Raw genomic sequence first — 72,089 nt, forward strand, 5'->3', positions numbered from 1 at the left:
TGAGCTTACTGAAAAGTCAGTCAGATTTGGTCCCCTCGCTGCCCTGGATCAATCCAGAGCGGATGTGAAGTGCTCTTTCATTGGCAAATGAAGTTTTCAACAGAGATGGAAAACGTATGCCTGCTATCTAGAAAGTAGGCGAAAGACTTCAAAGGAAGAGCTTCCTCTTTTCGGAGCGAGCATTCACATGCGATCGCTTTTGAACGTGTAACCTCTTCTTTCTCAAAGTACAAAAAAACAAGTGGCTTCCGTAAAGGTTTATGTTGCTATGGATTTCAGCTGTGCAAATGATATGGCAACCAATACAAACCGGGCTCATAAATATTTGGAAAAAAAACCACAAAATGGCTTCAAACAGGCCAATATTAAATGACTGGAACTAGTTCAAAAACTCCTGGGCCTTGCTTGATCTAAAAGGCTTCAACCTCCCAAACTAAACAGCCAATTAAGTCAGATTCTGAACAGGAGGATCTGAAGCACCAACTGGAAAGTCTGAACGCTCACCAGAAAACGCTCTGACGGCGAGTGTCGCCAGGCACGCACCCAGCCAGCCAGCGCAGGTCCGAGGCCCAGCATCTCCAAAGGCGTTTCCAGGCCACTGGTTCAGATCTGGTGTTTTATCACCCCTCTCATAGCTACCTTTTCTGGATTTAGAAAACAAAGGCTTAAAGGAAAAATTAATTCAAGTACACCAACAGCAACAGTTCAAACATTTTACTAAATCAATTCACACGATTTCAAAATTGTAAATATAATTAAGGACAACAGGGTTTCTGTATTTTTTCTTCCAGATTTATCATTAAGACAATAAACAAACACAAATTAGGTTTATAGCATCTGTTCTTTTAAAAAATGAAAGGAACGCCACTCGATGTATTGATAAAGCACCACAACACAGTTACAAAATAGGGTTGGCCTGTTTCTTTCACAAGTAAAAGACTACGTACTCCTAACGGCTTTCTGCTTCGATCCATACTTCATTAAAATAAAACTATAAAATCTCCTAGATTACACTAAGTTCAGACGATGCCTGGTATACAGTGCATTAACAGCAGTAATGCCAACTATCAGTGCCAACATAAAACATCGTAGAAAGTAAAAATGAAAACAAACAAAAAACCCCAAAACAAAACAAGAAAAAAAAACAACAAAACCCCCACCTTTATTCCCCTAGATGAGCAAAATTTAAAATAAGGGATGCTCTGCTTCACAAGGAGTTAAGGATTTGGGGAGGACGATGGGCAGAAGAAGGGGCTGGTACTGTCGCTTTCTAGGCTTAGTTGGCATCTAGTTTGGCCATTTCCTGCACGTATATCCCTATACTCTCGCTGTCGAAGAGCACGAAGTACACCGTCTTGATTGAAGAGGACATTGTTGACACAAAATAGCTGGAGATGGCTTTCAGGATCAGCTGAGCGGCCGTTTGCTTTGGGAAGCCATTTCTAGAAGGAGAGACAAAAACCAAGAAAGAAACTCCAGACTCGCTGAACAAGGTTTTGACAGTGTGACCTCGCAGGAAACGCTCAGCCCTTTCTCTACCGCAGCATGGTAAATAAATAAAGCTACAAAGCCAGTGTTTACAGTCGGGATTAGAAGCTACAAACTTGTTTGTTTAGGCAAGACTTAAAAATGTTCAAACAGAGGAAAAACATTCCTAAAATATGAATACGGAGTCCACACACATTAATGGGTTGAACCTTACAATATCTGATGGGTCAATTATTCTCGTTTAACGGTGTTCCCGAAGCGTCTGGGAAAGCATCATATACATTACAGTTGCAGAGCCAAACCTGACCTGAAAGCAAACCAACCGTTAAAGAAAAATAAAAAGGGATAGAGAAGTCCATACAGAAAATGAAGCGTGAAAAGACACAAAGTACAAAATGGTTTTATCACTATTAATGGTTAATAATACAGCACAAAATTAAGGAAGTTACTTGTACAGCCTTGCTGCAGACTGAAGAGAATGAGTTCTAGTAGTTTGGTAGTGAGAAACAGCTCTGGCCATGCCCTCACCGTTTCAGACGTGGTAGCAAAAGTGAAGCAGGGTGAGTGGAGGTGAGCAAGTCCGCTCTCCTGGGTCACGGAGGGTCTTGCCCAGGTGGGGTCAGTCTAACCTTCCCCGGCTTGGGAAGCCACAGCGGCTGTGGCGGGGCCGAGACAGACTTCAGGGACTTGCTGGCTTTTCTAAACCACCTCAGCACCGCTTCCGACACTCCTTACATCCTTTTTAATCACAGGGTGAGTCAATCTAAGTACGGTCCTAAAATAAAATATGTTGAAGGACATCTGCTTGGTATCAACCAGAGAGATCTAAAAACCAGAAGCCTTTCTACTCCTCTAGTAATGCCTAAAGAAGAGACTCCTGCTCCCCTCTTCTGGAGAAGCCACAAACAACAAACCTTGCTGCTTTCTCAGGTGACAAAACTGCATGACTGAATTTCAAAGCTCATTGTCTAGCCCGGGAACCCTTCTTACAAGTTTTTTCACATTTTTATCTAGCAGCCCTTGTCTGAAAATTTTATCCAATCTTAAAACAGGTCAAGCACAAGTAGAATGGTCTGAACCAAGCCATGACCTGAACTGTGAGTTTTATAGGTCATGGCAAACTCCTGAAATTACACGTGGTAACTACTTTGACTGTGGCCAAAGCTCTGCTGGGGCATTACTCCTGAAGCACTGCCACCCCCCCAGACTGAGGTTTCACCCCAGCCGAAGCTCGAGCCCTCCCCGAGCCTCAGAAATCAGGCTGAAGGTGATGGGACATGATTGCTCTGTTACGGGTAGGGCCCTAACAGAATTTGAAAGAGCCCATTGAACGTGACCTGGTCACCTGACATGCACTGACAGATATATGATGGTTAATCCACCTGTTATAAAGTGTGTACTATTAATACTACTAATAATTTACAGATTACACAGATGGCTGAGTTTCGCCGGATTTCCTCAGCAATTCGAAGAAGCTGGGCTACATTCACCTCTGGCACTGACAGGTGCAACATCACGTAGCATTTGCTCACTGAAGCACCAAACCGACAATAAAGCGCTGTTGTACTCTCCCTCTCATTACATGCTGCAAGACACAGAATGAGAAAGGCAACTGCCTGTGTCATGGCCCGCTTCCTGCACATTACCTTACCATAAAAATATACACCAAGAGCAATTCTGTGGTAATGCTGCCTGTAATGTGATATTATACACGCTGCCTGAAGATAATACTTGCAATATTTCAAAAATGATGACATGACGTAGCTCACGCTGTTTCTTTCTTTTCTAAAAATGCTCAATTTTTTCTTTTATTGAAGAAGAAGAAGCAGAAAAAAAAAGGAAAAAGCATTGTGAAAAGACCTTGTACTCTTCTGAAGCAAATTAGGTGGTCAAACAGAATCAGCTGTGTGACAAGTTAATCAACTGAGAGCATAGTTTTGACACAGGAGCTACTTCCTACTGTCAGCTTACATAGAGAAAAAGACACAGCCTCAGCATGCCTCCACAGCTGATCACTTGCTAGTTACTTATGAACGCTGCATCCTGACGTATATTGAACAGACCTTTGAGGAATTTTGCTCCTGAGCAGGAACTGTCAGGCAGGCCAGCATCAAAATCAGGGTATACGCTGTTTCGGAATTGCTTGCTTTGTGGGGGGGACCCTGAAGTCACACAACTTCCACTTCAGTAGTGTTCCAGCAGGGCGGTCACAACAGGGCAAATGAAAGAGGAACGCCCTGGTCAAAGGGAGACCCACCCAGGGAAGCTGATAACAAGTGAATTCTTTAGGATCACTGTCCCAAAAAAGAGGAGGGAGACAGAGTAGAACAACCCAATGGCCATGTGTGGGCTGCAAGAAGAAACAGAAACCTCTTGGGTCGATCTACCGGTCTGAGTTAAATTCTTGTGGAAAGGCAGTTTGAGCCTTTAGCCAAGCTAATGTCGATTCGGATCAAAGTCAGAGCCTCAGAATGAAATCCCTCCTCTGAGGATGATTTTATGTTCAATCCCTGACTCTCCTTTCCCTGTTCTCCTGCTGGCCCTACCAGACTGAACTCCAGGCTACCTTTTTACGGCACCCTACTTGTGCTTTCCACAAGTTGGCTGTAGCTGAGCATCTGGCCCACTGAACGCTACAAGTATGCTATTTTATTTCCCCCCCTGATTTATTTGAACTGCCCTCATGTAATCCCATTCCTCAACTATAAAAGAGAATGAAACTGTTTATGTGGGTTTATTGGGTGATGTCTGCTTGACAGATGTCTGTACTAGAACAGCTGCATACATGTGGTGTCTTTGGCATTCGCTGTCTTTAAAAGCTTTACTTTTATTTTTTTTAATGCTTCTAACTTCATAAAAACAAGTAAAGAGTATTGTCAGAATATATTCTGTTCTCTCCAGAATTAATTTATGTTTGAATATCTCTAATTAAGAGGAAAAAGGGAAAATACACAACCTCATATATTTCTCAAGGCTTGTTGATCCCTCTCCATCTTTTAAAAGCACCACTGGCTTGAGTGAGACTGACGGGCATATGCCAAGTGGAGAACTCAGCCACAGACCTTGCCTGGCAGTAACCAGATTTCATACCAGAACGTGAATCTCATGGTTATTCAGGGTTTCATCATCTTCCAACACCAATCAACTACTTCGCAACAAGGGTCGGGAATGGTCCTTTGCTGGGAGCTGCCCAGAAAAGAAAGGGCTCCGTGGAAGGTACTTTACATAGTCTCGCTTTAGGCACGCACGTGACCAACTCCATAGTCACTCTACAGCCCATGGAGGAACAGTTTCTCCCAAAGAGCAACTGAGAGCTTCTCTTTGCCTGAGAACCTGACACCTAATTCAACAGGTTAGTACGAACCCTCCACTGTATTTCTCTACTGTTCTATAAAGTAGGCTCATGTTACCTCCTTAAAACGACACCCTGGCAAATTAATCTTATTTGGAGCTTTGTCTGATGCAAGTCGCTTAAATTTATTATCCTTCTTTATTGTCATTCACCCACAAGCTCAAACAGCACTTCCTGCCCTGCCCCACAGAACATGCAGGAATTAATCTGGTGTTGCAACACGGCACAATGGGAAGAATATTCTTGCTGTACATCAGCCAACTTCTTTCATGGCAAACTGAAAAGGGGCAGTTGTTCAGGGTTAAGTACACAACTGTGTAATTCAGCCTGGATTTGGCCCTTGGTCTTCACACTGAGCCATCGCTACATGTTCCAAACCTCCCTCCCCAGCCCAAACCCAAGCACCTCAGATCAGAAGTGAAGTCTGTATTCAGACTCTTAAGAACACAATCCAACTTTCAAAGGCACCGAGCATCCTGTACAAAGCCAAAGGACCTTCACTTTGGACTTTAGCTTTCAAAAACCCTGGCAAAGGCTTTTAAGGCCTTTTTTATTTTTTTTTCTGACAGAGTCACATGATGTAAACTGCACGGAATTCAGCTCATGAATTTTGGGTGAAAACTTGAAGCGACTCTGCAAATCCTGAGAACCAAGGCACTTCAGGTTTGCTGCTTCAATGAACACCAAGACGTGTACTCTGGACATCATATCATCATCATCATCTGATATATATTGCAGTAAGTTTAATTAGGCACTAAAACTAGATTCTTCATGCTCTCCTCCACATCCCCAATTTATATGAACAAATTGACAGTCTGAAAAAAGTCTTTATAATATCCTTTATAACATCTTCTTTAAAAGTTCGTTTCATGCTCTTTAACCTATTTGCATGCTTTAAGATTCTGCTGGGGTCACTGCTAGACCTGCCAAAGTTGAACTATTATTCAGGAGAATACCTGCAGGCTCCACGCACAGCTCAGACAAACCTAGAAGAAACATTTCATTCAGGGAACCGATCTAAACGAACAAGAATAAAGTCAGCATTATACCAACGGGGCTGGTACCTGAGAAGGGACTGGAACACAGGAGATGGCACTTAAAATATGTGACCTATTTGGCATCAAGTACCGGGTCTGTGTAACGGCCTTACCTGCCACTGCCAATTGAAGGAAATGCAATTGATTTCAGCTTCTTTTCGTCAGCCAGAGCCAAGCAGTTCTTCACCGTCTTTTCCAGCAGCTCCTCGCATTTGTCTGAGCCCCAGCCTGGGCTGTTACAGTGGATCACAAATTTTGCAGGCAATCCGTGGCCGGCACTGACAACAGCTAGTGAGAACCGAAAGTGAAACATAATTGCTTTTCTCTCTTTAGGATTAAAAGAGCGCATATGTGATTAAAATAACAAACAATTGATAGACATTCCCTCAGCCCCCGTGAATGTTTTAGGTTACAAATCACATAGCCTTAAAATATAACAACACGATCACAGAGACTTTGCATTTTCCATTTCCAGCTGCGCTTTGCTGTGGTAATTTATAAATCATAGCTATAATCGATCTTATTTTAGGGAGAGCAAGAATTCATGGCTGACATCAAAGAAAACACATTTATACCAGGGATTGTGCAAACTTGTGTAACATGTAAGGAAAAAAGCAGAAATCTGTTAGAATGTAAACCCATTCAAGGGATGGTCTTGCTTTAGTTCAGTTTATTGCAGAGCTACAGTAAATACCAGGATGCCGGGCAGTCGCGCAGAGTTACGACTTGTGTGACCTTCAGCTACTCCTGCTAAACACACGGTTTGTTTCGCCAGCTTCTGATCTCACGGCAGCCCAAACCGGATCAGTTCAGAGCTATTAATGCTCTGCAAATTGGTAAGGAAGGCTGGAAAAGAGGTGAATTATGATTTTTGCTTTATTTCCAGCTTTGTTGAGTAACTGCAAAGAGAACATTTTGCATGATTTCAAGACTTTGGGCCTGGTCTTATTCGGGCTTTTTGTGTACGGGTCATCCGAGACCACTTAAACAATGCTGGGTTTAGTTTATCTCTTTCATCACATTCTTCACCGATGGTTGGAGGGAGTGCATTTCTAGATTTACAATGTTTGATTCATGATGTTTATATGCCAACAAGAGAGACCTTGTGTGTACAAAGAAAGGAAAAAGAATTTTATACCATGCTAATCGTATATTATCACCAGGATACTACCACGGACATGTGGGGACTAAGAGGATGCAGCAGATCCTGCCTACAGACTTCCGACAGTCGGGGATTCTCCAGCCAAGAGACCTTCTCTCAGCAGGAGAACACAGTCTGGGGTCACCAATTCCCATCACAGAGCAGCAACACACTGCGCTCCGCCCACCAGCAAACAGGGTGAGAGCATCGCTGCCGTTTCAGAACTCACAGCTCTGTGCTTGCAATTAAAAACTTGTAACTTTGCTTTGCTTTTTTAATTAAAAAAAAAAAAAAAAAAAGAGGGAATAGAAACACCCCAATCACAAGCTAAGGGGAAAAAACCCATCTAGTCAAAATCTCACAAGAGCAAACACTGAACCTTTACAAAGAGTCAGCCCCCTCACAGGCACGCTTTGGGACATAATCATACACGGCCACAAAAGTGTAGGTACAAAATGTCAGCTTGTGTCTTCAAAAACATTAATAAAAATACCAATAATTTAAAATAAAAATAAAAATCAGGTTTGTAAAGGAGCTTAGAGGCCAGAAACCCTCTACTCCATTCTGGAATGTTTATGAGGCATATTGTTATTTAAGTATAGTATAAATAACTCTTGGAGCACAATCATCACATATGGATACTACCCTGTAGCTGCTGCAGGAAAGAGAAAAGACTTTGTCATACGGCATTTCGACCAGGGGTTAATCAGAAAAGTACATTCTGACGGACAATGGAAGCACAAGCATTTATGTTCTTATGGGTTTGCAGATTCTCAACATGTTGAATAGCCTCAGTGTTAAGGCAACATTAATTTGTCATAATGTGCGACTAAAATGTTGGCAGGTTCAGAATACATCATAAATCCAAGAAAAATCTATTAAAAGCAGCTGACATCTCTCTAGTCAGATGTGAAATGTGGATAATATCTTCATCCTGAAAGAATGAAATAACTGTATTGATACACATCACCAATTTTAATATTTCTCAGGGAGTGTTTCCTAGGGTAGTCATTAATCAACTCATTAGGATTCTGTTGAGGACAACTGCTAATTACCAAGAGCAGCTGTCCCTTACTTCACATACAAATGCTTTGAAAGGGGAAGTCAGTTATGCTTTTGCTGTAGAAACAGAAAGAGAGAACCTTGGACACATTCTGGACTAGTTATAATTATATTCCAAATAAGGATCCTGGTTATTCGTAGATCAAAGGGATACCCATGTAACTGAGAAATTTGAAAACTAAATATCTGCATGACTGAGAAATCGATGTGTATCAATTCTTCTCTCGAGTCCTCCAACAAGTCCCTAACAGCCGGTTTCTCCCGGTGTAGCAGCCTCAGATCTGAGGGATGCACTGAGGGCCAAGAAAAAAAATCTATTTGTAAGCAGTTTGGTCTTGGCTGATAAAGAATACCGTACTGAAGTAAGAAAAAAAAAAAGTGAGTAATTGATTCTCCATATTTTTGTAAAACAAGAAAACCTTATTAAAATTTTTTAAAAGCAAGGAAAAAAAACCCAACGTTATTAAGAAGTAAACAGTTGTAATTTTTCCTGTCAGAGCTGAAGTCTTGCATCTCCTCTTCAGTTTTATTCAGAATTCGTTTACAAAACTGCGCACACTGTATTTATTTTTATAGCATAAACACAGATGGCAGAATCAGCCTTCTATATGAACAATATGTATCAGCAATTTCACAGATGGTGTAAAATTATATATCGTCATTACCCAACTTTGTTACTCATATAGTAGATTTTTCTCAGATATTACATAAATTTTGATAACTAGGCATCACAAAGTCGTAAGCTTTTATAGTGATGATTCTGGCACTGATTAAACCAAGTACCCAAGCAGATGCTTAACTTCAAGCACGTGCTTAAGTTCAGTGAAAGTCAGCGGCATTTCAGCAAAGCAGATGTTTAAATAGAGTTGGACTCAACTATTCTGAAAAATAAGCATCTAATTAATTGCTTCTCTGAACTGTGCCCTTAACAATCGCCATTCATTGTGTCTGTGCGTAGCTGCAAATAGCCTGCTTTTACTTGTGATATTACACCACTACACCATTTCCCAGGTGCTTTGCTAAAGGTTACTCAAGATGCAAGGTGTGTATTTTAACTTTGGAGAATACAAATACCAGGTAACCCATAGAAGCTGTCTGCAGACAGCACGAACCCAAGCGTCGTACTAGAAGGAGCTTGAGAGGAAGAGCGCGGTGCCAGCGCCACCGGTGCCCGCGGTGTTTTGTGGGCAGGTTTCCGAAGCGCAGAACCTCACCTCCAGCTATGTCCAACGGCCCGTTCTTTTTGCGAAGCTCAATGACAGCTTCCACAAACTCCTTGCCGCCTTTCTTTTCCAAAGTGCTCCCTGAACAGAGAATGGTTAGTTTACTCCTCTGATCCCAGGTTGCCACAGCAGACATGTGACTCATCATTATTTTTTTATTACATCATTCTAGAGTTTTTGTGCCCAAACATATTTTTGGGGACTGCAAAGTAAGATCTAAACCTTTTGGGACTTCAGAATTATCTAGTCATTAAAAACAACAACAACAACAACGACAAAAAGAAAAAACCAAAAGAGACAACCCTAACAACCCAAAAACCTCACCTCGGTATCCCTTGCCGACATTCTCAGGCGCAGATTTTAAAGTCAAAACATCTGTCATGACATCCCTACCTCCTTCCTTATCATGAGCATCTATTAGTGTGAAACGCTCCAGAAGAATGCGCTAGCTCGAGAGTGGTTGAAGGTTCATAACTCCTTCCCCTAAGATTCATTTCCCCTCTCGCTTACAAATTGTTTTAAAGAGCCATTTGCCACAATAAGAATTTGAAACTCACCTGATCTTGGTCCCTGACCCCAACAGGTGGCACCAGGAATGAAACAGTCTCGTGAGTGCAGCGGGCTGCTTTACTTGGTAACTGCCCAGCTTGTTGAGCCACCTTTAACCAAGAGGAAGAGCCTCAGAAATAAGGAGAATCTCTAAGGAACATATTCCTCCAATGAACTTCTCTAACTACAGCTAAGGAGCTGGACAAAGTCATTCTGGGAGGAGAAGAGCTGTGCGGTGTTTCAGGGCAACCAAAAGGTACGCCGTTTACAAAGGCAGTCCATCACTAAATGGTTTAGATCTTATTTTGCAGCTCTAGTTTTAAATATTAATATAAAACAAAATAAAAAAACAGCCCAAGAAAGCATTTTCCTAACTACATAAGCATCCCACATAATTTTGCACTGTGCACGTTAATTATAAAGGTAGATAAGTAAAAAGCAGTGATATCATAAAGGCTCTGATTTGAGATATTACTTTGAAAACTGATTTCCAAAAATTCAGAACTAAGATCTCTAAACATTTATTTGGTGAAACCCCTTACTTTCACTGATGAAGAAAGAAAAAACGCATTTTCTGATGGAAGTGCACATACTGTATGCTCGAGGAAGCAGAGCCCCCCCTCCAAGGTTCCGTTTAGTAAATAGGGCTACAGCTCTAAGGACAAAGAGGACTGCGAGATGCTTTTGTTCTGACACCATTGCTAAATTTCTTCCAAAATGAAGATTAAAAGTTGAAAACAATGCATTTGTTTATTCATTCAAAAAGTGTCTCTGTTACCCTGCCTCTATTTTGCTATTGGCAGTTTATTGCTTTTGGGGTACAAAAGCTGAGGACAATTAAAAAATGGATGCCTTTTCTTTTGCTTTTTTTTTTCACAACCAATTCACATGGGGTGTTTGCCAAAAGCTGGATTGCAAGGTCAGAGTGTGATCTGATCTTTGTGCTCATTTAAGCTTTTTTTTTATATAAATACTTTGGTCTAAGTTTATTTAGCAAACTCCTCACTAAGAATTTTCCGAAACTCAAAGGTACCTATCCCTGTGCAACCGAGTGGAAGGCACCCCCTTATAAATCTCTTGGAAAAGATGGTAGTGGCTTTATTTGTAGCAGCAGTGTGTCTTAGGAGAGCGGGCTGGGGAAGGAAATCCACCCTAGAACGGAGGGGCTTGGAAACGCAGGACCCAGGGTGCCCTTTGCTGCACCCTCCAGCAGATGTGTGTGACACCGGGGGCTTCCCAAATGACTCCCACAGAGAAGGGATGGGGAGGGAAAGAAACAGTCCGCCATTCTAGTTATAGCCTGTATTTCCATATCATTCATATTTGTATATATTCCAGTTATATTCCCCTTGAGGCCGTGAACTTAGATCCTAAACCCCATGACATTCATAATCCTTAATTTCTCGTTTCAAGGGGAAACATAATTAAGCCTTGTGCAGAACCTAGGAACAGAAAAGATCTATTAAGTAGGTCATTTCTTTGCCATTGCAAAGCTGTTGTACATTTAATGGAATTTAGCCTGGTTTGGTTTAATTCAATCCAGAAGGATCAGCTTTTTCCCTTCTACTGGGAATTAATTTATAATTAAAAGCAATGAACAACCCTGTCAGTTTATTTCACCGAGCTCTCTTCTTGCAGATTTGGTACAACAGAGAGCAAAAGTCTTATTTGGTATGAATTGGTGAGGTTTTCTGCATTTACTCCTCAATTACACTCTTCTTCTGATGAATAGTGAGGGTTTATATTGAAATTATATTCCAGAACTATGTTGTAAATTAGCTTCATCTGGGAAAGGACATACTGTATTTAACCATTTTCCACTACATTAGCAAGTTTCTTGATGGAAGTCTTGCTTCACAGCTTCAAGGTTAGTAGCTTATTTGCTCACAGGCATAAATATGTGTCACTCCCATGAGAATAAGATCATTATCGCATGCTTTCCAAGCAGGCATTGGTATCAGTGTTGAAAACAGCGTTAGCAGAAATTTAGGCTGTAAAATTCTCAGGATAAGCCCCCAGTACATTTAAATTGTTAGGGAAAAAACCAACAAAAATTAAAAAAAAAAAAAAATTTAGATGGGTAAAAGTTAATCATTGGAAGCTAAGCATTTGTGCACTTCTATTCCTTCTTACAGCAGTCAGAGGCACCAGGAACCTACGCTAAGGAATGAGCAGTACAGCTTCGAGAGATGATTTTCTTTGTAGGGTAGCAAAGCATTTCTTTGTCAAAGGGTAGGAGACAAGCACATTAGCTAAATGGGTCTGACAGACTTTAGAAGCATATTCTTCAGATACAGGGTATTATGTCACTCTTATTTTAATGTCTCTGCAGCATGTTTAGCCAAGGCCCAGCTGTTCCTGCCCAAGAGGCCATCCAGAGCTCCATCAGCCCACGCGTCCCTCGGGCAGTAGCCCCTTTGGAAAGAGCAGGCGTGGAGGGAGGCCATTTGCACAGCGATGAGGCTTAGGTGAGATGTAGAACACAGGCTGGGATCAGGTGATGTTTTTTTTAAAGCGTCATCACCCTTACCAGTAACTTCTGTATTCAGTCCAAATTCTGATTTGCCTTCTGTAATTACCACGGCAGTTCAGTTAAAGGACTGCTACCCTTTTATGAAATCCTTCAGAACACTGTATGCAGAGTGGCGTATTACTAAGATAAGAGTTACTCAGGGGACGCTTAACATACTGAATTAAGATGTCTGTCATGTTTGCTACCGTGCCTTCTCTCATCGGTGTACCTTAGGTGACTGACTGCCTGAAAATCATCCATGTACGTACGATTGGCCGTGTACCCGTGGCCGTGTACTTGTGGGCGTGAGGACCGTGGAGCCGGGCTATGAAAGTAATCGGTCCGTAAGGTAAAATATGAAAAAACTAACCAATCTTAAGAGTTCAGAAAATACAGATGGGCTAGATCCAGCGCGTCAGATGTGAACATCTGAAACTTGGCATCGAGATGGGGTACTGGAACTGGTTAGAAATCTAAAGATCAAGACTCAAACCATATTCAAGACAGGCATTTAACACGTCAAACAAACAATGCGGCAATTCATTTTCCTTGGTCACACGCCTGCATTGAACGTACTGTTCCTGCCCTTCAAATTTTGGCGGTGCATTCTGTTGTTACTTCTGAAAGTCTGATTTGGTGATAAAAATCAGAACCGCCTACTGAGTTTGCAATTATTCATTTCTTTTTGTCATCAGTCAGGACTGCTGGAAGTGAGAAATGAATGCAAATCTGCATAGCTACAACAAGCTTGTGGCTGCTGATTGACCATGCACACACATACAAACTCCGCAGCACTGAACTTTCCATTACCTACTTCACCACCGGTGTAGAAGTCAGAGTTTGTCGGGTGAACGACAGCATCACTGTCGATCGTGGCAATGTCAGCCTGTACAACTTGCAACTACAACAGGTAAACAGATGTATATCAACCACGTTGGACAGAGACCCAGCACAGGCTCTACATTTACACAGGTACCAACGTCCATATTTTCCTACCTTTACATCTCCAAACCTTGCGCCAAAGGAGTATGCTGAGGTGTGTGTGCAGGTGTGTGTAGAGAAAGGGGTGTAGGGAACAGGAGGAGGAATCTTGAGTATGACATGATCAAATAAATGTTAAAATGACAAGTCAGAGCAATCACAAGAGATCATTTCCAAAGTTTTAAAATCAGCTAATACCCCATTTCACTTTGCAGAAACCTAGAACAACCAGTTCCCCACAGAGCATGACACTAAAATACGGAATCTGTTTAAAAAAAAGAAATTCAGGATCATCAAGCCAAACAAAATAACTAGTTTCTCCATTTTGTCAGCATCAATAAGCTGACAGGCACTAATCTTCATACGTATAACGATTCAGCACTTTGTTTCTAAAAATGACAGTCTCCTTCAGAGGAAACCATGTATTTGCAGACAGGTATGTACTGAATTTGCTTTAAAAAACATAAATGATCGTTCTTATATTTTAAAGGTAAGGCATATTTTCTAACTATGCGTTGGAATGGCCGAGACACTTGTAAACTTATACATATTTCTGAGAAACGCTGATTTAAAAATTAGCCAGCTTAGAACTTTTTCTTGTTAAATTACTTGTGTACATTCCCATAGGAAATGCAATAGTAGAAGAATTATGGGTTGTATTCCATTAAGGAAGTTTAAAAAAAAAAAGACAGCAACAGGAGTAATCATCAAAGAAGGGAATGCAGTACATAATGCATGAAAGTTAATTTTTCTTTTACTTTTGCTGAAGAACACACTTCTGTTGAAGAAGGATTTTTTAATTTTTTTTTCCTCAATCTGGACCAAGATAGAAGCTTTAAAAGCGATACACCATCTACAAGAGTATCTACAAGTTCATTGTTGGTACAATATCAGTATTTGTTTTCAGCTGAATGTGAAAGTGACAGGGAGTAATTGAAGCATAACGGAAACAAATTATTTGACTGAATTAAACATGAAATCAAGGTAGGAAAGATTGGGGCATAGTTAATTATTTAATCATTCCTCTTTAGAAATTTTATGCCTACTCTGAGTATCAGAAAAACCCCCGAGATTGCAGTTAGAATGGAGAAACTGCTTATTTTGAAAACAACCTGACAAAAAAGTATTTTAGTCCTCAAAGTATCCAAATAAGAAACCCCCCAAAATAGCTAACAGTCACATATGATCATTATGGAAAAGAATTTAAATGATTTGTTTTAACTGAAATCAACTTGAAGACTAGCAATGGCTGCAAGTATTCAGATTTGGTGAAAAAAGTCTTTCGAATACAGTTCTTCAACAAAACAGAACCTGCAAGATTTGAATTTCTGTTCTTATTAAATGTATGAAGCCCTAGAGAGTAAATTCTGGGTTCCATAATTTCCATGTGACCGTTAGTTGTGTCAACCCATGCCCCATTTACCTAGGTCATCTTTAAGGTCAATGTCAGCATTGGTAGGATTGATAATGGCCTCCACCTCGAAGCCGGCTAAATTACTGATTTCACTGTGAATAAGGTTCAGCTGAAAAGAAAAGCATGAGGTGGGAAATAACAGGACAGCTGGGAAATCACAGAGAAGCTGCAGAAAAGTGAGCTTTGCAACACAGATGGAGATAGCATCACTGCAAACAAATATGCAAAATAAAAGGCAGGTCATAAAGGAGGGTTATTATCCAAAAAAATTTCAAACACAAGACTCAAACATTGTTCGCACTGGGAGGATATGAATGTACCTACTAACAAGCTCTATTCTGGCTTTATGCTGGCCACTATTTGGGATTCTTATTTTGGCATTAATAGAGCTTATTTGTTTCTCCTCAAAGTATAGATGAAGGACACCCTGATCATTTCTTAAGCATCGATTGCTGGAACATGCCATGACTGTTCAGCACTGAAACTGGATAAAAGATGCCGCTCCTCCTGCTTCAAGCCAGCAAACATGAGCCTATCTTTGAGAAAGCACAGGCTTGTCTCCGACGACTCCTCCATCCTAGCAAGGGGACGTGTTCCTTTCTCTTTCCTTATTAGTGGTCACCACGTTCTGTCTTGCAGGCCCTTCGCTTTTCATCTGCACAGATCTGCTGCCTTTGTGAATGTCAAGTACTGTAAGCTGGCACTATTAGGAGCTTATTGCTTCTAGTTTTTATTTTATTTGCATTACTTCCTTCTGTCATTTATGAAAACAGAGACTTTAGCCCCACCCACTAATGCCCGTTAACTCCTCATTTAACACCCCTCTATTTAAAAGATGCTTCTCAATTGCTGCCTGAATCATTACAAAATCAGAAGGATTTCTCATGGGCATACAGTAAGGTGAGGAAGTCAGCGCAGCTATCTAGAGATTAACCTCATGTCCGCACTTCATGCTTTTAAAAGAATAAAAAGAATTAATGACATATGAGGAAGGGCAGATTTCAACTTCTAGCAACACATTTTGAGCAAGACTTATAAACTAGTATATAAATAAAAAGTCAATGAAAAGACCAGCAATAGGAACAAACTGATCCTGCTATGCCAAACCAGTGAGGATGGTTTATTTGGGAAGTGCTTAGAGGTGTAAAGAGACAGCACAAGTTGCTTACTGCTGATGGTTTGGGTGTCTCGTCACCGTATGTGACCCACACCACAGAAACAACTCTGTAATTTGAGGCAATTTGATGCGGTTTTCTTTACGGTGAGGGTGACAGAGCACTGGAACAGGCTGCCCAGTGAGGGTGTGGAGTCCCTTTCTCTGGAGATTTTCAAGACTCGCCTGGATGCAGTCCTGAGTAACGTGCTCTGGGCAATCCTGCTCTAGCAGGGGAGTTGGACTAGATGATCTCTAGAGGTCCCTTCCAACTCTGAAATTCTGTGTGATGCAAATGCCAAACTGGGCAAAAGTCAAACCTGCAGACAGGTATGTGAGGAAGCTGATAACCAGGGGGTTGTGACGCTGCTTCATAGCCAGTGTTGGGAAGTCTGATTTCATGTGCATCAAGTGTACTACCGCCAAAACTTAAAATACTTTAAAGTGCAAAAAATTTTCTGGACTCTTTCATGTGGGGAAGCACATTATCGGCATCATAAATTATGCTTATATCTAAAACACACATTGAAAATCATCATTTGCGTAGCTGATTAGGCAATATGGAAAGCAACTGTGAAAGAGAAAGTTCTCATTCATTTATGCAAGCCCTGAAGCCAGCTGCAGTTAAGCCAAAGCCTGCTGGGTTCAACCTATGAAGCATAACGTATACATTCAGGCATGGCATTTAATCTCATCACTAACTCAATTTTGTCTCTTGGTTTTTAATCCACATTCTGTAAACTCTTCAAATCTTCTTGTGTGTGTGAGTTTGTTAATTGGGAATACGACCCAGTTCATGTAACCGATACAAGTGAATGGGTCATTTAAGGAGGCCAACATCCATACATTTAAGTTTTATGAAAAAATTATTTCCATTTCATTCATGTGATTATATGAATTGACCTTCTTTCTCTTTCTAAAGCTTGCAATTTCATAAAATTTGCATATGTTGCTTGAATAAACTACGTTCCTTCAAAATAGGGTGATTTTGGCTAAAAATGAGTGTAATTCACAGTCCTGTTTTAAGTACAGGTCTGTTCGGGAATTTGCAATAAAATCTAAGAGAGCTTCCTTTCCAAATAGCTTAGAATCCTTTAATACTTCACACGTGGCAAGTTATTCATACTTGAGTTTGAGTCTTGAGTTTGACTACAAGCAACTGCTGTTTAAAAAAAAAAGTCAAATCAAATCAAAACAAAATGTTAAAGAAACTGTATGAATTTTGAAATAAAAAAAAAAAAAACAACAACAAAACACATGCACACACCAAAAGACTGTTTTGTGGAGATTTTAGTGTGTTCCTAAGCATGTTTTGTTCATTTTATAGGTGACTCTCTTTGATCCCTAATTCAGCGTTCTACAAGTTTTTGCCCAGATCTATTGTCTGCCGGACCCCTTTGGTTTCAGACCTTTAATCTATCTCTGCGCCTCCTCATATATGGGATTTAAATAGCAATTAGCTGGCAATTAAAGTTTCAATTTAACAGCAACAACAAAATGCTTAAAAAGCTGCCCATCACTGATAGCATGTGTTGGCAGTTAAGTATTATTTTGCTAAATTTTGCATTTAGTGTTCAGTGCACTGTTTAGCTATCCAATTGCCAAAAACAATTAAAACAAAGAGTCAGAAGTTTTCCCATGGAATTAAATCCTCCAACAAGTAATTGCTCGATTTTACTATCCAACAGCATGAAGCATGTATTAGACAGAGGCGATCCCCTAAAGGGCTACTTCAAAAAAATAAACAATTGGCACAACTTGCATATACATGTGCAACAAAGAATGGACATAACTTTAGGTAACATTTAAATTAAATGTTAGTCAGATAAAATGCAGATGGCATTTAGCACATCCATGAGTATTTTCTGAGGCAAGCCTTGCGTTTCTTATTACAGATAAAATTACCTTTAAAGTCTTGGAACTTTTTCTGGTATGAATTTCATACAGAAAATGGAAGATGCTTGTTGGAGCCCAAACCCTAATGCTTAGGCTTGAGCTCTTACAACTCTGCCTCTACTCCGTAATTGTCTCAGGAAAAACAAACGAGTTAATGTGCAGAATACCACGTTTCCATTTGGACGTCACTTGTAGGATGTGCGATTGTTTACATATTAAACTAGATTTTAATACTTACTTAGTGTAGCACTAATAAACTTCTACAGGTATAACTGAAGGGTTCTTTGCCACTTCCTGACCTCTAAGACTTTCTAGCTGAATGTCAGCAGTTACCTAAAGATTTAATGCAGTAACAGTACTTTTTAAAAACTGAACAATACCCAGGTTCGCAACGTTCTCATTTGTGTTTTCAGTAATTAAATCTGGGGATATTACAAGGCTGAAGAGCCATTTTTCCAAATAAACCCCTTCGCTTTCCCTTCTGCAAACATGGAGCCAACAAAAAGATTTTTCCCATTAAACACTTATGAATGACATGATATTAAGAACAGGATTATTTTCTTTCTTTGCATCTAGTGAATTATCTCCTGATCCAGCAGACAGCGGTTTTGCAGACCAGGGAGACATGCTGTAAAGGTGTTCGAGGATGTCACAGGAGGTTTGAAAGATACCAAGTGCTTGGGTTTTTTGGTTTCAGGTTTCTGTGTTTGCACTGTAGTTTATTAAGAACACACAGAACATGAAAGTATACTGAAAATCTGTATGTACAAATTCAAGAAAAATCAAGTAACTGTGATTAATATGAATATTTTTGCTTTTCAAATGGAAAAGCTCAAAATGTTTTAACATATTAAGCTTTCCTACCATCTGTGTGAAGAGTGTAACTGTATTTCCATTTCACAGATGGGGAAGGCAACAGAGAAAGAACGTGATTTACAGTATCTCAAAATCGGCCAAACCCAGGACTCATGGTTTCCAGGCCTCCAGCTCAACCACCTTAACACGCTGTCCTCCCTGACAGATTTTTCCTTCCCTCAAAATGCTTTTTAAGGAGCGTGAGGCTACGCTGAATAGAAGGGCCTCCTCCAAACGAGCAAACACCTCCTGCCCTCACACGCTTTCAAGAACAGCAACATGCACAAGTCTAAGGAATCAAACTGCAACTGTCCAGAATCGCTATTGAAGAAGATTCTTAGTTCATTAAGTTTATGAATACCATGTGGCACTAATTTAAGACAACTCTAACAAAACAGGTATTTTTTTTCTGTTAAGCAGCAGACTTAAACTTAGGTCAATATTTTAAAAATCAATATTATCTTTTTAAACAGCAATTGCATGTAGAAATGGCTAAGCAGAAGCACTTAACCAATTCAAAGTCACTAGAGTTTTTATAGATAACCATTATATTTAATTTGTAAATTTCCAAAATAAGTAGCCAGTATTTGAGACTTCCATGTGTCAATTAAATAATTAACAACTGCCACCGTCAATGAGGTCGCAGTCTGCTAAACCTGCATGTAGCACAGACGTCCTGGCACACCCCCGAGCCTCCTGGCCCAGACAAAACCACCTCCAGTTTAGGAGAGAGGATGCATCCAAATCCCACTGATTCCATGATGGAAAGTTTTATCTTTGCCTTTTTTATCAGGAGAAAATCAAAATTACTTGGTAATTTCAAAATGGCATGTTTTGAAAATAATTTCTGGGGAATGGGCTGAAAATATTTCTAGGAATAAGCCAGCATAATACTTTTGTTTGGTTCATTTTATGCTAAATGAAATCTCTTTGATCACTACAGTGCAAAGGTTTTTTCATTTTAAGTTTTTCACATTTTCAGTATTAACACAAATGCTTAAAATAATTTAGGTTGGTCTAAATGTGCTATTTTGGGGGTAAACCAGAACAAAGGCATTAATATATTATTTATCAGCTCAAACACGGCAAGAATTTCATTTTTAACTCACACATAATAGGACACAGAAAATTCTTATATTTGTTAGACATACCCTACTTTTCTTAGATTTTTACACTAACCATTTACTGCCTCTAAAAAGTTTCCCACAGGGAATCAAAAGCAGTATATAATCCGTGCTAGGCACAGCTCAACAGCACCTCTGCATTCTCTGCCCCTCAGAAAATAATCCATTCCATTTGGAGTGTTCGTTCACAGGAGACAAAGGGATTTTCATTTTTCGTTTCATTTTTCTTTTAATTATGTTTACTGTGTTACAAATAAAGGCTAACACATCTGGCCCCTCATGTGCAGGGCTAAGCGACAACAAACCAGTACAGGGACGGACATGTCCTACCAGTAATTTTTTCAGGGGGCTGCACTCCAAGTGGGTGAGAAAGCCAGAAAGTCCATTTCCCAGTACAAAGAACTCACTGGAAAGTTCTACAACAGACACTGGCTTTGCTCATCCCAGCTTAAAGCAGTCCTGGAGTTCACGATTCTCTTCCACTGAGCCCAACAGCAAAGCCCCATGGATTTGCTGGGTCAACACAATGCTAGGTCTTATTACAGGTTTCCTACGGTAACTAAAAGGAATTCAAAGTCAGGTCCAGAAGTCTGACGTTAATATCTTTCTTCATACAGTAGTTTATAAATTTAGGGTTCTAATCTAGTCACCAAAATGTTTTTAAAAATATGTTCAAAATCACCTCCCTAGTAGTAGTCAAATAACACAAAAGCCTACCAAACCAGCCATCTAGCTCTAGCTGTAAAATTAAATGTGGAAAATCAGAAGTCTTGCAAAACATAACGTTACTCTCATGCATGTTAAACTTAGCAAACAAACTGGGGAAGGATAAATGGAGAATAACCTCAGCATGAAATAAAAATGAGTCAGAGGAGATACATTCCACAATGGACAATGGCTCATCTTTTATGACTTACAACACAATGACCTGATTACTGAATGATAGAAGAAAGATGCAGTTTTACTTAAAAAAATTTTGTATCACGAACTAAAGGCAGGTTTCAAGATAAAAGACCAAATTAATTTAATGAATCGTCTCTTTAAATGGATCCTCTCTTTAAGCAGATCTGTATTTGTGTTAAACCACCCCATGTCCCAAAGCATATTCACAGGGAAAGAAGGATTGTTGACTTCTAGCTTTTCATAAATGCATCATTCATCGTTATACAGCATTAACTTTTGTAAATAACAAAGCAGAACAAAACACAAAAATCACTATTATGAACAAATGTCTAAAATAGGTTTTGAAAAAAACCTGTAAATCATTTACATCAACAATAAAGTGGGCTGCCCATTGGAAAAAAACATTTTATTCTTAGAATAATCTCATCTTTGGCAGAAGCTTTGCTGTAACAATTATGCTGTTTATGAATAAGGTGAGACAGATTACAAGCACACAGGCTTTCCTTCTATTGAGTATTTAAATATGTAGCCATATGAAGACTCATTTATGTATTTTTAAAACGTTCTGAAAGTTATTTCAGAGAATTGCTTTGTTCAAAAACTAATATCACACACCTCCTCAAGTGCTCAGTGGGGAAATGTCCATTGTACCTAGACGTTTTGGGGAAAGGGGGGTGGTGGGAGGGGGTATTCCCTAAGCAGCACTGAAAAATACGTATTCATTTATAAAAATGCAGGAGCATACCTTCTGGCCAAGAAACAGACTTTTGGTGGACAGGACTGTGAAACCATCTGCAGGAGTTCCCTCTGTTGTACTGTCAGCACTGGCTGATTTGCTCACTTCTCCCTGCTTCTTCTTCCAAAAACACAGTTAATTAGTTAACTCAAGGCTAAGAGAAAAACAGTTTAATAACACTAAGATATATGACAGGCCATAAATGCTTACCAGGCAATAAAATGCCAGTGCAAACACTGGATTTTATCCTTTAGACTAACTAAAGTGACTGATTACAGCTGAAGGCATCAATAGGGAAAATGACCTCAACGTCTGCATATCTACATGTCTTTTCTTGCCTACGACAGCACACAATTCAGATGACAGTTGTCTTCAATGTTGCAGGAAAACATATAAACAGCCCCAAAGTTTTAACAGCTTTCTAATGGCTTGTGTGGAAAAAGATAATGTATCTATTTATATGTGTGGGCAGACAACCATTTTAAGGCAAAAACTGACTTGTCAGTTGCTTTGAAATCTGGCCATCCTTAGAGGCAGTGGCAGGAGAATAGAGCTACTTTCTACCTGACTAGCAGTAGGAAATGGGTTGAACAATCTTCTCCCCCTTGTTTAACACGATCACCTTCATCTCCAGTAAAACTGTAGGGGGAGAGGGACTTCCTCTCAACCACCATTCCTTTTTTCAACTGTGTCACTGAAGCAAAATGATAGGTTTTAGGAATGAATTGATTTACTGAATAAAAATGAGAACTATGAACATTTTGAAAAGGATGCTTCATGAAGCTAGTGAATTGACTGCTGTGGTTACAAACTCAATTGGTGCCAAAAATCATTTCATATTCTCAATAAAATTACTACTTATGATTTAATATAAATATTTGGTGCCTCCGGCAATGCCTATCCTGAAGCTGAAAAGCACACCTGGAATATTAAGCAAGCCACTGTTCTCTTACTGTCCCTTTCCAAAGTACATAAACTAAATCTGTGGCTGAGCAACTAAAATGACATTGATGCAAGGCTATATTGGTGCTTCTAGAAGCTGTAAACATGCTTTACTTTACACAAATGTTTAGAAAATTAGATTTTCATGGGTCCTATTTCAATTCCCCAGGAGTTTACTGTCAGCCAAATACCAATATAGTAAGCAGACAATACAGTTTATTGTGTGGAAGAAAAACAGAACCCCACAACAGACTTCCTGCTTTTGTAATCAAGTAGGGGGGGGGGAAAAATATCCAGATTTAGGGAAATTATTAGTGCACAGTTATTAGAAGCACTGCACTTGAAATGTCAGCTATTAGGTGTTCTAAAAGACAAAACTAAATTCAACAGTTCAACAAACAAAAAAATGAACCAGAAAAAGTGACCAAGTAAACAATAACAGAGACACAGGGGAGGAATACAGAAGCTTTGTTTGACAGGGAAAGCAACTTTTCACATGCACTGTCCATTTCGTGTGAAATTCAGGTACTTTTCTTCCTACTTTCATAACCTATTGCTTGACAGTAGTTGTTTTGCAAAAAAAGATCCTTGGTTACACACACACACATTAGAAAGATTCCCTACTCCTACAAACTGAAACTGAAAAAAGGAATGAGGGTATGTTCTCCTTAGCTTAGAAAGAGATGTTATTCTTAGTTTCCTAACAAGAAAAAAAAATGACATTTTGGTCCTCTTCCCCTCATCTCTCCACTTCATTTTGAGTAAGTTTAGTTGATTACTAGGATTTAAAAAGACGCAAGTCTAAACATGGAATATTCTCAGCTGTAATACACGAAAAACCGAGAGGGACATTTGTGGGTCTTTAGCTCAGCCAAAGAAATTCTATGTAGCCACAATACAGTTTCTCTGATGCCGCAAGTCTCAGCTACCTGCTGTAGCAGAACTGCATCCTACTTCAGAAGGAGTATTTCACCCTTTTTGGATTTCATCAAATCAATTAAAGAGGAATCTTATACTAAGCTGGAACACAAAAAACATTTAAAACCCCAACAAACAACAGAAAAATACAACACTTGAAAACATGACTCTGACATGCCAATGGCTGGGGACATTATTACAATGCAAGTGAATTAGGCTGTTGTTTTTCTTCAATATTTTGGATTGCAAAACACTGCCTTAATGTGACTTCACTTTTGAAAAAAATACCCAGATTCCCCATTTCTTGCAGACACATATCAATACTTGAACAAAGTCCAAGCAAGCTTACTCTGCCTTGCCCAGTGCAGACACCTGCGCAGCCACCGCAAAGCTGCCCCTACCGTTGCTACGTAAGATCTCGTTTGATGTTGGCATCTCCAGCCTGTGCCTACCTAACTAACGACTGTTTCGTACAGAGTTATTTACCGCTTGCCTGCCTGTCCTGCAGATCTGTGCCCCTGCTGAGGGTTTTCAGCCTTCCAGCAGCACTCCTTCAGCATCTGCTTACGCTGCTACTGAAATCCTTATTGTTAAGAACACATGGAACAGAACATCTACCCTACGTGATGCTCCCTACAGCTACTACAAGCAAGTTTGTTTGGTTTTAAAAGAAACAGATTACTCTACCTTGGATTTCCTTGCCCCTTTCTTGCCACCTGTTTTCTTTGATACAGTTTTTTTCTGTGATGGAGACTTTGCCTTCTTTGCTGGAGGTGGAGTGATGATGGCTTCCAGTTTGCCTTTTGATCCCCGCTTCTTTGCCAACAGCTCTGGGTGAATATTGGGTAACACTCCACCACTGGCTATGGTGACCCCTTTCAATAGCTAATAAAATAAAAGTTGCAGATGACAAATTTCAGCATTTACTCACCAATAAATAGAAAACGGCAGTTAACTGCAAACTTTGTACATTGCCTTAACTGTTTTTTGTATGTTTCTCAACACATTATCCTTGAAGAAGAGAGACATGAAAAGTATATGAAATGAAGCTGATCACGTACTAAATTTTAACTATAAAGGGAATATGTATTCTTATTGCATAATGCTTGTTACTGTCAGTATCTCTTGGGCTCACACAAGATCTGTTTTCTGTGAAGCCACGCAATGAAGACTGTTACCCAGCTGCAAGAAAACAGGGCAGCTTGGCAGGGCAGCCTGCGTGAGGGATGGCACCCAACGTCCATGGTACAGGACTGCAATGGGTACCACGCTCCAGAGAACCCAATATATGTCCCAATTGCTGAATCTTCTTGAAAGGGCATCTTTTAAAATGGATTTTTTTTTTTCTTAGAAAAAGAAACTTCAAATGGAGGGTAACACTTATACAAATCTCTATACCTGGAAGTCTTCAAAAAAATCTTTAAGTAGTTGAAGAAAAGCAGATCAATATTCAAAAGTGTGCAGTTCATTCAAGCCTTTAAAAGCAGAGGTGAAATATATCATGTTCTGTATTTAAAACCACTTTAACCCATTTTTTATACATCTAACTGGGACTAATTCACTTATTCAGGAGGATACAAATGGTGACATCAAAGTCCCTCAGGTACTCCCACCTTCTGATTCGTGTTTACTGCTCCCCAAGCACAACTCAGAGAGGCTCCAAGCTTACGAAGGGATGATGAATGGAAAGTATTATCAAATTTCACACAGACCCAGAAGGAGGTTGGTTTGGGGATATTATTTTTTTTTCCTGCTCCATCATGATACACAGGTTTGGAAAAAGTATCTTTTCAGATGTGTTTTTACAGCACCTCACACCAAGGCACATTAATCCCAGCCAGCGCCTCCGGCTGACACCACAAGACTGTAATAAAAACATCCAAATATTTTTTGGTTAAATTAAAGGCCTCTTGAAATCTGCAAAGGACACAGACTTGCAAGAGTTCCAGAGCTCTTAATTCTGTGGTCACAATGGCAGACTTTAATGGGAACAGGATAGGTCCCACCAAGTCCTAAGCTGCTTAAGGGAGAAAACGAAAACAAACAAAAAAAAGCATCTAAAGGTTTTTTCCATGTCTCTGTAGAGTTTATGACAACGTCCCACTTTAACAGAGGTAGTCGTGATAGTGCGAGCAAATGTCACATTACAGCTCCACTGCATTTTTACACATTTTAAGAGTCCTGAAATAGATAATTAAGCTGAGCACTATAGTTAGATACACAGGCAGTGTGCTTGTGAATGAATGAGCAGTTTCCTGGTGGGCTGCTCAATAAGCAGAGGTCTTGAGTTACAATTCAGCTCTATGGAAAGACAATTTAAAAAGCCCTAAAGGAAATCCCGGCCCTCACACAGTGGAGTTTTTTCTTACCTGATTTAATTCTTCATCATTTGCTACAGCTAACAGGATGTGTCTAGGAGTGACTCGACCCTTCTTGTTGTCCCTTGCTGCATTTCCAGCCAATTCAAGAATTTCCGCTGGGGAAAAAGTAAGCAACTTTTAATTACATTGTGATCATTAAGAAAACTCAATGTGTTATTTAGCATCCCTGCAAAAAGATACCTGAATTATATCATGTTATTCCTAACTGCTGTAGAACACCCTCAACAGACATCTAACCCTAAAATCATCATTTTCTTTTTATATGGCTAATAACTGAAGGGCGAATGCACACCTGAAGTCCTGTAGTCTAACCTATATGTAGTTTTTTGTCCTTTTAAAGCAGTTCCCCTGGATTATTGACTCAGTGTTCTTCTCAAGGCTACTGTGTGTTTATCTCCTAGGATCCCTCTCCTGTCAGGTGATGGAGTACTAGATGTACAAATGGTTTTTTTTCTCAAACCTGTCATAAATGTGAGTTCTGGCTTGTATCACTTTTATTACTAGAAAAGACGCTATTCTCAGGTTCTCATCTTTAACATTATGGAAGCATGTAAGCACACATCCAAGTTCGGACACTAAAAATACAAACTGTGCTGTTACACTGACTTAATGATTTTTTCCTCTTTGAGAAGTTTCTGTCCAGAAAAAGTAATTAATGAATTATGTTTGTTTGCTTCTAGTAAATTATCTCCTTAGAAAAAGTTTCCAGTCCTGACAAAATGCATTTAACAGCTGTGGATGTGATGGCTTTTACTGGAATTAGGAAAGATTAACTTGCTCCTTTGCAGGGATCTATGAAGTAAAAGGCTAGAGTGTTACCTGCTGATTTATCTGTCTTCAACTCAACAAGCCTTAGGCAAAGAATGCAATTAATTACAAGAAAGTCTGGGGAACAATTAAAAAAAATGACATAACGTGTTTGTTTATCTGACTTTGCAATTATGTGCTATTGCTGTCTCCACTACACATAACCTTTCACCTCCCTCTGCAAGGACTGTGTTTCACTATTGCTTTCGGTATATTTCCTTTTGCAATCCTGGTAATGTTTGGAGAAAAAGAGAAAAAAAGAAAATGAAAATGCCTTTTTTACATCTATTACATACTAATATATTTAAATTTAACATTAGAATAGGGTATGAGATTGAGTTCACATTTAACAACTGACTATACCATGAAAGCTCTCCCATAGGCGTGCTTTAGAGGCACACACAACTGAATTAAGACATTAATCTCAAAATGAAGACGACTAAAATCAAAGCTCACATGACCATATACCTTTACCATAACACATAGTAAATCTCAAGTAATACTACACAGCACAGACTATGTCTGAATTTAACATGATTCTTCAATTATTTTTCATGCTAAGTCCCGTAATAACCTAGTTATGACACCTACTGGAAAACTTACAGCTGCTTCCGGATGTTCTACAGTTAAAAGCTTCATCGAGGATTTTGGTAGGCCTTCGCTACTTTTGTGCTCTTCAAAGTGCACAATTAACTTTATTATAGGGCGAGATAGAATATTAAGTCTAAGCCCCCAAAAGTAACTCAACATTTCACGCTGACAACAATTGCTTTAATTTATTTTTAAAGAAGGATTAGCAGGGTAAGGTCAACCTGACTATGCTTTCCACACCTCCAAAGAACTCAATTAAGCTGGCATAATCCTTTTCACATACTTCTCAAAAGCCACAGTGCAGACATACGAGGTTCAGCTTGCATTCAGCGCTGCATACAGCCGCCGGTGGTGACACAAGACCTATATCACCTTCCAACGGAGACGCTGTGCTCTCGGTGACAGCCTGCGCGTCCCCACCGACCTCGGTATGATTCTGTGTCACTGGAACAGCCCAGCATCTCCACCTCTCTACATTGGGAATTGTTTTGTTTGTATCTCAGACTTTATTACCGGTTGAAAAGCATGAGAAGCATTTGCCGCAAACAGCAGACAACTTTTTGGTTTCCCTCTGCTTCCCCCACCTCCGCTGCTTTACTGCATCAGGCACCGCTAAACAGTCGGGCCGTGTTATTCTCTGCAAGTGAGCAGCAGAACTATGCGGTTTTTGTAACGAAAGAGTCTAAGAAAGTGTTATGCCTGTAAAGCACAGAGGAATGTTTTATTTGTTCCTCATAAAACTAAAATGTCTGCCTCGTACAGTGGAGAACTGTTCTTGTAAGTGCTAAGCCCTCTTCCTTGGACAGGAAACTCATTTTGAAATTACAGTTTTCTAATGGTCCTTTAGGGAAGTTGAGGTACCCCACTTCCTTTTTGGGAACAGAACGCTCTGCACTGGCATTGAGGACCACAAAAGAGGAGCTTGGGGAGAGGGAGAGAGGAGGAGGAGGGTGGAATTTTTCTTCTGGCCTTCTCCTCAGCTCTCCGATAATAACCAAGCATCGATCATGTGTGTAGAGACCCACAGCAGAGAGCACGGCAAAACCCAGCCACGGGGCACCAGGCTGGGCAAAGGGGCACTCTCCCCTATCAAAAACCAGGAGATTAGGAGGTATTCGAGCTGAAGCCAATCTAGGCAGCAATTTTTAGATTTAGCACTGTCAGAAGACGAACCTAATCCAAACCCAACAGATCAGAGCACGTATAAACGCTAGAAATGAAGACTTTCTGGATCCGGATGGGATCCAGACTACTTGCTTGGATTTTGCTCGCAGCCAGCTTTACTTTCACATCTGTTTTATGCTACTGTAACTCTAAAGATTTAAACGTTTTAAACGTTTAAATGTTTTAAACCAATTTTATCCATGTTTTAAACCAATTTTAAATTAGGTTAAAATCTAGCTCCCTCTGTAAGGGAGCCGACCCAAATTTCCAGAGTAATCACTCCGGATTTAGGTGTGAAGCTGGAAAGAGTAGTAGGTAGGAAAAGGTATTTAAAATTGAGATTGGATCTGAATTCTTAGGAACCCATCTTTGGAACCCCTGCCATTCTACCAGGTCCAAGGGTTTGAGCCATTGAAGAGTCCTGTTTCATTAAAGGTAATCTTCCAACAGTGGGAAAAAAAAAAAGACATTTTTTTGAAAATAAAAAAAAAAAATAGACATGATTTTGAATCAACTCCTGCAACTGAACAGGGTGAAGAGAGAAAGCTTTGCTTCCATGTATTGAGGCAAAAGAAAGCGTTAAGAGCTTCCATGACATCAGGATTCACTCAGCTTGTATTTATCCAGCCAGAAGACCAAAACAAGAACATTTTACAAAAATGAGGCCTCACAAAAAGGATGTAAGTTGCATAATGTCTATTCCATTCCTTTCATACATTCACTCAAGGCATTTCCTCCCTAGAGAATAATTACACCACCACCACTCAGGCAAAAGGCAGCTCTGAGACACACTTTACAGAAGTACTGAACACCAGAATCTCTATTTGTTTTAAAAAGAAGAAAATATACAAGCTATTCAATATTATAATCTTTTGATGCTATAATTCTTCAATTACTACATATTGAAATTTTAGGTTAATATGACGAGATACTCTTTATATTTGCACAAATGGCTTTTTCTGTGCTTTTAAATAATTTCAAACAAAAAAAGCAAAACAACATGTATTGCTTTCACTGCAGATATAAAACAAGCCAGCAGAAAAGCTGTGGGAAGTACATAATTAGGAAAGAAAAAATTAAGTAGGAATGCCATGTCAGCATGGACGGACAGCTGTTATGTAGCAAGAAAAGGGACAGATGCCTTAGGAGTCTGACTATAATACAAACACATAAATTTGATTTCAAAGACAGAGTTGTGGTCAATATTTTTCTTCTTTGCAGTCATCTTTAGAGTTGTGGTCAATATTTTTCTTCTTTTCAGTCATCTTTAAAGTAAATGGTTAAAGTCGGAAGAGAAAGTTCTAGAAGTTAAGAAATTTTCTCTTAAAAATTAGCCTAAATGTAGTTCTCATTTATATCAAATGAAAAAAATCCTCTGTGATATTTAGAAGTAGGTGGATGGACATGGGTAGTGAAAACTGGTCTAAGCCTCTTTTCAACGCTTGAACCAAAATTGAGTTTTCTGCTGAGGTTTTTAAAAGTTCAGTTAAATATTTTTTAAAAGAAAAGAAAACAGGTTGCGTATCTTTGTACTTAAGCCTGAGATAAGACCACAGGAAAAGCTGCTCTCAAGGCATTTCCTACTCAAACACAACCAAAAAATGTTAGAAGTCTCCACAGAAACCTCATCCTGAAGCAAGTTTTCAGAGCAAGTTCCTCATCCTTTACTTGCAGAGACCCTGATCTCTTGGACGTCCTACTAAGTTCCCAATTTCATTGTTTGCATTTCCCTGTTTCACAGTGGTACCACTCTGCCTTGAATACCGTTGCTTTGGTATTTCACAACACTTGCAAGTTTTGGAACAAGAACTCAACACAAGGCTAAAATGAAACAAATTGCTCTTAGACCTAAACAAAGCGGGCACAGTAGCAACTGCAGACCTGGATGGAAACAAAAGCAAATGCATTTTTCTCCCACTCCTGGAGAACGCTCTAGTTAATTTATCCTACTTTTCAAACAAAATATTAGTGGTCATTACTGAATAAAACTCCTTTAAAGCCTAAATGACAAGGTCTTTAGCTTATCATGCATTCCAGGCTATAATACTTTCGAAATATAAATACTGAATTCAGTCTGGTCTGAGTTCATCCCCAAAATCTTTTCTTTTTTTTTTTGGTTTACATTTCAACCTAAAACACTGCTGTTGCATTGAATCCCTTTGTCCACCTTCTCTGCAGGGAGATGAAATCATAGCTTTGAAAATGAAACTCTTAACAACTAACAGGTGATGTGTTGACACAAGGCCAGTTTCCGAGCATGCAAGTTCCAACAGGAACAAGTCAGGGGTTTCTAAAAAAAATCTGAAGCCTCTTCTCAAAAGAAAATTCAGAGCAATATCCAGAAATCAAAGAAAAATGAATGTTGATACAATTCCACTGAGAAAATATGTATTTGCTACAAAGCCAACTACATGACAAGGAGTCTGTTTATTGTAGTTTAAATTAATCATCCTTCCATCAGCATTTTATTGACTTCAGAATCATTTTACATGATTCCGTAAGGTTTTAACCCAATCAACCGAGACTGTTAAGAGTTTCCTGCATTCTTCTCTCTGTGTATTCCACCCAATCCCCCCGGAATCTGCAGTTGTGAGAGTGAAGGTAGAATCATTTAACAACACTTTTCCTCTCATGCATTCCAATAAAACAGTTCTCAGCCTTGGTTCAAAGTAATGGAAATTTGATGCAGTGAAAATCAATTCAAGAAATTTTACTGCTTTGAACAAGCCTTGATGAAACCTCAGCTCTCACCAGGGCAATCATTCTCTTAGGATGTGATAAAACCCCCAAACCCTTCAGTCTTTGGTGTCTGAGCTGTATCAAAACTAGGCCCCTCAAAGAAGAAAGTGTTAACTTTGCCAAGTTATTGTAAGTTTTGCATTTCTGTGAGGCAGATGACAGGCTGATGTTTACATAAAACTCAAGTTCAGGCCACAAAAGCCACTTCCACTTAGAGCCTTCTGATCTAACTCAGGCTTCTTTTCAGCTCTTTTCTAGACTTTAATACCATCCTTTTTTTTTTCTGTAAGAGATAAAAAAATTAGGAAGTTAAACAACATTGTAATTTCTCGGTTTACTATTGATCTGTAAAAGGTATGAGAGCTTGCTTTTCAGGGAAACCTGCGAGTTTCATCTCAAATGTTATTTACTACAACAGTCACACCTCAAGTACTAACTTAAAAAGATATAGCCTATTTCTTCTCCGCTGAATTCAAGAATCCTTGTGTCAAACCAAGTATCTAACTCAAATTTACCTTTTTGCTTTTTCAGTGAAGCTTCCTCTACCTAGCAGTTTACACTTTGCTGTTACTCCTAACAGTTTACATATGTTTCAGAAACGCGCTCAAACATGATTAATGTAACTGCTGCCAGACAGTACTTGATCAAGTGCAGGGCGTACGCTTTGGTCTGGCTGTTAGAGAGTACAGGAGACTACTCAGGTCTTGAGATTGGTCCTGGCTGTCTTTCACCTTTGCAGGCACACGTTAGGAACTGGCTTTTCCAAATATTAAAGATGTCAAGTGGCTAATACCAATCACCTACTGAAAGTCAGTGAACATTAATAACGTTACTAACGAAAGAAGAAAAGGAGAGGACTTCATACTGTAAATTTGGATTTCACTGGAGTGACTCCCAGCCCTGGGCTTGAAAGAGGAAATGGATGTGTATCACAGGGGTGTACGCCCCTGCCCCTACAGAGAGGAGCAAGACACACAAGCCAGTGTCAAAGGCTTTACCCTATCAATGACCAAAGGCGATGCAAACCATACATGCTGCGCTCCCACGTGTACTCATTTCATCGTGATCTGGCAGACGGCGATAATGATTTTATTAGATACTGCCTCTGACAGTGAGGGAAGCAGGACTCAAGGTTTATTACTGAAAATATTAAACTGCTGTTGTCTCCAAGTCATTCCCCCACATCAAGTCTTTTTGTATCAAGATAGCAATGAAAACCATAATAAATACAGGTATCTGTAGTAAAATACAACTGTAATTATTTAGAAGAAAAATATTTACAAGTATTTCCCCCATTACTTTACAGAAAGAGAATACAGGAGTGGCTATGTAGCACATTCAACATTTTTTCTTGGAAAAATCTATGTCTGGAGAAAAAAAAACGTAAAAAATCTATTACTTTGGGTGTTCTGTGGTAGGTGAACGTATGGACTTTGTTCCATCGCAGCAAAATATACATCTAGCCTGACATCCTGTCCTCTGCCAGTGACCAAGAGCACATGCTCAGGAATATTAAAGGAACAGACAAAATGCTGTTTTTCCAGAATATTCCCTCCAATTCCAGCCATGCGCAGCTTAGCAGTTTCACAGCTTAGAAATATGACTGTTACTAGAATGAAGAGTATTTAATTCTACATATAAGGGTATTAAAATATAAAATAATTTAACATTTTCAAGGGAGAAAAAACAATTTGGTGATCATGATGTAAAAAAAAAACCAGCCCAGCATTTTGTACATTATCACAATATGACACACGTCACAATGCAAATTCTGACACATTTTTACTGCTCTTAAATAAGTGTCTATATTGACATATGAGTATGCACTGTTAGGGCTTTTATTGTGAGAAGATGCTTTGGCTTTTATTGTTTTTCATCAAACCTGATCTGTGAGCTTGGAGAATACCTTAGGACCCTAATCAGGTAAGTAATTTTGTATCAACTTTGCTTTTGTAACTCAGAGATCCACTGAAGTTTATGGGACTACAAGATAAGATAGGTTCATACCTAAGAGTTCACAGGGTTGGAGGCAAGGAAGGGCTTATCAGTGAAAGATAACTCTTCATTTATATACATTTGAAGCAGAGTGATCCATGAATTTTTAAGTTCAGAAAGAAAGTTGGTCATTCAACTGGTAACAATGCAAAGTTTTATATCTAGAGAGGCACTTCTTACAAGTATAGCAGTTTTAAATTGTGACAATCTCACTTATGAGCATGACGCAAGAGGAACGTTACAAAGGAGCTTTGCTATGCTGATATTTTCAAAAGGTCTCTGCTTGTGAGGCTATCGCCATAAACAATGCTGCTGTAATTTAGGTCCAGTATTAATCCACTGGATCAGAAGAGGCAGTTTCATGCTTGTTCAAGTAAGGCACGGGTCCTACAAGCCCCTAATTTATTTTAAACCTCTTTTGGGACACGGTCTGTGGCACGACACCATAATAGGGATTAGTGTTTCTAAAGCTGCCTATTTAAATAGAAGAAATGTATCTTGGTAGTGAATGCACATTTCAATGGTATCACGAAGATACTGACAATTAATTCCCTTCTTAAATTTCATTACCGCCTAAGGACCGTTATTTATGGTGGTCTCAGAATGCCTGGAATTTGAATCTGCTTTTAACCTAACACTTTTTTACTGTGGACCTCTGAGCTCCCCTCTGCTTCCAAGCAGAAGTTCAGCAGTACATCTGCTTTGACAAACAGGGCAAATCATAGTTTTCCTCTGTGACCCTGTAAAAATTTTCAGCAGCAAGCAGAACACAAGAGGTGAACAGCAGTTCAAGTTGATCAGCTTGCACATCGGAAAGTGAGCAGCTGAAGTGAGCAGCTAAACTTACTGCATTCAGGAAGGACTTTCATTTTGCAGCCAATCAGTTGCTGGCTTAAGAAAGTTTTCCACATCGAAAATTAATCAAGATGAAAATGCAATGACCTGAGCTCCAGCACATGAACCTCCATTAAGGGATTCTGGTGACATCAGAAAGCCTGAAAACAAAAACTCAGGTAAGCACCAGAATGCCTCAGATGCAATTCTAACTGTGGGATTCAAAAGGTGCTTATTTTACATTTCGACAAAATACATGATCAACAGCACACAATGGGCAATAAAAATCCAGTTGAGAAAAAAAAAATCTAATGGAGAAAACAGACATTTAACATTTTCTCCTACCTTACTTCAGTATGTACAGAACATATATAAATCAAAGTCTCATTTCTTCTGTATTCCTGTTCTCCTGCTGTTTTATAAACTTCTCCTTCTCCTCATTTGCTATGACATTTTGGCAATTGAAAATTATTTACAGTGTTGAGAAGACTATGGGGGGCAGGGGGAGCAGAAATCACTTGCAGGCCTGGTTCCTGCTGCCTTTAAATATGCTCAAGAGATTTCTAGTTTTTAAGGGCAAAGGAGTATCTTTTCCAGTTAGTAAGAAAGTTTGGACTATCTTGTAACTTGTGCAAGCTGTGCATCTGAAGGGAACAGACCTGATTACATGTATGGCTGGTCCCGTTCTGACAAATACAAACTACGTAACTTCATCTGAGTGGCTGCAACACCCCAATGAAGGCTGTGGCCATCCTCCTAGTTTAGGGTTTTTTTTGACATAAATTGATACTGATGCACCACTTTGCAGAGAAAATGAATGGATTCTGAAGTACATGTTAGGGAAGATAAATAGGCAACAAACAATTGTAAAACAAGTGCCACAATAAGGAAAGAAGACAAAAAGAATTACTAACACTGAACATTTTGCCTGCTTAAAGCGGTTGATAATGCTTAAAATTAGTTCTGCAGCATAAGCAGAAATTAATCAAACGTTCTGACTATTCCCTGCAAGATAGGCAGCACTGCATGACCTGCTACTGTAAAGAAGGAAAATAAATAAGAACCATACGTTACAGTTCTTCAGCATCCCCACTATTCCTTCAGAGTAAAGAAAGGAAGTAAATCCACTTGCTTCCCTATCGGTAAAACTCAAAGGCACTTTTTCTGCACATTCACCCACTAACACACTTGCACCCTATTTCCAGTGGACATTACACATTATTTCCTTACATGAAAAGTACGAAAGAATAAGCAGATGGTATGCTTAAGAAACCAAAATGGGTGTGCTGATGAGAGAGGGTTTTTTTTTGTAATATTACTTGTAAGTAACAAAAACCTTTAATGAATAAGTAAGAGAAGGAGAATACTTGCTGTGCAACCTATTTATATGTCAAGTATATTGAAATGCAAGATAAGGAAAAACACTTCATTAGGAGAAGACAAATTGCACATCTAATAATATAGTAGTTTTATTTTTAAAGTTACATAACAGACAACACAGGGAAGATGTACTCCAGCCAGCCCCTGCAGAAGAAGTTGTCAGAAGCCAAGAGACTGAAATGCAGCACAGCAAAGACACACTGTTTTTAGTTCTGAAGCAGACAGAATAATTCCTGTGAGCTAGAACACTGCATGTACCTGCTAGTGAAGCTGTACTGTGTATAAACACGCTAATACAAAAGTACTAGGACAATATAAATGTAGATTGCAGAAGCACTTCATCAGGTAGACTGAAAAAGGGGTTAAATTACAAACAGGCCCATACGCTACAAGAAATTGTAGAATGCGTATTTTTAGTTTCTGATGAGCAACCAGACATACATGGTAACGGTGAGTTACCTTCAAAACACAAAGTGAATAAAGTCATAACTACCGATGGACCCAGAACAGAATTTCAAGTCTGAACAGCTGGAAGCATTACGGAAGTTCAAATCTCAAATTGAACCAAACCAAAAATCCCAGATCTGAGCACATTATGGGCTAATTTCGTATTTACAGAGTTAAAACTTCAGCAAAGGCCAGCAAAATTTAGCACCTCATCTTCTAAAGGATTAAAGTCAGTGCCATATTCTGCGCACACATGAACTAGTTTTCAAACATTAGTAGGTTCCTTTCTATTAGGTCACGTCTCTGTCATTTCCCCTCTGAGTCTTTTCTGAAGTTCTTTCCTACAACTGCTTTTGATATTTTACGTTTCTCCACTCCTTCCTGGATGCACAGGATTGCTTTTTTGATTTAGCCAATTTATTAGCATGCCACTTCACATGGGCTCCTTCCTATTATGTCACGTTCCGGCTTTTATTTTGAAATGATTGAAATGCTTTGATTTAGTCTCAGATCACGTGCTGACATGAGCATCTTTAAAAACCCTCCTGGAGAGAAGTCAGGATTTCTCTGGTTTTGTGAAGTAATAACTGCCAAGAGGTAAAAAGAACACAAACCAAAAATCTCCAAGCATCCCATTTCAAGAGAGTGTTTCTGAATTATACTGAAAAAGGATGACCTGAAGTTCAGAAAACATACTGAGCATTAAAGGCTAAAAAATTACACTATATAGAGTGTGAAAAACTTAACAGAAAGAGAAGGGGGGGGGGGAAAAACCCACCAGACTGAGAGAGTCATAAAACATAAAACTATTTACTAACTCAGTAGGGAAAGAAAAGAGTATTTGTGCTTTTGAAATGCATCTGTCTGTAAGAATGAAAGAACACCCTGAGATACACGATACTAAGACTATCTACCTAGCCTTCAGAGGAGGAAAAAAAAACAAACCAAAACACCAGCTCAAAAATATTTAAAGGGAGAAAAAAAGAAGGCGCTTTTCCCCTTAGCTCTCCTTTCCCCCTTCCTTTTTTCTCTTTTGGCTTTTTTTTTTTTGACGTTAATTTCCTCAGACGGTTTCCCAGGATGCACAGCAGTTAAAGAAACACCTTTATTTCCTCAGCCTATTCTTAGCTGCCTAAACCATCACTGCCTCAGTAAACACTTTAAATCAAACAGTTAACCAATAACATGTGCTGCTCATTAGCAGTGCCTCAAGCTCACCTGTATTGTTCTGTTTCTTTAAAAGGGCAGCATTCAAAGTACCCTTCACCCTAAGAAGCATTTTATTTGAGTTGTTATTGCTGCAAGCAGGAACCTTGCTGAAGGAAATGTTAATTTTTTTTTAAGGCCATCTATGCAGTTTAAAAGCATTCTTTTAAAGAAAAGGCACAAATAAAGAAGACTATGAGCAAGTGGAAAAAAAAAAAAAGGATGTTTGATGGCTGAGAAAATTCAATAATGTAATATGAATACCTTACAGAAAACAAGCACTCCATTAACTATTCTTAAAGTTACCAATCTTCGTCTTTAAGGGAGGAAGAAACTTTACAGAAAAAAACAATCAGCCTATTTTTGTTCTTCAATGCCAATATCCCTTATAAGGTGTCTCTTATAATATAAGACAATTATAAAATTGTCTTAACAGTCAGGTCGCTTTGGTTTTAAATACTCCCAGCAAAGTTAAACCGCACGCTTTGCTACTTTGTGCTTAAGTCAAAGAAAGAATGAAGTGCATCTCTTCCTCAGAGACCCAGCACATGCTTATAGCTTAAAGCCTACTGTCCCTTGAAACCCTTCTATTTGCTGCAACCAGAACATTGACATAAGCAAATGCACTGTAAAAAGAAACACTGCTATGAGAAATGAGATCCAATTCAAGCTTTTCCTTAGTCATGCTAATAGAATCTGTCTCCAAACCCTAATCCATCTACCACTTGTGTTTTTTTGCTAGATCCCTAGCCTACAGGTATCTATTTGTAAGTCAGTCTGGCAACATGAATTTGACTGAACTGGTGGTTTATTCTTATCTTTTCCTTTTTTTAAAAAAAATTATTTTATTTTAAGCAAGCCACTATAGTGAAAAGCCCTTAAATTGATGCTATTGCAGTTGGGGTTAATTTTCCATTGGAAGACTACTTCTGTAATGTTGTTTATGGGGTAAACTTGCAGGGCTTTAAGTCTCTCATGAGTGGAGAACTGCTCCGTAAAGATCTTTACTTGCATGTTTAGTTGTGTATGTCTTTGGACAAAGCATTTTCTTCCTTTGAATTTTCTTTCCAAACAGAGGAAAAATAATACTTTCATCCTCAAAGAAGGTACTGTGAGGATGAGATAATTATTTAAGGTGTTCTCATTCTGATATGATGAGAGAAACAGAGAAAGGACTACAAATGTAAGCAAAAAAGCTATGTTGATCTGGGGCAGATGGACAGAGTGTGCATTTATATGCAGACTGAACCAAGCAAATTGCAAACGGCATATGCAGTCTCAAAAATAATCTGTAAATTGAACAAAAATGTTTAAACAATGCTGTAAGCAATCTCAGCCCTGTGTAAACACTGAGAAGCGCTCTATTTAAAAGAAATGTATATGCTTAATAGACAATTATAACCCAAACAAAGCCATCAGGCACAAAATTGGAGCAGGCAGGACTGCAACACTGAAGGCCCAGCCCATACACATTGACATCAGCAGGAATCCTTCTGACTGCCTATGTGGAAAAGAGTGTTTACTACAGGTCAAAGCCAATCTAGTGCTGGAACGCACCAAGGCCATCAAAGCCCTGAGGCTGGGGTAGGGATGCCTTGATTTTGGCTTAGATGTGTGATCAGCATAACATTTACTTCAGCTATAACTTTTTTAGTCATCTATACAACAGAGGATCTTTTTCATTTTTTCTTTCTGTGCAAACTCAGCTTGTATTATTATTTTAACTGCTGCTATTTCACATTGTTCAGCAAAACCTACCAGTCAGATATTCCAGTACAGCAGCCATGTACACTGGAGCACCAACACCAATTCTATACTTCGGGTGGCCTTTCTTAATGTAACGTAGCATTCTTCCAACAGGGAATATGACCCCAGCCTTTGCAGAGCGGGAAGTCTTGGTTGACTTCTTCTTTCCACCCCTGCTGGACATTTTGTCTGTATTGGGTCTGGAACAGCACTCTATATATTAGGAAGAAAAAAAAAAAAAGATAAAGGGTTATCAATAAGGACTGATGCTGTAATACCATATAATGAATTTCAAGACAGATCAGTGTTTTGGAGTAGGCAATGAATTAGGGTGCCTAAAACATACAGAAATGATTAATCTGCTTTGGAATTACTTTTCTAAAATTCCTAACAGATTAAACCCACTACCATTAATGGAGCAAAGCGTGATAACTACCTAATGTAAAATAGAGCTTCTGCATTAAAACAGAGGATGCTTTCTGCAAGGAGACAGACATAACCCTCTGCTTTCGGGGAACAACTCTTGATTTGGCATTTGAACAACTGCAGTAGCACCGTTATGCTCATTAATAACGATGTTCCCAACTAGGAAAAACCGCATCCACTAAAGGTTTCATAAAGTGTATTCACCTTCCTTAAAGAACTAGATTTTCAAGCGTGTGTGAATTTACAGAACAAAGGCTTATGCATGGCAAACTACATCTCCTGTACACTAAATGTTCTATTTTCCGAAAGATCTGAAATGAACCCCTTGAGATTTGAACCTACTGCAAACCAGCTATCTCCACGTCAAAGACTGTGCCACCTTCAATGTGTCCTCTAGGAATCTGATGAACTTCAATCTGCCACCTTTCCTTAACATAACAGTGGTCTAAACACCCAGCAGATATCTGACAACTGTATCTCAGTTTATGTCGGTGAAGAAACCTACTGCTGATACAGCCGTCACACATATTTTTTTCTCTCTTTGATTTCTGCTCAGGCTGTAAATAGAAGCTGACAAATCCAAAGAGGTGGAGGGCTTGCAGACTCTCAAGGTACCTTTGAAGGTTTAGGCAATGCACTGGGTTTTGAAATGAACTCAGAGGAAAGGAGACTGCCCCCATTTCCTCCTCCCTCCCGCATGCCTGAACTCTCAGGAAACCAGCAGTATGCATCAGCAATACACATACCTCTGTGCATCCCAGATCTTTCCTTGCTGCACAAATCCTACCTAATACAAATGCAAATTCACTGGTGCGTTTATATACTCCACAATGAAACCTCCTTAAGCCTGCTTTCCCATCACACCATTTCTCTGCTTCCCTTCCTGTTTTTCTCTCCTTTATTCTGAATTCTCTCCTTGTCCTCAAGAACCTAACTGTATTTGCCATACATCTGAATCCACAATGATTGAGTGAGCTCAGAATTAGGCAAAACAGGTTCACCAGCCTCACTTCTAAGTTTTGCAACTTCTGTTCTGTGCTGACATGTCCCGCAGTCTTTTAAATCTCAGTGAGTCACCGAGATTCAGACTACACAACTATCAAATGAAGACCACTCAGGATAACTAAAGAAACACCAGTATCAAACATTTATTTTCCTTTCCACTTCCACACTCCATTCATCAGAGAGTCCATAAATGCTCCTTAAAGGTAAACAAAGAAATCCCATCTTATTAACTCAGTTGAAAGTCACACTACATTTATGAAACTGATCTCAAAAAACTGACAGGAAACTTTGCAAGGGGGAAGCCATCAAAAGGGCTCTTTCTCCTCTCCTCTGCTGTGAGCTCAGCTCTGTAACAACTATTATTCTGCAAAGAGGAGAACAAAAGCCAATTTTCTTGCCTTGAGAAACTGCCTAACTGGAGCTCACAACTGATTTCAAAAACCTTCCATTAAATTGTGTTTTGTCATGTAGTTAGCTCTGTCTTTGTTAGCAAGAAGGCTGGGTGTGGCTTTGAGTTGGCTATGGACCTTCTGCCAGAAATTATTTTCATCCTTCATAATCCATTTTCATCAATACTACAGATGTTTGATCTCACAAATGTTAAAAAATTCACTGAACCAAATGCTTGGGAAAGCAGGCATGAGAAATACCTGTGCTTCTAGACTCCCCCATAATCCCTTTGTTTTGTAACTGATCAGTGAATGATGCAAAATATAACTTTTCTAGGAAAAACCTACAAGCCTTAAGCAATAAACTTCTATTAATCATTTGGCTTATGAGTTTATGGGATAGTCAGAATAGCTGGAAGAGAATATGGAAATCCTTATTTCCTGATGTTGGGGTTTTTTTTCTTTGGGAGTGTGTCATCTAGCCATCAGCTGCTGTAACATTTGGATCAAAGTATGAGTTAAGTATGTAGCAATACAGAATTACTGCCAAAGAGGCTTTGAAAGAGATGGAGTAAACACAGCTCACCCAACCTAAAAATCCAAACGGAAGACACACATGGGTGGCTGTGCTGTCGCTGGTAACAGAAAGAAAAAGAGCACTGCCCTTTCATTTTTAGTTCCTAGACAATGACTATTGATAGAGAGGTAAGCGAAGTGGTTCCTTCATACGTCCAAATAAATGGGTACTGTGTATCGCTGTCTCTGGACACATATGACCTGTCCAAAGCCATGCTGAGTTTGCTGTTAACATAGTATCATTTGTCATGCTAAACTAACCTTCCTCATATAACCCTTGAGCAACTTGCTGTTAGTTTCTAACCTCTTTCACATGGTGTTCAGAAGATGTTTTCTCCTTTAACATGCTATTCTCTGCTTAATACCTCCAAGTCTCCTGTTATCTGCAGCTAACACCTACCCGTATATAAAACGGTGTATTTTTTTCTTTCATAATAAGCTTATTTTATCACTTCCGCAAACTCTAGAGGTTAATTTCCCCCTTTATTTTATAGTCCTGGTCACATTTCTCTCACTAATATTTAGGATAACCCTGAACCTATCTTGACAATTAACCTGATCTTCTCACACTATACATTAAAGAGCTTTCTAGCTCTAAGTCTATTTGAGAGGAAAAATTTTGCTTGAACTAGAAGGGTGGGGGGACTTGCATATTGAAAAAAGCAAGAACTTCTGGAACTTACAGCATTAAAGGTGAAACACAGTGATAAAGATGAGGTACGATAAAGATCTTCCTGTCTCAAGGATCCCATTCCTACAACACGTAGTGAATCACTGTATCATTAGATGTCGGGGAAGGAGGGAGGGAAATTCCAAATAAGTTTCAAGTACCACTTTTAATTTTGCCAATCATGTAATTTGGAAGGGGAAAAAGAGAGCCTGGCATAGACCTTTTTGGGGCTTAATTATGGATTCAGGATTTGCAGAACCTGTTTGTCCTGCCTTTGAGTGGAGGGATGGCCCAATGAGCTCTCACAGCCTTTTCTCTAGTTCTAGTTCTCTATGGCAGAAGACAAGGGGAAGAGAAGAGATTTCGTTTGCAACAGCCACAAAACAAAAAAAAAAAAAAAAAATGTATTGAAGTGAAATGTGAAGAGTATGGCAACAGATCAAAACCAAGGAAAATCCTGTGCCTTACATGTTCTCAAATGGTTTATCTTTGTAACACCAGAAACTCTGGAATGCTGCCAACGTTAATGAACCAGAGCTGTTTGCTGAGTCACTTCAAGCCAGCGGATGAGGAAGGCAACCAAAGGAACCTTATCACATAGTTCAGACAAGATTTAAGCAGGAAAATTAAAAATAAAAAAAAAATAAAAAAAGAAGAAAATCACAGTCAATGACAGTCAATGGACCAGTCCTTTCCTTTCTTTCCCCTCTTCTGCCGTTGCAATGGAATTACTAAGAAACTTTACCAAATACATTTCAAAGTGTTCTAGTATTTGACAATAAAATTATTTCATTTCAATGTGACAGTTCACAAAATTATCCCTGTGATTATCAGGGGATATCACTGAGGAGTCATCTAAGTCCACCTTTGACTTCAAATCAAATTTAATGCAATATTCTTCAGTGGTTCTGCTGTGCTTGGACACAGATTGCCCTAGTTGCAGAATTTAGCACCTGATTCATAGCCTTTTGAAACTCCCTTAAAGACAGTAGCAAGATTCATACTGCTTTCTAAGATATCAAGATTCACAGAAATGTGAATCTGATGGCATATTAACTTGTCTAACAGCAAAGATTCAAGCTACAAGACTCCTCTGCTGTCACATCTTTGCAAGCCGTAAATATATTTTCTAAGAAACAAAATATTTAGGTGTAGTGATGAAATCAGCATAATTAAAATTTTTCTGTTTGAAATCGGCTGTAGGAACTCTGGTTGGCCATATTTTTCTGTGTGAAGATAGATACTCCACTAAACCACACTTTCAAATACCATCTTCCTAAAACGCGCATAGGCATCTGTTTTTCTAAAAGTTTAACATCACTTAATTTTGAAAGTACAGCCTGCACCTCCTGGTAAAGTGATACCTAATTTCCAAATACCAGTGCTTGATTAACTCAGTCAATTTGACACTTTCATGAAACAGTAGTAATAAAAAAACCCTGCTATCAATAGTTTTCAGGTACTGGTCTTTAATGACTTAACAAATTACTAATGAATGCTACTGCTGTCAGGCAGGGACTGTTCTGATCATGGACTTACACTGGTGTATTAACTACACTCAGGAAACAGATGATTAAATTTAGATCACATCACGTCAGTAAGTGTAGTGGAATCCAGGACACTGTTACTACAATAGGATAAGTATTAAGATTCAGTAATTATTTTTTCTCCTCTTTCCAGTACAAAGACTAAGCTGGAAAGTTCTTTTTTTTTGTATCACAAGAGATTAACTGCAATGCTATTTTCTTTCCATTGTTTCAAAAGATAAACAATGTAAGTGCTGCCATTCTCTCTTAAATCTGTCTATGTACTATAATAGTAGCCACTCACCAAACGCTTTTTGAAAAGGTGCATTTGAATTTGCTTTGACAACTACCTTGCTCTGTTCTTGGCTAATCGGAAACTAGTCTGGCATACTTATAAAATGCACTGCTTATATAGTCAGTATAAAATGGTCTCTAACAATGCTTGCCTAGCACAACAGTGTCTCAGCCAGTGACTGTGGTTTCTAGGTACAACAGTAATAAAAGAAGAGCTAATCACTCACTTATCGTTTGACCTAATGTGATTTCAAATTTTAGCTTAAATGCTTTATATCAAAGCACACCTTGTGGTCTGAAACAGACTGAGGAGTGAAACCTGTAGTGAAACAGCCGTTCCAGCGCTATGTTAATTTCTCATCTGAAAAGGCAGCACCATACATACATTTATTTGTGCTTGGAAAACTGAGAGAACATTCCTCATCTAGGAATGCCCAGTAAGTGTACTTTCTGTTGAAGATTAATAAGACTAAAATTCCCATAAAGAATGTGAAAAAGAGGAATAACATTTTCACAAAATCTGTGTGCAAAACAAAATACTGTTGCACAATTGTATTCAACTGGCAAAAGTCCCTCCCACAATGGGTCTGAAACCCCAAAACAAATATCCCCTTAATGCACAAACCTCCACTATGAACAGGACTGGGAGCATGACAAGAGTTTTAGCTGGGCATCCTGCCACCAATAGTCAGGAAAATGTAAATACAATTGTCTTCACTGACCACTGCTGGGAGTACTAGCATGAAATCAAGCCCATTTGTGCATTATAGCTTTTTGTATACTAGGCAGGAAACAGAAAAATTGATACAGGACCTTAAATCACTGGACCATTTATGAATTCAATGTTCAGAAAAACTGTTTTAAAGGACATTTTGCAAACTTCTTTGCCCCTTGACATTTTTGGAAGAATGCAAAAACACACGAAAGAATTCACATGGATGCTTCCAAGGCAAAATAAACATGTAGAATGAGATTTAGACTGCTGGGGGAAGGGAGTGCAAGAACTCAGCCCACTGAAGCAGCCATGAACAGCATGATTCTAGCATCACTCCAAAAGGAGTGAAGACCCTCTCTTCAGGATGGGTCTGGGTAAAGAAGTACAACCTCTTTATGTGCCTGTAGCCTCTTTCCCTGACAAGTGAGCAGGCAATGCACTCCTTCCACAAACACCGAATGTTTCTTTTTCAGATTTTACCTCTAGGAAGCACTGAGATGACAAAACCTAATGCTCACTGTACCAGGTCAATATTCCCTCTCCCAAGGGAGGCTGTCTCTGGAGGCTCTTTTTCCCTCTTGTGGCATCAGTTCTAGATTCCTGCTCCTTTATCCCTACTTTACAACCTTGCTGGGGCAGGACTTCCTTTTATACAGAACGGTCAACAGGCTGTGATCCTGGTTACCGGAGTTGTAAAAAAATGCTTTCAAATTTCTTTGAGAGCACAAGATTTTGACCATTCTTCAGGAATATTACTCTATCACCTATCTTGTCAAAGCTTATTGCTATATATTGTAGTTTTACCTGGAAAACCAGGCAACTCCTAAGGATAAATTTAAGCATGCTGGTTTCTTTTAAGACTAAGTTTGCGGTGGTGGATTTGTCTTTTTGCTAATGCTGATCTATAAAATAAGCAGTGCTTAAGGACTCTACCTATATTACTATCATTAGGCCAAATTCTAATTTTACTACAAGTTTTTAGATCAATTACGGCTTAATCTACACTGTCAACATTTTGCTTTACTGGCCATCAGAAGAGTATGCCTTACACACAAGAAAGCCAAAGTTACTCTTTAGGAACCCAGAAGGCCTAGATTTCAGTATTAAAGCTTATGATACATAAAACACAGCAAAATAACCTGTAACTGTTACTAAGTAAGCAACAGCGTAATTCCTTTCTTTCAGAACACTTAAAAAAAACAACCAAACAAAACATGTTGGGTAGTTTTCTGGAGAATGCTTGATACAAATCTTTCATACTCAATTGCATTAAAATATATTTTTTCAAAGCAGCAGTAATTGTCTCATTCCCACCTAAATATTTTAATTCTGGGTTGAGCCAAAGAACCCAGGTTTCTGTTTTTATTAATTGCTCACTTGCTCCTTAAGCTCATTTATTTCTTCTGCTCTTAGGAATGGGGGAGGCAGTGGATCTGCAAAGTTCCCTACAGACCTGTTGCTAAGTGACAGCCACACACAGTCCTGGGGAAAAAATGGTCGTTCGTTTGGATGGTCAAGAGATAAATAACAAGCCCCATACAAATACATTTCAACAACCAGTCTCCTTCCAACAACACAAATGAAGCAACTTCAGTTTTCCAACCAGCCTACTTGCATACGAGCTGGTTCCAAGTGCCGGCTTCAGATGCAAATTAACAGGCCTTCTGCAACTTACTTTTAAAGATTGCAGAGGAAAGAAAAGGATTATAGGAAGATATATGTTACAGAAACAGTTTGCTCCCCTTACTGTCTCCTACATGCACAAACGTGTCAGTCTTTGGTCTACATCCAGGCGCTCCTGTGATATGCCTTGTGCCGAGCCCTAGGAGCCCGCATTCACCTGCGTCTTGCGGCACTTGCAGTCCCCCAGGAGGAACACCCACAGCCAGAGCCAGGCCGTGCAGGTTGCTCGGATCCTGCAGGCAGACATATTGCAGGCTACACAAGAAGTGACAGTTCCAAAAGAATAAGGGGCCCCGTTCCTAGACAAACATTTAATTTTTACCACTCTCAGAAGCCTTTGCTTAGGGTTTTAAAAAGGTCATTTGGCTTCTTTTTAACTAAGTCATTCACGTGTGGCAGGTAACTTTTATGCCACGCTTTCTTCACCCCGAAGTGAAACACACCGAAATACACGTTCTGCTGCTTTTTTTGCGGTCTCTCTACATTATCTTCTCCTGCCCGGTGACCCGCGGTGGGGAAGACGGGCAGGGCTCCGTGCGGGCGAGGGCAGAGCGGGATGAAGAACGGCGGCTCGACACCCCCCGCCCCCCGCCTCGGGACAGCCGGGCCTGCGGGGTGCCCTGGGCTCCTTCCAGCCGCCGTGCCCAGAGCCAGATTCAATAGGGATGAAACCCCGCTGCCACCATTTCGCTGGGAGCGGGGCGCATCTCCCCTCTTCACCCCAGCCGCAACAAGAAGAGGCAAAACCCAGAGCCCGCCCGGGAGGGAGGGCCCCGATTTTACTTCAGGGAACGGCGGGAGGGGGGAGTGGGGGTGCTGGGATCCCCCCTCCTCCCTCATAGCCCACGCCGGGCCGGCTACCATCGCGCCGCGGCGGAGCCCCTCAGCGCCCCCCCGCCTTCCCTTTCCCCCACACGGCGGCAGTGACTTACGGCGCGGCCTCCGTCGGCAATATGTCGGCCGGCGGCGGCCCCGCTGCCGCTGCCTCCGCTCCGCCCGCGGGGCCAACGGCAACGGCTCGATGAGCGAGCGGCGAAGTCCCACAATGCCCGGCGCGATCGCGCGTCACATCCCCCCACCCCGCCGCCGGTTGGCTCCGCCCCTCACGGCGCCCGCCTCGCGCTCCCTCACGGAGCTCCCGGCCCCGCTTCGCTGCGAAGCGGAGCGGGGGGGGGGGGGGGGCGTGTGTGTCACTCGCCACAGCGGCCACCCGGTGGTCACTCATGCCGCTGGCGCAGGCCCTGGGTTTCCCCCTCCGGCCCCCGCGGCAGCTGGCCGCCATGCGGGCGGCCCGGCCTGGCTGTTGAAAAGCCCCTTCCCCGCGTGGGGCTGGGCCTTGGCACTGAGTCCGCCACAGCTGCTGCCGGGCCGCCGCTCCCCGCGCCTGGCCAGGCCATTGTGTACGAACGGGCTCGCTCTGCCGCCTTCAGCGGGGAGGACAAAACGGGGGTTTATGCTACGTTCTTTCCCAAATGGAGTTTCTCGTTCAGGGAGGGAAGTGAAGGAGTGACTGGGACATTACCGCCGGCATGAGGCCTTCGTGCTTGCTCGTCTTGCCTTGTGCTGTATAAAAATGGCTTGCTGCCATTTTATAAAGGCCCCAGATGGAGCTTTTGGAGGAGTTTCTGCATGGGAGATGGGGATGTCCTTGAGTGCACCTTGCTGGGTGCCCTGGCCTGCATGCCCAACGGACAAAGGGAGGGTTCTCCTCCTCTCCTGTCTTCTTCCAGTTGCCTTCCCTGCCGGCAGCCAGTGGAAGAGGGTAGCTGCCACAGCTGGCCTTGGCTGCAGGATAGACAAGCCGTGACAGATTGCGTCTGTGTTTACAATGGTGGGACTAGAGGCAGCTGGAGCTCTCAGTGTCATGGAAGACTCCTGGCTTGCTTCCACTTCCAGACCCTTCTGCTGCTCCCGCCCGAATGGAGCATCACCTTTTGTCAGAGCCCAAAGCAGGATGCCAGCCCATAGCCTCTTCCCCAGTGTCCTTTGCACTTCATTCGCAGCTAGAGCTATGACAGGTGACAGTGGCACAGTGGCGTAATATCATCACAACTACCAACAGTAAGTAGAGGCAAGGGGTTTGCTTCACGCTCTTCTCATCAACCACCCTAGTCTCCAGCACTCCTCATTTTGCTCAGTATTAGCACATATTCACAGTACCTTTGTCACACAAAACAGAAAGCATAAAGGAATACAAAGGTTTAAAGGAAGAAGGAAAATCAGGGAACTGGGGACAGCCCGTATAAAACATCTGGGGCTGGTCTAGGAAACATCCCTTCAAAAAGTGTATCTGAAATCAGGGGCGAGAAGTCGTAGTACGCATAGGGCTGCATGCAATCCGTGTGTCCTATGAAAGCAATGTCCTGTGTGATTCCACCAGCCAAGCTCAGGCATTATAATTGTGGTATTCTCATCTGTATAAATGGTCACTTAGTCTGTTTTTTAACCCAACTAAACACTCTTGTCTCCCACGACATTTCTCATTACTTTTGTGCAGCACAGGGTCAAATGCAGCCTTGGCCTCACTGTGCTCCCCGAGTGCTAATTGTCACCTGAATGCTCTTCAGACATGCAGTTTTGCCTAACAAAGACTCCCCGCTAAGTAAGGTACCCTATAGTCCCTGATTGCCCTTAACCCGAGGGTATGGATACAGTACTTACTGAGCCATCTGCCCTGCTCCTCTTACACAGCTGAGGACGCACTCTGCTTTCCCCGTGTTCCCATCCACACACACCATCTCCCTCCCGCCTCCTCCTCCTCCTCCTCGTTCAGAGCACAGTGGAGCTCGGCTCCCTTTTTCCTTGCTGGTAGTGCTACCCACGCAGTAACCCTTCCCGTGTGCTGTGCCGAATAGAACTGGTCGTGGTCGTCCAATGCTTGGCTCTTCCCACTCAATTTGCTGTCACCCACACTAGTTTTATTTAAAAAAACAAACCAAACAAACAACTCCCAAATATTTCTGTTGACATGATGAGCTGCAAAGGCTCATGTGGAATTTAAAGAACCCACAACATTGATGGGGTTGATGCAAGGTGAAGGGAGCTGACCTACAAGAGCAGATAGAGTTATCTAGAAAACCAGTGTGCGTCACTTTCTATGCTCTTCTACTGTTGTCATTCATTTTGTCATTTTTTTTACGGGGAGTCTCTGCATTTTGTGCTTTTGAAGAAAGCCTTCAAAACACAATTGGTGAGAATTTCTGGAGTGAGAGCTGCCTGAGTTTGCAGAGGGCCTGAACAATTTCTCCATGAAATAGGATGCTAGCATGGAGACCGCTGTTGATTATTTTACTGTTAACATCACCTGGCTCACCTCCCACCAAAGCACAGATTGATCATGCTGAACATCTACTGTGTCTGCAAAGAGCACCCATTTTGAAAGCACACAGTGTGTCCCAAATGGCTAAAAGGGATCATTGCTTACAAAAGTCTGTGAACCTACACTACATAAACTACCTCACTAAAACAAACCTTGGCTTAGATTTTATTCCCTTTGCCAGTTTAGTGATGTATTTATTTATATAGAGAATGATAAAAAGCACCTTTCCAGAGCTCCACTGTCTTTATGATTAATATAAGCAGTTCATGTTCTTACGTTCTTGTATTCTTACTTCATATTGACACTCTGACTCTGTAATCAACTTTAGCAATCTCAAGGGACTATTTGCAGAAGATAGTTCTGAGTGATTGAGAATATAAAAACCTAACTTGTTTATGCAGCATAGGTGGCAGAGAGGGAAATATTACTTGGGAGGGGGCAGAGCAGTGTAGGAAGAGTTGTGGCTGATGGTAATCCTCTTAAACTTAGATAAGCGTTTTCTCTTTGGGATAGCTGTCTTAATTCGGAATGCGTTACCTCATTTGTCATTGGTGTTTATTTGTCATTCTGTGTTTATTATATTGGATATTCAGAATGCATGTCCTAGGTTACTTCAGTTTGCTGAAATATCTCTTCAGGATATGGTGTGCCCAGCCAGCAGGTCTCTGCTGTTTTCCTTCCATCTTCACATGGTCAAAAGAAAGTACAGATTCCTCAGGCATGACCTACTTCTCGAAGGGGCTATCTGAACCTCCTTCAGCTGCTTAGTCTCCTCTTTTTGCAGACTACACCACTAATCCATGCTTCAGTTAACTCCTTACAGTCAGGTTCCAATCACATATACGTACCGGTAGTGTGCCTAATGCCATTGACATTCATGCATTCTCCGTCAGATGGGCACAGTGACCTTGTACCAAATCCAGGCAGTGCTCGTCACACTCTTAATGCAACCCACAGACCTAGTGCCCGTGGAGTATTAACTGTGATTTCCAAAGGGCTGACACGGCCTTGCTGCAGATTGCTATAATCCACCGTGGTTGTTATTATATTGAGCAATTGCCCACTACAGTACTTGAATGTGTGTGGGACACACACAGGCTCTTTCACTTTGCCCTGGTTTCCAGCCGCCGTAAAGATACGGAGTTTTTCCATTATTGAAAATTACCTTATCAACATCAGGAGCTTCTGCAAGTGAGATCAACCACAAACTGGTGCTGGAACCATGGTGTGTTTTGATATCTGTTTTGTGCAGGGTCAGAGCCATTGATCTCAATGATCCTTTTTTATCTTCATCATCTAGACAAACAGAGAACTGCAGTTTGGTTTCCAGCACACTTCAAAAACTGACAGCTGACTTTGTTGGTGAGATGCTGTTTTACACTCAACCTTTATCTACCACAGCTGAACAGAATTAATTCCATTTTCAGACAGTCACTCTTGGCTTTGACATCCAAGTCATGACAATTGTGAAGGTATTCCCCCTCTTCGGAACATGGAAAACAATTATTTATTTCTGCCTTGACGTTCTCAAGGCACTGTTGACTCTATATTATTGCGAGGCATATTGTTCTATAGCAGAAGTGCCAACTGGTGCTAATATGTTATGATGAGATCAATACTTTCAGGGCACAAGAAGTGGATGTCTAGGATTCATTTCCCAGGCTGGAAGATAGAGATAAGTTAGTACAGATAATTTACTTCTTTTGTTCCAAATTTTTGAAAAATTTTTGAAAAAATTTTTTTCAAAAAAAAAAAAAAAAGAAATTAGTGCTAACCAACTTCTTCAAATATCCGTGCCGTTTTAGTAATTGCTTTCTCCTAGAAAAATATCAACTATGGAAATTTTTTAGCAATGCTTATGCCCCCTATCAAAAAAATGCTTAATAGCATTGAAAATGTTGTAAATAAAATGTCACCTTTTTTTAAAGGAAAGCAAACTTTTTCCATTTTAAATCTGGAAAATGAGAGACACTATGATAATTGAATTGATAATTGAACTTTTTAATGCAGGTTTTGAAATCATTCATACAGCTAATGGATGCTGTGACTTTAAAAAAATGCCAAAATCTGTAAAATTATAATTAATCTGTAGAGTAGAGATACTATTAACCTCCGATAAAATGCATTTCAAAACCTGCTTCTTCCGAATAAAAGCAAAATGCTGTTTTGAATTATAAAATCAGCAGCCCAACGTGACACAGTGACATCAGGAAACGTAAATGCCTGTTTCCAGGAATATGGAAGATGTGTGCTCTAAAATAAGAGTGAAGCACCCTGGAGCCCGTAGAGAAGAGGAACACTTGTCCGCCTCTCGTGGAGGCAGCCTTCTGCTCCCAGCATAACCTGATTCCAGGTTGGACATTAAGCAAAGCAGTTCATTCTCTTCTGGTATTCAAAATGACCTCTTGCATGACTGCATTTTTAATGTCAAGTGGCTGGGGAAAGTTCTGTGTTATTGTGCAAAGAAAGTATTAAATCTAAGAGCTATGATTTATATTATTAAGTCAGAGGATTCAAAATTACATCCCATGATGATCTGCTCAATGGTTCCTGGTAGTTGGTGAAAAGCTTGGTGGAGAGTCATGCAGTAATAACTCATATTTCTTATTTTTAGTTATTAAATCCCATTGCTTCCCCAACATTAATTTTCCATGTAAGCAATAGCTATAGTTGCCAGAGGGATTTTATATAATTGCAGATGGTAGGAGACATAGCTGGTAATTGCAGAAATGCAGAGGGAGATGTCCAGGAGGTGATCTTCTATTAAGATGTGGCTGTTGCTATGGAATACTTTACTAACTGCTGTTCTGCATGAGAGCGCTATGATACATCATTTCAAATAAGAGGTTATTTTTAAAGCGGACCCATTTCTTTGCCTGCAAAAGCAAAATCAGATCACCTCTCTGAGGAATATGATTTTAAAAAGCTCCTGTGCTGGACAACAGACATCATATAGAATATAGTTCATGAAGGAGTCAAGAGAATTAGAGTCCACCATAATACCAGGCAGCAATTAAATCAGGGGATTTCATATCCATCTCATGAGACAAATCCTACTCTATAAATTATACAAAACTTCTCTTGCAGAGATGAAAATCACCGTCTGTCATACCAAACAAAAGCTTACTAGAGACTAGTGTCCTTAGTTTAAACTGGACTTCATGAATTCATTCATATCAGAGAGACCATTGTTTCTTCTGTGTATGTTCTCTGTGCGGAGAGGGGGTACAGAAGGAAGAAATGGTGGTCCTGGATGCTTGTTTGTGATGGACACAGAAGTACAAATTGTGCCAGCATGTTCATGTCAAAAGTAGTGCCACGTGACATGGTCACCCTGGGCTTTGCTGAAGGACCCAAAGAGCTCAGTAGTGTGGGGAATGCAGTAGCTGTGTTGTTTCGTAAGGGTGGTTTCTGTCTCCATTTCTCTTTGGGAAATGTTATAAGGATAGGTTAAGAAAACAGTCATGAGTTGTAACTTTAGTAATGCTGGATCAACAAGATTTGCCAAGTCACTGCTGTACTCTATAACAGTCTATCTTTAGCTCTTTGTGGAGTAGAAATCTGAAGAAAAGCAGCATATGAGAGCAATGGAAAAAATTTAATTGAGTAATAGACGTGAATGACAAGTTCTACTGCATGCTTTGCTCGTCATAAATATCTACATCTTGGAAGAGTCTGCGCGATGACTGAAGCACATGAAGTTTTTCCCATGGCATGGACAGATGAAAAACTTCAAAATAAGAAGGAAACAGAGCAACATCTCCCTCTACGGGAGTCACCTGTATTGCATCCCCAGGCTCTCTGCAGCTGAGATCTGCAGGTCTGACTACCTGTCCTCATCAGCTCCTCCTGCTCATTCCAGCAAGTCTGTGTGGGCACACGGTGAACAGATGCTGAAGATATGAACCATAACTAATTATTTCTAACTGAAGTCTTGGTTTCTTGACAACTACTCAGAAGTTGTGCTTTTAAAGAGTTTACACATGTTAATGAGAAACTCAATGATTATTGATGGGTGTTGTGCTTCTTTTTCCTAACAGACTTTGCAATATGATTGTGCTTACGTGTGCTGCTTTTGATGGGGTAACCAGCGTGCAACTAACTCTATATCACCAGGCAAACAGGTCCATCCTGTGTCCTTTGACAGTCCAACCCTTCTGCATAGTCCCTGGAAGAAGAAGGAACCAGATGGTTTTACCCATTAGAAAGGGAGGAAAAAGTCACTGTGCTGAAGCCAAACAAAAGTCTAGAGATGTGAAACAGACTTTTTTTCTGTCTTCAGATTATGTCACTGGACACAATGGGAATAAGAAGGTGCCTGTAATGTAAAAATACTTTTTTTTTTTTCCCAGAAAAATATTCCTTGTTGCTTTTTTTACATAAAGCCCTACATTTCATTTTGGGATATCTTATTCCCTTCTACTTGCTTCTTGCTAATTCGTCTGGTGACATTTTTGTCCATAAAAAATGGCTTATGGAAAGCATTGAGGTGAATATCTATGAGTAATATTCCAGGATATTTGTTTGGAAGTGCTTAGAGGGTCATTCTGAAGCTCGTGGATCAACCAGGCAAGCAGAATTAGTCTCCAGTGTCAGTTGACATGTCCCACAAATTGAGCTATGGAAAGTAAAGCATTCTCTGGGTGATAGTTGCGGTGAATACTTTCCAAACAATTCATACAATGGGAATACGGTCACATAAACTGTTTATTGCATAATAAATGAATACAAAATATGAATATGAAACAAAATTAAAATTGAAATTTTTCAACATACTATTTTGAGAAGAATATGTTTAGTGTTTGGTGACTTCCTGAGTATACTGATTATTGTGAATAACCCCCATAGCTTGGGAATGTGCCTCTTAAATTAACTTTTGATTTCCCTATATGCTATGCACTGAATTCTCAAAGGTTTCTGTCTCATTAATATAACAACATTTTTCTAAGGTCAGGCTAGTTTTGAGAAAATACGAGATATGTAGTTTTATGCTAAATTACCCTTATCACACATGGAAGCATTTACTATTGCACAGCATTTCTCCTGAACGCACCTCATATTCTTAAGCTGCTCTATAGATTGTTTTTCCACTGAAGTTGCTTTTTAGGTACTAAAATAGAGAAGAGAAAATAAAACCCTAATTTTCTTTCAATATGTGGTTTTGTAAAAACATAGGCGTGCAGAAATCCCAACTGCAGGAAATGTCAGCTTTCTGCACCGATCCCATTACCCTCGTTATCATGCATTTGCATTGCGTTCTGTACAATTAGTGAAGTCCACTGCTAAACAATTACTTCAAATATATCTGTGGAAACTGGATTTGGCAAACAAAGCAACATCTGGTCACTCAAACCAGTACCTCAAGCCTTCTTCATGAAATATATTCCTTTTTTTTTTTTTTTATTTGTTGCTGCTTCTTAGACCCATTTGCATTTCAGAATATTTCTGGGCTGTTGTGTCCGACGTTTTCAAATGTGATTAGTGATTTTGCAAATCAGATCTATTAGCCATGTATCTATTAAACAGACCTATAGAGATCATTAATCACTTTAGAAAGTCTTGCTTAGTGTTTTTCTTAATGGGATGTATCATGAGATCTTTCTTAAGCCCCTTACCACTGAAAGGGGAGCATCCTTAAGGACCTTTACCATCTCTTTGTGAAGACATGATGCCATTAAGGAGCTCAGCCAGCAGGTGGAGTTTAAATTGCATTTAAACAGCAGAGCTTTAGATTCTGATTAAGGCTTAGCTGAAACTGTGCTGCTGGAAATGCCTCTTACTGTCAGTTCTGGAAGAGTGTTGGGTCGTTAAAGGTTTCATTGGCTGTCAGATCGTTTACATGTAGGCCACATCGCTAGTGCAAAGGTGGCACATATAGTTTATTAACTCACTTGCATTGACTTTGGAGTAATGTGGAGGAGTGCTAAATAATTGTCACTATGTGTAAATTAATTAAAAAAAAAATTCACTTGTCAATTTTATATATACCTGAGCAGACATGAAGGGAGACAGAGCACTCAAATGAACCGAATACCTAATTTAAGTTATTTTATTTATTGCCTTGATGGCAAAAAATAGGATTAGGATAGGATTAGGGTAGGCAATGCTTCACTAGAAGCTGTGTTAAGCACTGAAAGAGATGAAAGGGTCAAGAAATATCTGACAAAAATCATAATGCTGCATTGGTAGCAATGGGAGGTAGATGAGAGAAGGGTTTATTGCATCTGTCACTGAGCTTTATTATGAATCTAGTGCTGAACAGCAGCCAAAGCAGAGAAACTAGAGCTGGCCGACCCTTCCGAGCAGGATATGGCTATGGCTGGCATCTGCCTGGGAATGTAGCCAGACTCCAAGGCGTATACCTCCATCTCAGAGATGAGCTGTGTGGTCTGGCACCACTTTATCTTACACTATGAGTTCTGGCTTAAGGTTAAGGGCAAGACCTGATTTATAAATGCTGCTATGATAAGCTGTTCTGTTCTGGAGGCAGTTTCTTCTGTTATCCAGAAACCAAAGTGAGAAGTGTGTAAGACTGTGAAGAAAAACAATGATGGGATTTGCTTTGGCTAATAGAGATGTAAGCAGTACTGGCAGCTAGGGAAGTCCTTATGTCACAGTTTGCAGGGGAAAAAAAGATAAAAATAAAGTTGCACCATGCTGTGGTGATTTGTGGGGTGATATTTTTGCACCTTCGTGACAGGAATAGCTTGCAGAACCTCGCGGAGATACCGTCTATGAAATCTAAAGTCATACTGGACACAAAAGCAGGCAGGAGCATGCAAACAAGAAAGGGAAAACCACCCAGCCGGGCAGATCAGGGCCTGCGAGGTTACCCTGCCTTCCTCCGAGCTATGCAGGAGGAGAACGGGAATTGGCAGCCATGAAAAGCACACGATGACACAACCCGATCGCTGCAGAGACAATGTGAATTACAGGCAGAGCAGTGGGGAAAAATATACAGGCTGAAATTTCAGTTGTAGAGGCTACAGAAAAACTACTGCTTTAATCTAATCCAGGTCCAGACCTGAACTGGTGCCACTAAAGCTGTGACAAAGGACTCAAAGGAGAGGTGCAAAGCACGACAAAAAGCATGTGCAAAGCAGATGACACAGGCTGCAGAAAAACTGCTGGAAAATGCCCAGGCTTGGAGGCATTGAAATGTCTTTCAGGTCCTTGCATTTGAAAACACAGTCGTATACCCAAATCAAGCAGGCACCTGCTCAGCAGAATGCCTTACGAGAGAGAAGGAAATAACAGGAGCTATAAAAGGAGCATCTCAGCACCCATAAGGGATGCAGCAGAGAGGGAGCAGATGGACAAACAGCATTAGACCCAAGTAATGTTAAACAAAGCCCTAGCAAGAATTTACTACCTAATACCCTCTGCTCAGTGAATACATTTCACCTGGCAAAAAGGAGAATTTTCTCCATACTAAGCGCCAAGAAAAGGAAAGTTGGCAACTGATGCTGGAGAAGGAGAGCTGCTGTGGCCACCGAGGCTGTCGTAAATAACGCGGGGCAGCATTTCGGGAGGCCGGCCATCCCTGCCTGGGTGGTCTCAGACAGCGAGCCCCGGTTTATTCCTGACGATTCACTAGCTGCAAAAATTAATGTTATTTTGCTTGCCACCTTAGAAAACCTCAGTAATCTAAAGGCCTGGATGATGTGCTTTCTGCTGTAGCAGAAGATTGTCTTCGCTGATCTAAGGATCTGTTCCAGTGCTGGGTCTAGTGTTTCAGTTTCACATCATCACTCTCTCCCAGCTCGCCAGGAGGCAATGCTGAATCAGCAGCTCACTCCATGAAGACTTCTTAAAGAAAGCTACAAAAAAAGCAAAGAAAATATATGGCGTTCCACTCTTGAAACGATACGCTATAAACTGCCTTTCCAGTCTCCCGGTGCAATGCTTCATGCCTGATGTCAGCATACTTGTGTACTTTGGTGCTTACAGTCCCAACATTATTATACCTGCCAGTATTGAAAGGAGTTGCGGATATAAAGGAAGAAAAATGTACAAAAGATGAAGGCTGCAACTACTGGCAAGCTATAAACCTCCCGAAACTATAAATGGGAAATTCTGCCAAGATCAAGCTATTTCTTTTTTTTAATTAAATAAACTTTCCCCATATTATTTTTTCCTTCAGCTTCTAAACAAAAGCTAGCTACCAAGGTATGAGATATGAGGTCAATGGGATGCACCTGAAACCAGATGGGATCCCACCAGTAATGCGATGCTTGGATTCCCACATATTAACTGCAATGTTTCCAGCACGCTGATTTTTATTTCAGACATCAAAAGAAATGAACAGGCATTAAAAAAAGAGAAGAGGGAAGGAATTAAAAGTCAAGGATGGTGGTTTGCTGTATAAGATAAAAGAAAGGATGGTGAGTTAACACTGATTTTACCTTTTGAGTTGCCTCTGAACTGCTGTCAATCAGTTCTGCCATGAACTCCAGTTTTACTTGGGTTGGCTGTATATTCTGTGGGATCTGGTCCTTCACTGCCAGCATACCAGCCTCTGGGAGAGAATTTACTATGGAATAGTGCAAAACTGGCTCTATTGTAATGTTTTTCAGTGAAAGTCAGACTAAATTTGGGGATTTTACATTTGTCAGGGTTGAGGAGTTCTTGGACAGTGACCTCAAGACTGTCACAGAGACTTCTAGAAGAGGCTAGTGGCTTTTTATATGTGCACCGAAAAAATGGCAAATTGCACTGAGGCTGGGGAGGGCAAGCCTTCACTTCATTAATCAGTAAATTACAACAGATGGTTTTAAAATTACTTCATCGGCAGTGAGGTTTTGTTTTCTGCAGAGATCCATGCCATCAACTCAATTCAAAGACAAAGCAGACAGTGGGTGTTTTATTATTATTGCATCTTTGCCCACTTCTACCAGTCAGAGGGGATGAGGAGGGAGGAATGTAAAATGGGGAACTGGCCGTGGGAGAGGATTATAGAAAACCATCACCTTTGGTTTATAGGAAACTTGTGGTTTTTTTGTTAAAGGGCCTCTGTTTCTGTGCAGGAGCTCCTGCTTCTGTATCATGTAGCTTTAAGTGTGCAGGAGACCTATGGTAGCTCGCCACCAAGGGATATTGCCTTTTTTTAGGTTATTCTCTGCAACGTATGGTCATGAAAAGTTCACCTCCTGCTGCAAAGAGCAGTGTTTGTTACTGTCACTGCTGTGTGTGTGTGTGGTGGTCCTTTGTAGATGGCTGTGCCATAGTTGCTGCGATACAACTGCAGCTCTGCTTTGCAATGCTCCTTCCTTTAAATGCGGGAAATAATGGCCACGAAAATCCGTTGTTCAAAAGGCAAGGGGAATCCCCCAGTTTTGCTGTTCGAGTGGGTTAACTACTGAAGTTAAAAAGAGGCAGTTGGGATCAGTTTGCAATGTGTAAGAATTGCCATTGACTGTTCAGAAGAGGGGATTATAGCGTGAGAAGCAAACGGTTATAACATTACAGCTGGAATGAGCAGATTTAAGCTATTGAGGCTGCAAGAGGATTTATCAGAAGAGAGTTTGCTGATTTTACTAAATAAAGACCTCCGTCAGATATACATCTTGAAGATACATATTTTCTCATTAAGCAGTACCTGCAGTGTATTGCATGAGGTGTTTATTATTTTGCTTTATATTGTTATTTGTCAGGGCTCTGGATTGTGTAAAAGATGCTCAAGTACCACATTCTCCTTGGCTCCTGGACTCCCATTATGCAGACAGCATTAGCTGGGCTATATCTATTCCTCCAGAAGTCATACAGGAGACATGTTACTATATTAAAAGACTTAAATGTACAACCCCAATGACTGTGTTTTGGTTATCAGACAAGCTAACAGCTATAAAATCAGAGTTAATGTAATTAAACAAAATTTCAGTGTTATAATAATATAGAAACTTGCAGGGAATGTAGCAGTATGTGAAGACAACCCCTGCACAGGGCAGTGATGTAGTGTGATCATGTTTAGGACTTAGTCTGTACTTTCAAGAAGAGATAAATCCTGAATGTAGCTGCAGAGCTGCCAGGGAAATGGGAATGAAGAGGTGCTGGAACGGTTTCCGCGGGGTCTGGCAATAAATAGTAAGAGGGTTAGAGAAATTATGAATAAGTCCAATATTTTACTGCAAGTTTAAGGGGGCAGGAGGGGGAGAGTAGTGTGACAGAAGGTCATGTCCCATGCACAGCCAGCACGATGGGAGGTCTCTGATTTGCTCAAGAGCTTAAAACAGTTGAGTCCCACTCAGGTCTTTTTTTTTTTTTTGCTGCGTAAGCACCAAATCCAGAGAGGCTTCACTGTGGGAGGTTTCAAGTTTCATCCATTTCATAGTCTGGTTGATGCCCATATATGAAAATTATTAGGAATATGAGCTGATGCTGTCCACTTCCAGCTGGTGAGTAACAGAGGTGGGATTTTTATTTCTGGGAAGTATCAGCCTTTCCTCATGAGCCAACTCAATTCCAGCCTGTGCACCTAATGTTTTCATCAGACGTTCAGATACAAGACGGAGCTGGTGCCTTTGGCATCCCGGAGATACTCTTGATGGTTTTAGGCAGCCACTAGCAGGATAATGTATGTGCAGCAAAGATTTTTGTAGAGGTATCAGGAAAATACAGAGAGAAACCGATTTGTTAAAGAAGCAGATTTAATCCAAGTTTTCTCTTTGTAAACCTCTCAGCAGCACTGTCATTCAGAATGGTAATCTAAAGCAAGTCTTTCTCTGATGCCAGGAGGGAAACCAAACAGCATTTTCCTCATGAGAGAGTCAGCTCCTTTGTGAATCCGTGAAGACATGTTGCAGTTCTACCCTTCGGGAAGCAATGGTTTCAAGACACAGCCTTTTTTTTTTTTCACTGCGGGTTGACAGCCTTGCCACACATTATTGTGTTTTTCCAATTTGGACTCAGGAAGACTAAAGTAAACCAAAATAAATCTGGAGAACAAGGACATTGTTTTTCTTTTTTTTTTTTTTTTTGTTTTTGGCTCATTTCTTCCTAGAGGCATTTATTACGTTCTATAGAAAAAGCAAGTTGAAGCAGAGAGCCAGCATTGCTACAACTTCAAACAATTAAAGGCCTTTTTGTGGCAAGCCTGTGCTGCTGTGCCGAGCACTCATACGCAGTGGTTAGCTGCCTCTGAATGGCATTTGAGCATTAGCAGAAGAGTTACTTTTTGATATATTTCTTCAGATCAAATTTGACTCCCCAAAGAGACTATTAAAAAACTTAAACCCAAAACATGCGAAGGTTTACAATAAATAATGGAAACAACTGAAAAGCAATGCACAACAACATGAAGGTTTCCTCTACATGTCTGTAAATTAATGCTCCCGAATCCCAACGACCAACCAGATGTACTGTCCAAAAGGTGGATCTCCACAGTTTGACTCCAAATTTTGCACACATCAAAGTCTAAAGCTGTTGTACAAATGGCAATAAAACCAACTTACTTTGTTTGGTGTGGTCGCGTTTTCAGGCTGACAGCAAAGACAATAAACAGTGAAGAGTAAAGAACAAGTTTTAAACTGTCTTTGATTAATCTAAACTGCCTTCAAAAATAGAATCAAGCAACTAAGCTAACTGGAAATATATGGCACCGAGTTGTCCTTTGGGGTGAACAGGCACAGCTTCACCGAAATGATGCTGCTGACACCTTTGACACCAGAAGACAACGTGCTCATGGTATTTTACCCCAGTGACACTGTGAAGGTCACCACCAGCCACGTTAAAGAGATGTTCAATGCTTTATGTGGTGCAGACTGCACCTACTCCTGCCTCCCCTTCCCATGCACGACCTACAAATTCTGCAGATTTGTTCCCTGTTCGGTCACGTCTTTGAGCCCATCGCCGTGGTACGGAGGCACCGGCAGTGCTGTACATCAGCTAGTAGGCATCGGTTCCGTGAGAAGAAAATTACAGCTGTGATTTTTATTATCGCTTTACCACAACCTCTTTTCCTATGATTCATATTGCCTGAAGAGATTAGTTTTCTTTACCATTTAACCTTTCTCAATATTGCTGCCTGAACCAAATTTATGTCTAGGATAAAGCTATGTCCTCTTTTTATTGAATCCAGGTACTTTTCGTAATGAAACCAAGGTCATGTGATCTTTGATTGTGGTACTTTGAATTCTTTATTGAAAATGTATATTACATATTTTTATGACATTAATTAAATGTCTCAAAATAAATGACAACATAAAAAATAATTAATGTCTCTGTTTGGCTCATTATCTCTTTGCATTTGATTTGTGTTCAGAGAGCGGGAAACTCATCTGACCCATATAGATTTAGACTTGGGAGCACTGCCTCATGGCAAAATTTAGGACTGAAGAGAGAGGGCTCATTTCATGAGTATGGTACTGTATTTTTTTTATTTGCTTGCAAGTTCCCTGGGTAAATTGCATTCTCATCTATACAGGATGTTATTCCACCTTCATCACCAGAGAGTATCTGAGTGCCTTCCAGCTAAGCATTATGTGATCCAGCTAACATCTGCCATGCTCATTCTCTCTTTCATCCTTACCCAAGCGTGTGCATGTTTTGTTGTTGGTTTTAGATCTACATGCTGCCATGTGTCAGTGTTACAGAAAGTCATATGTGCATCAAACACTCTTCTAAATAACTTGCATATTGATCCTGCAAGACCCCTCTGGTTTATGGCCTGAGATTCAGAAAACTGAAATAGGGGTATGAAGCTATTATAATCTTGCAAGACAGAAATAATTATAAAATCCATCAGGATTTCATTATCTTTATGTATATTTTTATATTATTCCAGCATCTTGGAGATCTTTAACCATGAATTAGACCATTTGTACTAGAAGCTGTACAGTCTGTACTTCCAAATCATTTACAATCTAATTATAAGACAACAGATCTTGTCTTTTGATACATTAAACCACCCTGTTATAGAAGAAGGATGCAATTGCCTATTAAATCTCATAGAGGAGTTTTGAATGTCAGCAGAACTAGATTTCTGTTAAGTCTTACAAGTAATTCCTACGTGGGTAATATTAGCATTGTTTTTATTATTGTTCATAATAGTAATAGCCTGTACAAGCAGATAGAACTATGCCCAAAAGGTGTTTAAAAACTCTTTCTTTAGCACAGAAGGGAGTTCAGGTCCTGTTCAGACTCCAGTCCAAGCCCTACTTAGGGCTTCATGAGAGAAACCATCTGACAAGGTACTTGCAGTGGAGTATGGATGCTCTTGAAAGACAAGTCCAGTGTTAGAGGACGATTGACATTTATTGACTTCCTGCACCATCTAGTGGGGATTAAAATTAATTGCTATCATTTTATGAAGACTAAACTGTTCAGGATGCCTGTGGCTTCCTCTCCTGGGTGCTGAGAAGAGCACCGGAGGACTCAGTTCTCATCATCTTTTGCACAACGGGACCAGGCTTCATTGGGACCATTAGTGCCACCCAAGACAGCATTATAACTCTTAGTGAAGCACATTGCTTCCAGCAACACATAGGACTCAATCCACTTGAATTTTGGCCAAGAGGACCATTGGGGAGGGCAGACCTGAAGGAGCATTTCTGGTGTGTCATTGAGCTCTGGGTATATGCAGGACCTTGGAGTCAGGCAGGGCTCCTGGCCATGGGAAGCAGAGAGTGCAATGAAGACCTAGAGAAAATAGTTACAGACTATTCTGGTAGACTTATGTTGTGGTTGGGGCGTTGGGATGAATTTCAAGAGGTCTGAGTGTGATTCCTCCTCTCTCCCATGACCTGGTTGGAGTTACAGCTCTGAGGCCATCCTGAGTGACTAGGACTTAGGAGAAACACTTTTCATCAAATGTTAAGTTTTTGAGGTAGCCCAGCAAACCACAGAGGAAGAGCCAACATCTGGTCCTGTAGGTGGAAGCAAAAATCACTGCTGTAACCTTAATATAAGGCATTTCCTTGAACACAATTTGCGTAATTATCAGCGAACAGGATGACATTAGGTGATTACACTCCTGATTTTCTGTTCAGGAAACAGCAGCCACTTTTTTTCTGTTGCTGGGCAACAGAGATATGCTTTGAAATTTGGTTAAAGTAGTGAGTGATAAACATTTTTAAATAGACATGATACCACTATAGAGGCAATCCTAATTGCTATAAACAGCCAGGAAGCTGGAAAATCCCTCCTGCAGAATATAGTTTATGAATTAAAAAATCGCCCAGGCTAACTGAAAAGGAGGAATATATGAAAAGCTTGAAGAAGGGGAGAAAGAGCAATAATTATTTTCGTATGATTGTCTTTGTTATTCCTGGTTCAGTTGTTGTTCAGTCAACCCTTCCCTTCTTAGAGTCTGTTTGTTGGACATGGTCATCCATGTATACATGTATCATTATAGCAATAATGAAAAGCACACTCTGCCTGGGAAATTGGCATGTCATAGGCTGGAAATTGGTCTGTGGAAACTGTTCTTCACTGCAGATGTTCTCCCCTTCAAGACCAAGGCCTGTCTTCACCTGTCATTTTGGGAGGTTTTGGTCCAAGTAATGGGGACCGGATGGATTTGAATTGCTGCCCTTATAGTTTGGCAGGTCTTCCTTTGGCTTCGCTTGAACAAGATTCCGAGGAGTTAGGTGACCCATGAGGAGTTGGGCCCTACAGAGGTGTCTGCTCGAGATCTTCCTCCTCCTTCAGAAGGTCCCAGCGTTACATAGGAGATCTAAAGGTGACATTGATTCTGGGAGCCTTTCCCAGCTGGGGTCAGCTTTGTAGCATGACAGAAATCAGAAAGGATAAATACCTGAATGTGGTGTCTGCTTTGTTTTCTCCTTGTGAGTGCAGGATTCCAGTTTTCCAACATGAATTTCACACTGGCAGAACATCACTCAGTTGTTGCCGTAACATCCCATGCTGTTTCCTAGTTTGCAATGGCAGAGTTTCCTATGCCTTTGCTGTAGGTTTTTTTTTTTTCCCTTTTTCCTTTTGGTTTGACACTGCCTGTCACTGCAGGCTCTGACACCTGCTTTGTTGCTGTGGCTCAGGGTTTGGAAAGATCTCAATTGCCTTGCACTGATCTTAATGTGAGAGGCAACTGGTGGGTAAAGTTTGTTACTGAACCTCTGAAAATAGAATTTCCAGCTGTCATGCTGTTGCTCTGCAAACACAGACAATATGACTGTTTTAAAATAGTATTTTCTTAAAAAAATCCCACACTGCAATGTGTCAGACCAAATTTCTTCCTGAAAGATGCTACTGCATTCACATTGGTAACCACAACATTTTTCAGCTCAAAATAATTATAAAGCTGAACAAGACAGCTCTATTTCTCTCCTCGCTCAGAAAGCAAACAGAAGTGGGCTGTTATGTTCCTCGGTGGTTGGGATGCTGGAGCTGTTGTGGAAAGGCCTCTGTCATGGGTCCTGCCAATAAAAGCTAATACCTTCGCTGGGGAGGTCGCACTGGTTTGGTAGTGACAGCTGTCCATTAACACAACCTCTGAGGCTGTTGTCCGCTGCCTAGCGAGGACAGCCAGCTTCCTGGTCCTAATAGTCTTCAAGCATATTAGGAAGCTGCCTAGAAAAGCATCTTCTTAGGAGAAAGAATCTAGTGTTCAATGACATTTTTGAATATTCATATTTAGATTTACTGAGAAGAAAAAAGGAATGTCGTCAATTTTGCATGAATCTTCTATTGAATTGACTTTTTTTTTTCCTCTTCATCTTTTTTGGGGGTAAATTTTGCCAAAACATCCTTTAATTGTGTGTGTTGCTTTGACAGATCTGGCAGAATTGCAAACAGAAATGACTGCAGTTGCCATGCTGAACATGTGAAAATGGAAACTCAATGAATATCCCTCTTAAAAAATCTGGCTTTAAAGGCTTGGGTTACTTCTGTTTATTTAATTAATTAATCCAGGTGATGAAAGTGCTGGTTTGAAATGCCTCCTCTTGCCTTCCCCCAGACGGCTCTGCACACACGCCTCAGCCCTGATCACCTTTTCTAATTCATGGCTAAGCTTCTTAGAAGAGTAATTTCTTGGCATTTTTGTTGTTAGTTGCTTTCCACAGTAAGATTGTCTGTGTCGCCTTAATGTATCTGTCCGGCTAATACGTACAGGCTTTGCCTTCTTTGCTTCTCATTTTGATTCTGATCACAAACACAGAAAAAAGCCATTCTGGAACTTGGATGGGTGTTAATAACTAATGGGACCCCAACAAATAGCCTGAAATACAAAGGTGGGTCAGATGAATGGTTTGTATAAAAGTAACTCCCGGTGAACCATCAGGTGGGAATTAAAATTTAATTTAGAATGTACTATCACTGCTGTGGTGGTGGTGGTGGTGATTTATTTGATTGACTGCTGGTTTCTTTCACCTTTGCAAGCCTTAGGTTTTTACTATCTGAGGAAATTAAGGCTGAATTGCAGCAGGAAATTCCTTGTACCCAGGTGTTTCTGGTTATCCGACGAATAACTCGGCTGGTGGGGAGGCGAGGATTAGGATGGGATGGTTTGGAATCTAAATGATTCTCATTGCTTAGTACCACACATTGACATTCTGGCAGCCGCTGTATTTGTTCTCAGCAAAGGATGGGAAAATCCTGCTGCGCTGAGTAACAGGTCCAGCAAGCAGCGATAATTTCATTGTTCTTTTTCAATAGTTAGGGTGAAAAGCTGGTTTTATTGGGTTGTCCTGATTTAATGGACTGAATTTCAAAAACACTATTGAATGCTGTTGGGTCCTGATTTGAGTTGCCTTAATAATGCAGCTGCTTACTCTACTGTTCCTGTTCTCCAGCCTGACTTGTGCTCCTTTTCCTTCTCAGATGAAAGCATGAAGGGCCCAACCTCAGTTCCACTGAATTGCTGGGAGATGGATCAGGCTGGAAGGCCTCCAAATGGCTGAACTGCTCTTTTGGGAATGAACACAATCAAAATCAGGATTAATTCAGTGACTGATGACCCTGTGCTGGACCGAGGTGGTGACGGTAGACTTCATAGTTCAACTGGAACAGAGAAAAAAATACACCTGGATGAAAGTAGTGCTTTCTCACCTGAAAATTCCTGATACAATGGACATACCTTGCAGTGTGGGCCATCTTGGTTAGCATGGAAAACACACACTGTCTTCCCTTCCCTGCAAAGCTCTGGGAATGCAGCTTCTCCAGCACCACGATGATCTGAGGGATGCGATCCATTAGCTGGTCCTGCAGCTGCTGTGGCCTCTGGGTGCCTGTGCTCTGCATGGCCCATTCCTGAGGTATGCAAAGGGTACCCAAACATAGGCTTTGCTTTCTGCCCCAAGCTCCAGAGCCCTCTGAATTACAAGACATTTGTTAAGAGATCCCTCAGCAAGAGAGGCAAAGTCAGGAATATACCTCCCAGAGCCTCGATACACTTCTCAAAATATAAATTGTGCTCCATTCCATACTTCAGCTGCTCATGAGAAATAAAGGGATTAAAAGAGACAGAAATGTCCTTTCCTTTGCCCAAAGCTGAGGAAATCATACTTCATTTACTGCAGTGAAGCTGAACAGCTGAATCAATGAAACTGCCATGGATGTGCAAGCTGGCAGCCCGGCTTGTAAAAGAAAGAGAGAGAGGGAGCAAGAGAGAGAATTATTTCCCCAAGCCTTCAAAGTCCTAATTCCTGCAGACCTCTGGGCTTGGTTGCATTGTCAAAACTAAGTGGATGGAAACAGGATCATTTCCCTAAAGCAGTCATTAAGGAAAAAGACTTCAGATTATTCAGGGTTTCAGGTACTGCCACAGCAGCCTAATGGAGTGATAACCAGTTACATCTTCCTGGACTGTACCAGCAGACACAAGCCCAGTTTTGTAAAACACTAAAGGTATCAGCTCTCCTCCCCAGTGCCACAAACTGCAAATGAAATAGCCCCAGAATAGAGTAATGCTATGCAAACCGCCTTTGGTGCCAAATGGAAATGTAATTTGTAGGCATGTGTCAGCAGAGAAAGTCCTTTCCTACTGGAGAAGAAATTCAAGCAGCCACATGGAAATACTTTAATTTCAGCATTAACCATCAGAGGAGATGGCTGTTGCAGATCATGGGAGCCAGGTAATTTAGTTCTGAACTTTAAATATGTGCAACGCCAAGAAATATTAGGGGATGTGGAATGTTTAATGCAGCCCTGCACCATCAGCGCTGCAGACTCAGGAGGGGAACCAGAGCAAAGCTCACACTGAGATGATTGATACCTTCATTGGAGCCACAGCACAATATTCAAACTGAGAGCTGGCTTTGAAAAACCTGCCCTTAGTCATGAGATAGAAAATGAGCCTGGAGGTTGCCACCTTCTCCGTGGTGTGTTTTGGACGGTTGGCAACCTGTATCTGCCGGGGGGAAAGGATGGAACTGATGCATGTACCTGTGCCCCCTTCCAGTTGGCAGCCCTCCCTCCCTCGCTCCAAACTCCCTGCCCCCAAACCTGCGAATCCAAATAGCTCCAGGGTAGGTGGATTTTTCCACCCTGTTCCAGGTCTAATTTCTCTTTCAAACTAGTACCGTATATCTTTCCCCACCTCCCACTTGTCACTTTATGGCTTGCTGGGTCTGTTTCCTTTAATGCTTGAAAATATACAGTTAAAATCACCTTAAAATTTACTAATATGCCTTTTTATTTGAAAGGCTTATTTCCCTGAAAGGCTTTCCCAGTCTTATATGAGGGCATGCTCTCTAATATTAAACATTTTTTTAAAAAATGGGTGCACATCTGTTTGATTTTTAACTGGAAACAAATGGTGAGAGTGGAGAACATAAGCAAAATTATGCTTTAGATAGCTATAAAAGGTCATTTTTGCTTTAAAGTACAAAGGATGAATAGGGGCATATGACACACATAATAAAGGCAGAGATAGGTTTAAAATGCCCTCAGGCTAGGCTGAGGTCAGCTGCTAGCTTACAAGAAAAGACACATTTTGCCCTCCTTTTTTTTTGCCACCCAAAAGTGTGGAGTAGCAAGCTGGGATCTGTGTGCAAGGAAGGTCACTCAATCTCTGCTTTAAAACCCATCACATCTTTCTCTATCATTTTCCTAAGGGATACTGAACTCTTAAGCCTAATAATTGAACAATTGGCCCCAAACTAACCCCCCTTTCTTCCCGGATGAAAATTGGGGAAGGTTGTGGCTTGTCTTGCTGAGGAAGCCATTGCTTGTGCCCTGCCATATGATGAGAAATTTCTCACTATCAGACATCTAGATGATCTGCAAAAAAAAAAAGTGTGTTCCTTTCAGGTGTGGACAGGAGGGTTTCTGGTGGAAATGCTGAAAACAAACAAAATTCGGTCTCCCCTGCAGCGGTGCCAGTGCAGCAGTGATGGGCTCAATAACTGGGTTTTGCTTCTGGTTGCAGATTTAGCCAGTGCTGGGCTTTTTTTGGTTTGAAAACCGCCAAGTACTCCCTGTGAATTTTGAAGGGGAAATGAAGTGGGAAATGGGCCATTTCTCATTTAGAGCTGGCACGGGACCAAACCAATGGGAGCGGATGAGATTTCCAATAAAACCTTCCTGAAAGGCAAAGGAGTGTAGAGACAAGATGCTGGTTGTAATCTGCCTCCAGCCATCTGCTCCAGAAGCACTGGAAATGCAGGGCAGGGTACAACTAGCACCTTGTCGATAAAAGGGAGATGGAAACATCAGCTCGAATTTGGTCATCAGGTGGCATTTGCATCTGCCAGAACATCTTTTCTGCTATTAGAGACAGATTAGTGAAGAGATATCGAACAAGAAGGTCAAAACCTTACATGGAGCTCCAGCCCTCTAAGGCTTATTTGAAGCCTCGTACTTGTTTCTGTACTGAAGGGGCAAAATTACTGTTTCTTTGCAAAGTAATGCAACTTTTCAGTTGATTTTCCCCTTCTTCCCCGCAAAACACAAGTAGGTCCTTTATCCTGGCGGGAGTTATTCAAATCCTGTCAGCAAATCATGGGACATTTCTAAATTTTAGACATGAGATATGCATGTGCTTTTAAAACATTTGGAGCAGAAACTCAGTCTATTTTCTGAGTGTTCCTGAGCTTTGTAGTCCAATCTGCAATCACTAGAAAGCAAATTGTCCATAGCTCCATCCCATAACACGTAGGTTATTAATGGGAACCAGGAATCCTCCTTCAAAGGAACGGGAACATCAAGAATCATATCTGTTTCTCATGTTCTAGAAAGCATTTCACAGTTTTAATGATTATTCAAAGGGGGGAAAAAAGCTGGACAATAAATTCAGGAGCTAGCTTAGTTACAGAGGGGTATAAACGCATCCTCTGGCTGAAATGCCTCTTATTAAAGCCTGGTACGCCACGCTTTATCATACCAGGCACACAAGCTTTCAGCTGCCAACATGAGGGCACGCTGGCAAAGAGCCGACCCAGCTGCCGTGGTTACAGTGCCATTGTAAACTTTATTTTTTATGCTCAGCATGTATTGAGAGTGATCCCTTTGTTCCATATGGCTTCCATATAGTGACACTGCATCCTGTGTAGGAGAGGTCAAGGAGTGGATTATCAGCAAGTGTTTCAAGTCAAGAATGAAGGGAGCTGGCAGGGCAGATCTGCACAAAGCCTGTTCTGTGCTTCTCATCGGTGCGGTGACCTCTGGGTTGCAGTGCCTGTACGTTCCCCCCCTTCTCCCTTCATGTGCCGAGCACAGCACCGGCTAACGTGTTAGCACAGCATTTCCCTGGCAGGTTTTTAGAGGTAAAAAAAAAAAAAAAGAACAAAAGCAACCCTGAAAGCCTGGCTGAAATGTTTAGCTAAGAGCAGGGAGGCCAGGAGTAGGGAGAGTGCAACATAGGGAATGATCTGCTCCCATCCCCACCCCCACCCCCACCTCACCCCACCCCACCATCCCACTGCCCAGCGTCCCTGAAGCCAGGCATCAGGCTGCAAATGCCAAATACTCCCACGAGCGTATTAACCCTGGTGTGATTAACAGTGAGGAGAGGGAAAAGCTTGTAATCCTCCATGACACTTTTCATCATCTTGCTCTCCTCAGAGCATCCCTGATCCTCAGGGTGGCATCAGGAGTGACCTCTGCTCTGCGAGAAGAGCTCTGCTCATCTCCCCTCCTCTCATGCTCCAGATCCAAGCCCCAGCAGGGTGTCACAGCAGGGAGAGCGTTTGGGGGACAGCCAGGTGGGCTCACCCACATTAGCCACAGTGCTTCTTCTGTCCTTGCCCCAGACACAGCCAGGGACAGGGATGAGCATCACCCGAGAGCTCCCTGGTTTCCCTTTCCAGCCCAACACTGCTGAGACCTTTCTCTGGATCCCGGGAACAGGCAGCAGGTCCTAGTCCTGCTCAGGTTCTGCTTCAATTATATAATCCCTACCAAAAATCACCATAGGTAGTTTTGGGTCTGTTTCTCTCTAATTTAGAACAGTTTGAAAATGGAGTGAAGAGCAAGTTCCTCTCTCCTCTGCTCCATGATTGGAGAGAAAAGTTTGCAGAGCATGAGCTTGGGGATGGTATGAGAGAGGAGAGTTCCTGGGGCAAGCAGGGCAGAATTCCCCGGCACTTCCTTGCCCATCCTGCTCCCCCCCATCCCCACTGCTCCTTTCTGCCACCTCAGACAACAGCTTTGATTTCTTTTCCAATCACCAAAATGTTTCTTTTGTCTCTCAGAGCATTACACCAGGCATTGGTAGGGATGCAAAATTAATAACTAAATTTTAATAACTCATGACCTGTAAGACCTGAGCAATTATAAACCTCATAGGGTTATTACCGACCAAGTAAAAATTATATTCCATTTAAACATTCCTCATATAATATCCCCACTGCAGTCAGCATTTCAAGAAAAACAGTGTTACCAGTGCTGTTTCTCTGGTACCTAATGAGTTAGCTTTGGCTGGGGATCAGGAGCTTTTGACGGTGTAGTTTACATTGACCACTCAAAGGCTTCAGATATTCTGGACCGTATCTTGTTGTTTAATGATATAAAGTTAAATTGGGGCTGAGGGGAGTGTAGTCAGCTGGTTACAGCAATGCTGGAGAAAGTGCACTGAAACCTTATGCTCAGCCCTCCTCCTCAGGAGCAGGGATGGGGCTGGAGCAGGACTGGGGACAGGACTGTGTCTCCAGCAGTGACAGCAGCCAAGGGGCAGGAATGGAGCCTCTGGCATGGCCTAGGGCACTGGGTACTTCAGGGATGCTTGCAGGGGATTGCACGGTGACATCCTCCCTCTTCACCCTTGTAGCATCTATTGGCAGGGAAAATAATTTCGCCTTCAGTCTGAACGTCCTTTGAAGTTTGTAAAAAGTATTTATGAAGACGCCTCTTCTCTTGGGTGGGAGCCTTGCGGGACGGCGAGGAGGGGCTGTCACATCCCTCCTGTTTTAGCAGCAATGCCCAGATCTAGGGGCTGGTAACCCCTCTCAAAGGAGAGATTTCAGACTGGGAATAGTCTGGAGTGATCCAGAGAGTCGGAAATATGTAATCGCTGCCATAAAAAGAGAGGCTAAAGACAAGGATTTCAGCTTGGGAAGGAGGTGATAGAGTGGGAGTACGGCAGGGATCAGAAAAAACTCCATGTGGACAGAGAAATTGAGAAGGGAATGATTAGCCCTTTTTGTCATAAGACAAAAGGAGGCAGCACTCAGTGAAATCACAAACAAAAGTACAACTAAATCCTGGAAGCAGTCCTGCAGCTCTGCTGGTCGGTGGGAAACAGGGTGGCTTGAGCCTCAGAGTAGGGAGCCCCTACATGCCAGCGTGCCAGAAGCATGAGAGGATGCCGGGGAAGCATCACGCTGTATTTACCTCATTTGATTTTTCAAGCCTGAGCACCAGCCACTGTCAGGTGGTTCATCTTTGGTGTGACCCATTACACGCATTCTTATGTACTCCTGATCTTATGTCTATTTTACCATTAGTTCTTTGTTCGCCCATGAAAACAGATTATCATTCTCTGTGATTTTATGTGTCAGGAGGAATATGAGCCAGCA

General features: G+C 40.8%; 1 protein-coding gene across 4 annotated transcripts; it reads right to left on the reverse strand.

Annotated features, from left to right (window-relative positions):
* Positions 1 to 699: 699 nt before the first annotated feature.
* On the reverse strand, positions 700 to 46,945 carry MACROH2A1 (macroH2A.1 histone). 4 transcript variants are annotated; one of them, XM_074603447.1, is made up of 9 exons: positions 46,793 to 46,945; positions 38,589 to 38,789; positions 25,656 to 25,762; positions 23,974 to 24,171; positions 21,436 to 21,546; positions 13,175 to 13,265; positions 9,295 to 9,384; positions 5,991 to 6,165; positions 700 to 1,442 (listed from the first exon to the last, which is right to left on the reverse strand). In XM_074603447.1, the coding sequence occupies exons 2-9, from the start codon at positions 38,758 to 38,760 to the stop codon at positions 1,277 to 1,279; spliced, it is 1,110 nt and encodes a 369-aa protein (XP_074459548.1). In that variant the 5' UTR covers positions 38,761 to 38,789; positions 46,793 to 46,945; the 3' UTR covers positions 700 to 1,276. The 4 variants fall into 4 exon arrangements, with proteins under 4 accessions (XP_074459548.1, XP_074459549.1, XP_074459547.1 ...); XM_074603448.1 differs by having other exon boundaries at positions 21,436 to 21,543; positions 46,793 to 46,917; XM_074603446.1 differs by lacking the exon at positions 13,175 to 13,265 and adding an exon at positions 14,769 to 14,868 and having other exon boundaries at positions 21,436 to 21,543; positions 46,793 to 46,917.
* Positions 46,946 to 72,089: the final 25,144 nt, after the last annotated feature.

Source organism: Larus michahellis, chromosome 11, assembly GCF_964199755.1.
Source record: "Larus michahellis chromosome 11, bLarMic1.1, whole genome shotgun sequence".
In the NCBI taxonomy this organism is placed as follows: Eukaryota; Metazoa; Chordata; class Aves; order Charadriiformes; family Laridae; genus Larus; species Larus michahellis.

Excerpts from the sequence above, each read along its gene's own strand:
- MACROH2A1 (XM_074603444.1), bottom strand. The coding sequence starts at position 38,760 with ATGTCCAGCAGGGGTGGAAAGAAGAAGTCAACCAAGACTTCCCGCTCT. Across the intron at positions 25,763-38,588 it reads TGTACTGGAATATCTGACTG|CGGAAATTCTTGAATTGGCT; the intron begins GTAGGTTTTGCT and ends CTTTTTCCCCAG. Across the intron at positions 24,172-25,655 it reads ATGATGAAGAATTAAATCAG|CTATTGAAAGGGGTCACCAT; the intron begins GTAAGAAAAAAC and ends TTATTTTATTAG.